Source organism: Girardinichthys multiradiatus, chromosome 1 (genome assembly GCF_021462225.1).
Source record: "Girardinichthys multiradiatus isolate DD_20200921_A chromosome 1, DD_fGirMul_XY1, whole genome shotgun sequence".
Lineage (NCBI taxonomy): Eukaryota > Metazoa > Chordata > Actinopteri > Cyprinodontiformes > Goodeidae > Girardinichthys > Girardinichthys multiradiatus.
In genome coordinates, this window is record NC_061794.1 from 39,186,834 (window position 1) to 39,258,690 (window position 71,857).

Sequence of the window (71,857 nt, forward strand, 5' to 3'; positions counted from 1 at the left end):
GATAAAAGGAACATTTCTGTGCTGTGTGCAGAGTGACCAAGTCTTTTTTTGTTTGCTTTTTGCTGCTCTCAGCAGTATCATTTCAGTATAAATTGGCTGGATTTATTTCAGGATCAGTGCACTTTGTGTCAAATCATTAAGTCAAACAGAAACTTAGCCAGTCTGGTTTTGGAGGCTTATACAAATGAATTGTTCAAACTGCAGTATGCACAAAATACTTATGAGCACATTGGAGCTTTAAATATCTTTATCTTTTTCTATTAATTAAGTTTTATGAAACAATACTAATACTTGAATGTGTTGCATGCTTTATGAGAGATTTAGGATCAGATTGTGCTCGTGTCACTGAATCTACATTACTGAATTGTATTGATATGACTTTGATTTATTATTCTGTTCTGTTCAGTTGGAAATGAACCGGACCTGGGATTGTATTTGTTGTGAATCGTCTCTGTATTAAAGAAACTGAACTAACTTTGAAATTGCACATTTTCCTTGTGGCTGAGCCGCTTGTGTCACTGCAATATGTTGTAACTTGAAACATGCTATTACACAGCACATGATGAGGCTGATTATTAGGCAAGCACATAAAGCATGGTGTAAAAAAGAAAAATGAGTGAAAATCTTTAAACAAAGTATAAATCTGTTTAATTCAATAAAATATCAAGTACAATTAAAGCATTTCACCTTTTAATATTAAATAATTAGACTTATTTCATTCATTTCCAATACTATTACAAAGAGTTGCATCATTTCACTGCAGCACAACTCTTCCCCTGACAGCCATTGCTGCAGACACAGTGTACACAAAATGTAGAAATTCACTAGGAATGGATGTAAAACCAGCACAGAAATACTGCATTCACCAAAAATTACATCAGAGAATAAAGCTATGGTGACATGTGAAGGAAGAGTCGTGGATGGTTGCGCAACCCATGCACGCACTTTGTTCAGTCTCATTCAAAGTGTCCTTGTAAACCAGTGGGGGAGAAGTACCCTTTATTTTCAGCACGGTGTTGATCTGTAAAGTCCATCAGAACAGCAGCCCAAGTGTCTAACACTGTCCGGTCGCAGAGAGCAGGTTGCGCAGGGTGGCCAACTCTCTGGACAGCTGCTCCACACGCTTCTGTAAGCGGTCGTTCTCCACCGCCAGCTCCAGCACTTTCTGTTGCGTCTCCAAGTTGCGTATCTTGGCTTTGTCCCTGCTCTTCCTCACGGCGAGGTTGTTCCTCTCCCGCCTCTGCCGGTACTCCTCGCTGTCCTTGTCCAGGCGTTTCTTTGATTTCCCGCCGGACGATTTGCCGCCGTCCGACGGCGACCTGCTCTTACCTGACGGGGCAGGTGTGCCGGGCGGGCTAGAACAGGTCGAGGACGCAGTGGAAATATTCCCCAGACTTCCACTCGTGGACTGGTAATGCAGGTAGGACCTCATATCGAAGCCAGACGAGCCGTTTTCCATTTTCGGGTCTTCCTGGCTGTCTTCTCTGTCAACGGGAGTGGCGGCGGCTCTGTAGCGGCTCACCACCAGGTCCGGACTCAGCACGCTGTCCACCCGGGTCTCCTGCAGCTCCGTGTAAGCCAGTCCGTAGGGCTCCCGCAGGTTGTCGCACTGACTCGCCTCCAGCTCGTTCAGCAGAGAGTAGTTTTTGTAGTTTTGTAGAGCCGTGACTCTTTTGATCTTGCTATCCCCGAGGAAGTCTGAGAAAGTGTCCCCCTGCTGCTGCTGCTGCTGCTGCTGCTGCTGCTGGCAATGCACGGATGAGTCCAGGTACACGCTGAAGTCTATGGCTCTCTCCCGCTCCTCCACACCAAGCTCCGTCATCGAGTCACCGAGCCTCCAGTACGAGCCGCCGCCGATGGGAGCGATGATGCTGTCTCTGCCGTGGATCGCGAAGCCGCCCTCCTCGTACAAGCCGGCCACTTCCATGGATCTTAACACCCGCCGGATTGCAGGAGCGCGCAGGGCTGAGGTGAGGCGCCCTGACAGGAGTTGTGAAATGGGTCGGGAATGCGCTGTGTTTAAATCCCTCTCTGCCCCAGCCTGTGGTAACATGCGGTAGTAAGTTTGCGGAGTCTTACATTGACAGATCTTCCTGTTTCAGGGGGGGTTTTATACAGAACGGGGGGCGGGGCTTAACTGGGCAGGTGTGTGACGCAGAGTCGTGAAAGCAACCGAACAACCTGTACCACTTCTACAGGTTATTTCCCGCAATAAATTAGACCTATTAGCACTGGAACACGTAAAAAAGACACAGTTCATTTGTTTCTGTAATTCAGTTTAGAAAGTAAAACTCACACAGATCCATTACACACACTGACACATTTCAAGCGTTTATTCTAATGATACACAACTTATTAAAACCCCAAATTCCGTTTATTGTGAAATTAGAATATTACAAGAGTTCAATAAAAACGTGTTTTTAATACATAGATGTTAGTTATGAGCATGTTATACCTTAAACAGTCATGATGGTTATCCAGCAGACTTCATTAACATGTACCACAATGAGTCAGCCACAATACGTTACTACTCAAGGAGCTGGCTGTTCTAAAACTACTGTATCCAAGCATACTAAGAGAAAGTTAAGTGGAAGGAAAAAGTGTGGCAGAAAAAGCTAGGATTCTGAAGAAAAGTCTATTCAAGAGATTTACAAGGTATAGACTGTGGCTTGAGCGAGTGCTTCAGGAGCCACAACACACGGACATATTCCACATATGGAGTTCAACTGTTGTGTTAAGCCACTCCTGATGATGTCAGAAGCATCGTACTTGGGCTGAGAAGAAAAAAGACTGGACTGCAGCTCAGTGGTCCAAAGTCCTCTTTTCACATGAAAGCAAATTTTGCATTTTATTTGGAAATCCAGGTCCCGGAGTCTGGAGGAGTGTGAAGGTCCTACAGTCTGTGATATTTAGGGGCCCACATCTTCTGCTGGTGTTGTCTCATGGTGTTTACTCAAGGCCAAAGACTTTTAAAACATAAATGAAAGACTACTATATGTACTGCACAAAGTATGTGCTTAATACTTGTTTGAGGTTCCATTTGCATGAATTATGTCAATAATGTGGCGTGGCATGGCATGCACGGGAAGCCCAGGTAGCTTTAATAGATGCCTCCAACTCGTCTGCATTGTCGGGTCTGGTGTCTCTTATCTTGGTCAACTCTTAAACGGGATTTGCTTCACAATGCTCTCAAGGCTGCAGCTATCTCTGTTGCTTGTACATGTTTTCCTACCACAACTTTGTCTTCCACTAAACTTTCCATTAATATGCTGGGATACAGCAAACAGTCAGGTTCATTAGGAAGGAACGCTGTGCTGGTAAACTGTCAAGTCATCACTCTTCCTCATGACGATGCGTGCCATAACACAACATTTTTGCACTAAAAATTGGTTGTATGTAATGTTTAATTTTAAGTTTTTAGAACATGATTGTTTAGCCCCTAAAAAATATTAGTATGTCCATGATTTTAAAAGAATGGAACTTTTCTAATTTTTTACCTAAACATGTGATGGACAAAAAGAGACGTATACAGTGCCTTGTGAAAGTACTCGGCCCCCTTGAACTTTTTAACCTCTTGCTACATTTCAGGGTTCAAACATAAAGATATAAAATTCAAATTTTTTGTGAAGAATCAACAAGAAGTGGAACACAATCATAAAGTGAAATGACATTTGTTGGATGTGTCAAACTTTTTTAACAAATAAAAAACTGAAGTGGGGTGTGCAATATTATTCGGCCCCCTTGCATTAATACTTTGTAGCGCCACCCTTTGCTGCAATTACAGCTGCAAGTTGCTTGGGGTATGTCTCTATCAGTTTTGCACATCGAGAGACTGAAATTCTTGCCCATTCTTCCTTGCAAAACAGCTGGAGCTCAGTGAAGTTGGATGGAGAGCGTTCGTGAACAGCAGTCTTCAGGTCTTTCCACAGATTCTCGATTGGATTCAGGTCTGGACTTTGACTTGGCCATTCCAACACCTGGATACGTTTATTTGTGAACCATTCCATTGTAGATTTGGCTTTATGTTTTGGATCATTGTCTTGTTGGAAGATAAATCTCCGTCCCAGTCTCAGGTCTCTTGCAGACTCCAACAGGTTTTCTTCCAGAATGGTCCTATATTTGGCCCCATCCATCTTCCCATCAATTTTGACCATCTTCCCTGTCCCTCCTGATGAAAAGCAGGCCCAAACCATGATGCTGCCACCACCATGTTTGACAGTGGGGATGGTGTGTTCAGGGTGATGAGGTGTGTTGCTTTTACGCCCAACATATCGTTTTGCATTGTGGCCAAACAGTTTGATTTTGGTTTCATCTGACCAGAGCACCTTCTTCCACATGTTTGGTGAGTCTCCCAGGTGGCTTGTGGCAAACTTTAAACCAGACTTGTTATGGATATCTTTGAGAAATGGCTTTCTTCTTGCCACTCTTCCATAAAGGCCAGATTTGTGCAGTGTACAACTGATTGTTGTCCTATGGACAGACTCTCCCACCTCAGCTGTAGATCTCTGCAGTTCATCCAGAGTGATCATGGGCCTCTTGTCTGCATCTCTGATCAGTCTTCTCCTTGTTCGCGATGAAAGTTTAGAGGGACAGCCGGGTCTTGGTAGATTTGCAGTGGTCTGATACTCCTTCCATTTCAATATGATTGCTTGCACAGTGCTCCTTGGGATGTTTAAAGCTTGGGAAATCTTTTTGTATCAAAATCCAGCTTTAAACTTCTCCACAACAGTATCTCAGACCTGCCTGGTGTGTTCCTTGGTCTTCCTGATGCTCTCTGCACTTTGAACAGAACCCTGAGACTATCACAGAGCAGGTGCATTTATACGGAGACTTGATTACACACAGGTGGATTCTATTTATCATCATCCGTCATTTGGGACAACATTGGATCATTCAGAGATCCTCACTGAACTTCTGGAGTGAGTTTGCTGCACTTAAACTAAAGGGGCTGAATAATATTGCACGCCTCACTTTTCAGTTTTTTATTTGTTAAAAAAGTTTGACACATCCAATAAATTTCATTCCACTTCACGATTGTGTCCCACTTGTTGTTGATTCTTCACAAAAAATTAAAACGTTATATCTTTATGCTTGAAGCCTGAAATGTGGCAAAAGGTTGAAAAATTCAAGGGGGCCGAATACTTTCACAAGGCACTGTATTAATATAAATAAATGTTGCAATTCATTGAAGGCTGTTTCTTCCTCTCTAAAATGCATGCATACAAAAAGTGTATGCATGCATTTTTGTATGGGGGGGGGGCAGTGGAGGGCTTAGTGAATTTATAAGGGTGGCTGTTGCCTACCATGGACCCCTGTGATGGTGTTGTTTCTTTACGTCCTGTTTGACAGGAAACCCTTTATTCTTATTCAGGTGAGTGTACGCTGTTTTAGTGGTTCATTTTATGTGGAACTAAAAATGTAAGGTCTGAGTCCAAAACCACACCTAGGTTTCCTGCATGTGCTGTGGTTTTTAGCCTCATTTTATTCTAATGGGAACACCACAAAAGTTAGAGAAACATGTTACAATATTTTACTGATTTATTCTAAAATGAAACTGAAATAATTAAGAACTGAAAATATAAAAGCAACAGCAACCACCTCATTTAGTCTGGTAATGAACATCTCCTCTTCAAAAACATGTCCACTCACGCCCCCTGCTGGTCATTACATCTCAAAAAGTCTGCATTAATGGAAAACGTCACAGTGACATGTTTGCCATTTTTTTAAGTTCACACGTAATGAGTTTGTGACAATAACAACACATAAAGACAGCTTGTTCCACACAATTTCCACTTGCTTCGTTTGATCAATAGCAAGTGGAAGAATATGGTGTTGAGCAGAGGGTACCTTGCAGAGGATGATAAATCTCTATATCTGTATAAAGGTCAGAGTGGGTGTGATGAGAGATTCAGACAGTCTGGTTTACGTCTAACGCAATGCAGGGCATACAGAAAGATGTTTGTGACTGTCTCATGGGTAAGGAAGAATTTACTGCCATAAAATGTTTTTTTTAAAAGAAGGATACCCCAAATAAAAACAGATCATAGCAGAACTACTAACCTGAAGAGCAAACACACGTAAAAAAAAAAAAAAACGTTGCTGTATTTTGTTGAGATTTTATAATAGAACAACACAAAACAGTGCAGGAAAAGAGCTTGAGATTCTTAGTAATTTATTTTTTACAAATAAAAATCTGTCATGCATTTGTGTTTAGCTTCCCTAAATCAATATGCAAATACAGCTGGAAGTCTTTTGTGGTATGTTTCTACCAGCTTTGGACAGATTTTCTTTCAGGATTGGCCTGTATTTAGCTTCAACCATCTTTCCGTGCATTCTGACCAGATTCCCTTTCCCTGACGATGAAAAGCATTCCCACAGCATCATGCTGCCACCATCATGTTTCCCAGAGGGGCTGGTTGTTTTGAGGAAATGTGCAGTGCTATCTTTAAACAACACTGTTTTTTACATGTAGGCCAGAAGTTGCACCTTCTTCCACATGTTTACTTACCCCCACTATGGTGCGGTAATACCTCAGTACTTCCTATGGCTTTCTTTCAGCACTAATGTTTTATCACCCTTCCAGAATGGCCAGATTGTGGAGTCAACTACTAATAGTTGTCCTTTTGAAAAATTCTCCCATCTGAGCTTTTGGTATCTGCAGCTTCTCCAGAGTTACCATGGGTATCTTGGCTGCTTCTCTTATAAATGTGGTTAAATTACACACAGGTGGAGTATATTTACTAATTAGGTGACCTCTGAAGACAATTGTTGCTCAGGCGTATTAGAGTAAAGGGGGTTGAATACAAATGCACTGCACACTTTTCAGAGTATTACTTGTAAAATAAATGGAAAACCACGGATCTTTTTCCTTCCACTTTACAATAATTTTCTACTTTGTGTTGGTCTGTTATATAAAGCCTCAATAAAATAAAGTGTGTTTGTAATATGAAAAGGGGTATGAATACTTCTGAAAGGTCCTGCATGTGATCAGTAAGTGATGAGCTCAGATGTATAGACAATGTTGACAACTCTCAGTTCTTGTTTCAAACACACATAAATATACAGGTCCTTCTCAAAATATTAGCATATTGTGATAAAGTTCATTATTTTCCATAATGTAATGATGAAAATTTAACATTCACATATTTTAGATTCATTGCACACTAACTGAAATATTTCAGGTCTTTTATTGTCTTAATATGGATGATTTTGGCATACAGCTCATGAAAACCCAAAATTCCTATCTCACAAAATTAGCATATCATTAAAAGGGTCTCTAAACGAGCTATGAACCTAATCATCTGAATCAACGAGTTAACTCTAAACACCTGCAAAAGATTCCTGAGGCCTTTAAAACTCCCAGCCTGGTTCATCACTCAAATCCCCAATCATGGGTAAGACTGCCGAACCTGACTGCTGTCCAGAAGGCCACTATTGACACCCTCAAGCAAGAGGGTAAGACACAGAAAGAAATTTCTGAACGAATAGGCTGTTCCCAGAGTGCTGTATCAAGGCACCTCAGTGGGAAGTCTGTGGGAAGGAAAAAGTGTGGCAGAAAACGCTGCACAACGAGAAGAGGTGACCGGACCCTGAGGAAGATTGTGGAGAAGGGCCGATTCCAGACCTTGGGGGACCTGTGGAAGCAGTGGACTGAGTCTGGAGTAGAAACATCCAGAGCCACCGTGCACAGGCGTGTGCAGGAAATGGGCTACAGGTGCCGCATTCCCCAGGTCAAGCCACTTTTGAACCAGAAACAGCGGCAGAAGCGCCTCACCTGGGCTACAGAGAAGCAGCACTGGACTGTTGCTCAGTGGTCCAAAGTACTTTTTTCGGATGAAAGCAAATTCTGCATGTCATTCTGAAATCAAGGTGCCAGAGTCTGGAGGAAAACTGGGGAGAAGGAAATGCCAAAATGCCAGAAGTCCAGTGTCAAGTACCCACAGTCAGTGATGGTCTGGGGTGCCGTGTCAGCTGCTGGTGTTGGTCCACTGTGTTTTATCAAGGGCAGGGTCAATGCAGCTAGCTATCAGGAGATTTTGGAGCACTTCATGCTTCCATCTGCTGAAAAACTTTATGGAGATGAAGATTTCATTTTTCAGCACGACCTGGCACCTGCTCACAGTGCCAAAACCACTGGTAAATGGTTTACTGACCATGGTATCACTGTGCTCAATTGGCCTGCCAACTCTCCTGACCTGAACCCCATAGAGAATCTGTGGGATATTGTGAAGAGAACGTTGAGAGACTCAAGACCCAACACTCTGGATGAGCTAAAGGCCGCTATCGAAGCATCCTGGGCCTCCATAAGACCTCAGCAGTGCCACAGGCTGATTGGCTCCATGCCATGCCGCATTGAAGCAGTCATTTCTGCAAAAGGATTCCCGACCAAGTATTGAGTGCATAACTGTACATGATTATTTGAAGGTTGATGTTTTTTGTATTAAAAACACTTTTCTTTTATTGGTCGGATGAAATATGCTAATTTTGTGAGATAGGAATTTTGGGTTTTCATGAGCTGTATGCCAAGATCATCCGTATTAAGACAATAAAAGACCTGAAATATTTCAGTTAGTGTGCAATGAATCTAAAATATATGAATGTTAAATTTTCATCATGACATTATGGAAAATAATGAACTTTATCACAATATGCTAATATTTTGAGAAGGACCTGTAATCAGGATTTCATCTGGAACTGGGATCAAATTTGGACTTTACAACAAGGAATACAACAGTCCAAACAAGTTATTTCCATCTGCAGATCCTTGATTGTCAGTAACACAGACAAAAGGATATATGAAGCAGGCAATAGAAAAATGCAACATTTTAAATGTAGAGATTGATAATATTATTAGCTGTTACTGCCCCCTTGTGGTCTGCTGCAAAATTGTCTTTTTCTAAACTTGCAGGCACACTTTTTCTGTTTAGACCTGCAGACATCCCTCGTCTTTATAAAGAATTTACTCAAACCAGCGTCCCTTTGCCTCTTTGTTTTATAGGGAAACTAAGTGTGTTTATATCTTGTTAATTTCAGAATCTGTTTAATAAAAAAACTGTCAACTCCTTGTATATGAAACCCAAGCTAGTTTTACATGTCTGCACATAATTAATTAGTATGCACCGTGCTGTTTCCCACCTTTTAAACATGGTAAAACACGTCAGCTTTTTAAAATGTTACTGAGCTTGCGTGTGTATTAAAGGGTTCTACTTCTATAATTCCTATGAATGTGTCTCCATTAGAGGGGGGAAATTCACAGAGAAATCTGATAAACTGCCTCATAAATGTGCAATTAATCCTCTTATCATATCTGGTGACTGTACAGCACTACAAGAGCATTAACGACTCCTCCCAACCTGTCAGTTTAAATCTGTTATTGATGCCTTAAGATGTAATTAAACACTTTCAAAATTGTTGTCAGGACACATTGTCACCATGTCAAGGCTGTTCTGTGAAGGCCTCAGAGGATTGCTGGAGAACATTAGTGAACAAACAGGATCATGGAAATAAACGAACACATCAAACAGGTCAAAGAAAAATCTTTAAATGCAACCGCAAACCTTTCAAAACATTGCCATCCACCTAAACTGAATGGACATGGCACGGAGAGGATTAATTAGCGACGCAGCCAAGATACCCATGGTAACTCTGGAGGAGGTGCAGAGATTCATAGCTCAGGTGGGAGAATCTGTTGACAGCCCAACTGGTAGACATGTGAAAAAGAAGAAGAAAGAAGAAATCCATTGCCAAACAAGACATATTTTTCTTATGACAAACTGCCATGTTCAATTGTAGTTTGTCCAACAAGACATGTATGTGACACAATTGCATCTTTGATCAAATAAAGTCTTTCTATATCACAATTATGCACTACTTTATGTTGGTCTATTAGTTTATCACATAAAATCCCAGTAAAATACACTAACGTTTGTGGTTGAAATGTGGGAAAAGTTTACTTTTGGAAGACACTGTATAAAATACGTTTTTCTTAATCTAAGCTTTATTTAACATAATAAAAAGATATTTTTTACCTGGTTTATATGAGTAATTTACATTCAGTCATTTTTTCTGATGATGTATAAATGTTTGAGTGGGATTTTTCCACCTGGGATACGGGACAGGAGAAGATTTAATGAATAGGCGGTGCTGCTTACAGGCCGTCCAAAATTAAACCTGCGGGCTACGATCTAACTGCTCAACTGGAGCCTCCTTCAAGGTGCAGAAGACTATAGCTATTAACTTAACAAAGCCAGCTAAGCTGCTAATCTTACTTCACATTTTGTAGCTGTAAAATATATTTTATAACATACATGTTTGGTAACTTTTAAACACCATTACATTTTCTGAGCACATTATTTCCATTTACTTTTATGTTTGAAATATTATCATTTAAATGGTTCAGACTCACTCACAGGGCAGTTACTACATTAACCTTGAGAAGCTTATTTTCCAACTATTCAGGTGAACTCTTCCCAGTTGTATGCCCTTATCACAAGGTTTAAACATTGTTGCAGCCTAGCAGAGGGGCATTTTAGTCACCAATGTACTCATGATGGAACTGTTTCATTTTGAGGTTTTGCTGATTTTAATTAAATTAATTTACAGCTACAGGAACTACTGCAGAATTTACAGTAAACTGGTAAAAGGAGAAGAACAGAAATAGCAGCATATCAGTGACTCAGCCATGTACTCAGAAATGTTTATGTAAACTGTCAGTCAGTCATTTTCTACCGCTTATTGCAGAGTGGGTCACGGGGGAGCCGGCGCCCATCTCCAGCAGTCCATGGGCGAGAGGCGGGGCACACCCCAGACAGGTCGCCAGCCCATCGCAACACACAAACAACCATGCACACACTCATTCATACACCTAAGGGCAATCTAGAGTGACCAATTAACCTGACAGGCATGTCTTTGGACTGTGGGAGGAAGCTGGAGTACCTGATGAGAACCCACGCATGCACGGGGAGAACATGCAAACTCCATGCAGAAAGACCCCTGGTTGGGAATTGAAGCCAGCATCCTTCTTGCTGCAAGGCAACAGTGCTACCAACTGCGCCACTGTGCAGCCCATTTATGTAAACACTGTGAGGATATTTATTAGTCATGACACACAAATATGGCTGCAACAGGAAAAAGACAAGTTTATCAAACATAGAAATGGTTTGTTTAAGCTCTTGAAGAAGTTTTTAGCTTTTACAGGAAGTAGAATTTCTCATGGGCTTTTGCAAACACTGAGCGCTGAGTCATCTTTTGATTCTCATAAAACAGTTGAATCAGTCAGTCATTTTCTACCGCTTATTCCATAGCGGGTCGCGGGGGAGCTGGTGCCTATCTCCAGCAGTCTATGGGCGAAAGGCGGGGTACACCCTGGACAGGACAGTTGAATCAATGTTATTTAAATTTTACCATATAAAGCATATCTGTAAATTCAAACTTAAAATCTGATGACAGTCACATCTATTTTGCCAATTTTTTTGTTTTGCCAACTCTTTTTAGTTTCTGCTGTTGTCTCAAAGGGTTGCAAACTTGATTTCTGTATGTCTATTTGGTTCAAGGATATTACCTGTCACAGTATTATTGCTTCCCATCTGTCTGATATTCTCCTCATCCCTGTTACTGAACCTCCGCTCTTTTTTCAACAGGTCTGCTCAGAAAACAATATTTACACAAATACTCAAATGCAATAAAAAGTAGGGCTGCACAATATTAGGAAAACATGTAATTGCAATACTGCTGAATATTAATATGACAATAGAGTTTGATTAAGCCATTTTCTTGACTCCTATGTTTCCTATGTACCCACTAGTCTTTGTGAGCTTTAGCATCTTGACCACTTAAAATCTACATTAAGTGTGGGCATCAAAGGGCAGTGGAAGTCTATCAAACAGACCAAATACATTATTGGCATACAGAATTTGTATGTATGGGACTTGAAACACAACAGCCTGCCAAATATCGCTTCCTAGCGGTCCTTTGCGATTGCAGAATTGCAGACATTAGCTTTGGGATGATGATGTGATTTGATATGTTGTGCAGCTCTAATGAAAAGTGCATTTTTTTTCAAGAAGGTAAAATTATTGCAATGTTGTCTTTGCTGGTGTTATAAAAAAAATAACTCACTAAGGCAACTGAAGAGTCCTGACACACAAAAAAAAACAACAAATACAAAAAAATAAAATCCAAATAAAAAAATTATTTATTATTCCCAAAGGGAAATTAAATGTTGCTGTAGCTCATATTATGCAGATTTCTTTAAGGTGCTTGAAATAGGTCATTATTATAGCTTTAATAGCTTAACGAGTGTTTTTTGATCAGCTTGAACGTTGTTCAGGAACTATACATGCTCTCTACTTTTTTTTTTGGTTTAATCGGAATTCATCTCCAGTGACATAAATATCTCCTAGTTTGAGATAGCAGCAAAAGTTATATCAAACAAAGCTCATCTTACATGTTTTTTTAAAAATATAATTTGTATTATTTTGTGACATTTGTGTTCCTTGGAATGGACTTTTTTTTAAAATAAATGACACATAAATTCTGCTTTTCTTCACCAACCTGAGCTTCCAGAAAGCTCGACTGCTGCTTTTGTGACAAAATAAGACTTTACTCCACCTCATTTGGTCTAATTTGTACTTTTATAACTTAAAACAAAAAAACATTTAATACAACTGAACAAACTCTCGATGGCAGGATTGCTCCATTTATTTCTGTACGCGAAAAATTGTTTCCTAAATAGCAGGTATTTTTTAAATTGCATGAAACAGCAAAACCTGACGGTAACAAATGTCGCTACAACACCAGTTCTGTCTGTTGAAGCATGTCAGAGTCTCACAGCGCCATCTGCCGGTGAGGCGTACGTTTACAGCGGAAAAGGGAGCAAGGGTGGGGCCAGGAAATGAAATACTCGCAATCTTTCTCCCCATTGGTTAGTCTCCCACCTTATGAAAACATTTTCTCGTAACGCCATTGGCTCTTGCACTCAACGATTTGTATTTGATTGGTTGAAAACGATACGGTTTGCATCAGCTGAGGTGTCGACGATTCTGTTGGTTCCCGGTGCTGTGAGTAGAAGGACCGAAGGGGCCGGGCCCACACTGGAAAGAAATGGCGAGCATGGTCACCGAGAACGGGTGTGGAGTAGCAGCGGAGACCGCACAGCCGCAGGGACCGGGTCATGGCACGGTCAGATGGGGTCCACAGCACGCCGGTGCCCGAGAACTGGCTAGCCTGTACTCGCCAGGTGAGTCGATCCTCTGGGTAGCAACGTCCTTTCTGGGTGTGTTCCTGGCGGTTCGAGTGTTCAAGAAGAAGAGTGGTGTGATATGACGACTGGCTTTAGTTAGTTAAAGAGAGAGAAACTCCAACAGAATCTAACAAATTACTAAGCAAGCGATGACAGAAGTGGATTTGACTGCCAGAACCAGTCCGCAGCCGTACTGGGTTTTGTCAAAGCCACAATGCGTTTGTTACACAATAGAAATTATGCGAGAGTGGTTAAAATTGTATTGGGAGTTTTTGTGCAGCGTTGACGTTTCCAGCATTGGAGAGAGGTTATAGGAATCCTCACTAACACCCACTGTGACCTTTCACTGACGGGGCTGATGTTCAAATTGCAAAGTGTGACCTAAAAACCTCAAGCTTTAAACTATCTCAGGATTGGCCCAATTATTCATACAGGTTGAACTTGATTCACAAAGTAAACCCTGGACACCCTTTAAACAAATGTAATGGCTCTTGTGCTGCTCATATCAGCCTGCCAGCATATGACTAATTTGGCTGTGTAGTAAGCAGACATTTTCCTTGCTGTGTGCTTTCGAAGGTAGTTTTATTTATATTGCAAGGTGTGAGCAGATACCATGACCTGCAAACATATCCTTTCCCCTTGAACGTTTTTTTCATTTTGGCTTAATACCACCAAAACTTTAATGTATTTTATTGGGTTATCATGTGATGGAAATCAGAAATGTGTGGCATTTATTTGTATTCAGCCTCCTTGGCTCTGAATACGTTTGATACCTTCCACCTAAACTGACAGGCAGGGCAAAGAGGGCAATAAACAGAGCGGCAGCCAAGAAAATCAAGGTAACTTTGGAAGAGCTGCTCTCTTGGCATAATCGGCTGACAGGACAATTATTAGTTGTGCTCTCTACAAATCTGGCCTTTATGGAAGAGTTGCAAGAAAACATCTACACTGTTTTCAATTTGCCACAAGCCATGTAGGGAAAACAAGTGGCGGAGGGTGCTGTGGTCGGATAAGACCGCAGTACAAGACCCACATCTGTGTGGGAGGGGAGATGACGCTGCACGTCACACCATGAGCACACCATTCCCACAGTGAAGCACGGTGTTGGTTAAGCTAAATGCTTAAATCCTCAAGGAAACCCTGCAAGGAGCCTTGAGACTTAAGTGGAGGTACATGTTCCACCATGACGACAACCCTATACTGGAATGGTTCAGATCAGTGGTTTTTGACCCCGCTGTCCATGTTGAAGATGTGTCTCTGCTCCAGCACACCTGATTCACATGTTAATGCATTGCCTTCTCAGCATGCCATCAAGTGCTTCAGAAGCCTGTTAATCCAACATTCATTTCAGTCAGGAGTGTGGGAGAAGGGGTAGACATGCAGGACATTGGGCTCTGACGGCCAGGGTTGAGAAACCCTGGTTTGGATCAAATAATTTTCATGTGTTATAATGGCGTAGTTAAAGTCCAGACATAAATCCAATTGAGTTTTTGTGGCAAGTCTCGAAAACTGCTATTCACAGATGCTCGCCATTCAATCTAAACTTAGCTTGCGTTGTTTTGCAAACAAGAATGGGTTAAAAAAATCAGTCTCTGGATGTGTGAAGCTCTATCACATAAAATCCCAAATAAAACTGATAAAAGTTTGTCGTTGTAATGTGAAAACGAGGGTCAAAATAAGAGTTTAGGAGGTACAAACACTTGCAGTGCACTGCCTTCTAGAACTAGAGAGTGGGGGAATGATATAACTTTGAGGAAGAATCAGGAACACTTCAGATCTTTCGTTATGTTTGTTCCTTTTTTTGTATTTCCTGCCAGGCAAAAGATGTCAAGAATGGATCAGTGTCGTCCTGTGCTTCTCTCTCATGGCCTTCAACTTTATTCACCTTCTTGCCAATTTCCATCTGGGACATGTGTGGTACCTACAGTTGGGCATTGGTAAGCACTGAACCCAAAATGACACAAGGTGTGAATATTTTTGTTTTATCAGTGGATGTTCGGATCCCTTTTCATTCCACTTCACAACTTCTTTCTCAGTGGCCGGAATACTCACGGCTGACTTCGCGTCAGGATTTGTACACTGGGGGGCTGACACGTGGGGTTCAGTGGATCTACCCATCTTTGGAAAGGTATGATCTCAGGGTTTCAACAAACTCTGGTAAAGAATGAAATTTGGCCATGAAAATATGTAGAAATTCTGTAATGAAGATTTCCCCCAACTATCCTGATCTTTTCACTCCCAAAGGCTTTTATACGCCCATTCAGAGAGCACCACATCGACCCCACAGCCATCACCCGTCACGACTTCATCGAGACCAACGGTGACAACTGCATGCTAACAATATTCCCTCTTGCAAACATGGCCTTCAACTTTTTCACCCTGTCCCCTGGTGAGTGACATTTGTCTGAATATATTAGAGTGAAGACAAAATAAAGACCATAAACATGAATCCTCCCGGGTTTCTGTAACTACAGCGGAGATTTACCATATCTACCCATGGTACTGCTACCTGTACGCACTGGCCATCTTTGTGACCCTCACCAACCAGATTCACAAGTGGTCGCACACGTACTTTGGCCTTCCTCGCTGGGTGGTGTTCCTGCAGAACTGCCACATCATCCTTCCTCGCAAGCACCACCGCGTCCATCACGTCTCCCCTCATGAGACGTACTTCTGCATCACCACAGGTTTGTCTCTTTGTCCTCAGAGGAGGGTTTTCACAGATCAACCTGCCTCCTTTTTGTGAAGACTGTTTTCAGCTAAATAGATCAATCTGTGTGGAGTCAGATTGAGCATCAAGGGATAAGTCTTTTTGGTAAACTTTGATTACCTCTTTGTCTCTCTTCTGTCCAGGTTGGCTAAACTACCCTCTGGAGAAGCTGGGTTTCTGGAGAACCTTGGAGGACCTCATTCAGGGCGTGACAGGAGAGAAACCCAGGGCAGATGACTTAAAATGGGCTAAGAAAGTGAATTAACACTGAAGGCTAACTGCATCCTACCTCAGAAACCTCTGGCTCTGCCCAGGCTTCTCGTCCCATTTTCTTGGCTCATTTAAAAACTGCAGTTCACGGGATGAACATCTAACAGTTTTTGATGCCATAGCTTTAAGTCTTGCACATTTTTCTTTCCTCTTTTACAAATCGAGGGCTTTCTGGGATTTTTCATAGTTCATAGTGCTATTTCTAACACAGGTCATCACTTTTTAAAGTTTCTGCTAACAGTTTATCACTTTCCAAAGGGTCTCTGATCTTAGAACATGTGTAGGAACCAGTGCTTTGGAGAAAAAACACTCACCTGATTGAGGGAACTTATATTCACGTTTTACTCATCACTGCTTTATTTTCTCCAAAGAAACGAGTTGGATGTGGAAGTCATTGATTCAGTCATAGGTCTGGGTTTATGTAGGATTTCTCTGGAAGCGTTACCAATGTTGATGGCTTGTGATCAAATTATAAGTAACTGTTACATTTGTTGTTTCCTTGCACATTTGGGTTTGGCTCTGCACACTTTCTGATGGCTTTGTACGACAAGTGCAAACAAAATAGGTTTAAAAATTCACATTGTTGTTTCTAAAACACAGCCACATTTATTAGTAGTTTCCTGATCTGTTACAGAGGGAGAACCAGCATGAGCATAGAGCTACTAAATAATCTAAATTATGAGGAATGAAACCATAACGCCATGCACTGGAATTGGTTTTAGATGGTTTCTGTTAGCAGTGTAAATTCTTGGAATCAGGAAGTCCTGGATAATTACACCATCATTTAAGGTTACGTTTGCTCTGTTGGGTAATCCATCAGATGATCATACGTCCTCTTTGAACGCAGCTTGTTTGTTTGTTTGGCTGCTGCTAAACATGCAGTTTTGCAGAAAAAGAGGTGGATGCTGATTGGTCAAGCTGCCTTACATGCCGCAGATGCAGTACTTTGTGTCTCTTGTTGCTTCTTTGCAGCGCTTTGGGGGTGTTGGTGGCAGTAATGTCACTCTGGGCTTTCTGTCCCAATTAATCCAACACAACAGCCTCAAAGGTATTGTGCCAGCTGTGTGTGTGTGTGTTGTTTTCAGTCCTAAGTCTTGATAGTCTTTTGTTTTCGTCTTCTCTGTTTCTGAGCATTACATTCCTGATCGGAAATATTGCCTCTCTGTACATTCTTGGTACCTGTTATACAAGCATACTTGGTCATGTTTTAAGGGCTTCAGAGAAATCAGACGACCTCTCTCACACAGATAGGATTATTTGGTTCATGTTTTGGTTTTTTGTAGTGCTTCTGTGGATGATCTGTAATTGTTTTGTACAGCTAGCATCTATGCAGTGTAATAAGAAGCCCTTAAATGTCTTAATTCATCTTGATAGCTTTAATGCCTTTCTTTTTTTCTAATGGTTTACACGTTTGCTGAGTTTGAACGCTGGAGTTAAAAAGCAGTTGCCTGCATGTAAAAAGTAATTTCACCGATTAAAGACGTCACTTGCAGCAGACACAAGAATGCATGCAGCATGGCGGCTTGTGTGAGCTGCTCACTGGGTCGCCAGAGCACCTTTGTGTGAAACAGGTGCTGAATCAGGAGGCTGGTGGTCTGCTCTTGATCAAACTGATTTCAACCGGTGTTATAAGTTTTGCTTCGTACTTTTTGCAGTTTTGTTCTTTTCACGGCACTGAAGGCCTTATTTCGACGGTACATTAATCCTTACTCGCTTTGAGTAATACACCATAAGATCCTTACGGTATAATAACCTTGAGTAAAAATGCGACAGTTTCGTGGTATTCACACAGAAAGTTTAAATAAACATGTGAAACATGATCTAATTGTTAGTTTAATCTTACTGTAAAGAAACACACCATAGAATCATAACCAATCAATAAATAGGGTGTGAATAATGTGTTCAAATCTAAATAACGTATACATGGCATTTGAGGATTTTTCTGATAACTTATTATCAAAATGAATCAAAATACTGATACCATCTTTCAAGAGAAATAAACTGAAACACTATAGTTAAGTACATGGGTACAAATAGCTTTTTTACGGGTACAAAATAGGAGGATGTTGGGACAAAAAGGCAACAGGCCTCGTAGCCATTTTGTACCCATGCAACACCATTTTGTCCTTTCCTCCTTCCTTTTGGAACCAGTAAAAATACATTTTGGAGATTAAATAATCAAAAATTGCATAAAATCTACAGTTTAATTCAATTATGAATTATTTGATATTATTTATTGGAGCCATAAAACCCCATAACCATACAGTAGACTGACGATATACTAAGTTACTTTAAACCCTGGGTTGTCAGAGCGGGTAAGAATCGTCCTCCTGGCAGGTAGGAGTTAATGCGTGGTTGACATCAGACGTCCCACGGTATGCGGCATCAATTCGTACAAGGAAAAAGTCAGGTATGAAACGTCCAAAACTGCAGTGGTACGAAACGGCAAAGGAGTAAAATCAGGGTAGGAACTGGTGAAGCTGACCTGGAGCCATTTTCAACAAAACACTCAGATTTTGAGCTTCTGGCCCCAGATTAGTCCTGACAAAGTTCAAAACAGTGGAAGCTAACCTTGATGTTCGCGCGGGTGGACCAGGTTGAAGGCTTGTGCCTCTGGACAATTACTGACAGAGTTAGCATTACAGACAAAGTTTTGCTCTCAGTTGCATAATATTCCAGTTTTTCCTTCATTTACACTTTATTATGTGCAATTATTTATAATAGGTCAACAGCAGGAGTAGACTGCAGACTGCATAGTGCTTGTAGAGTGTTGTAGGACACAGCTTTGTGTGTTTTCATGGTGTAGCATAAGCTGGTAATGGAAAGCATCATGCTTGAGCCCTGCAAAGGTTCTACTTGTGTATGTAGCTTTTCTCAGTCAGTATTAGGACTATGATGCGTAGACAGAACGTTCTGAGTAGGAATACCGTCACTGGCTTTGCTGATTGTTTTGGCGCGTCAGTGAGTTACATTCACATTTTATAAGGACAATCATAAGGATGTTTTGTGCTTTTGTAGATCCATAAGATCTAGGGTAATGACTATACGATATTGATCGAAAACGCTTAAAGAGACACATTTATTAGTTGTAAAGACTCACATGACAGACAGGTTTGAACTGAAGATTTGTGGTGAGCTCAAAGGGAACCAAAACCACCCCCTCTTGGCTTGTTGTAAGTGCTGTTGATGTGGGTATTCTTGTCGCTTTATTGCGCATAAGTTTATTCTCCGAATGCTCTCAGGATTGTAAAAAATAGCGACTCCATTGGTAGAGGTAAGGATATCATTTAAAATGCTAAAACTAACTAATCTTAGTTGAGATTGATTTTTGTTGGTCAGAGCAGGAAGTTGACTGATGCATTCCTGGTTTTGTGGCCATGATTCAACACAATTATATTTGCCTTTTTCTTATGACTGTAGAATTTGTTTTGATTGTTGGGTTTTAAATTTAACTGCCTTATGCTTCCCCTAAAGATTTACAGTAAATGTTGCCACCATTGTTGGGAATACACTATATTTTGCCCTTCATGTATGACTCACCATTTCTCTGAGTTGGGACCCACATGGATGGCAATGTTTGTTAGGGATGCCCATGGAGAGGAAATTTTAGATATCAGAATAATGCCTTGATGCCTTTTTGTTGTCTTCCATATGGGAGGCTTATAATGTATATATTAATCTGTATTTATAAATAAACTGACAACCACCTGTTTTTGTTGTGTGTTCTTTGCCTTAAAGATGTTACAGATATGTTTGCCATACATATAGGTGCATTTCAAAATATTAGATCAAAGGTTTTTCAGGAATAATACAAAATATTAAATTCATTCATTTATTACACACAGTGGTATATTATAAGCACTGATTTTTGTAATTGTGATGATTACAGCTAAAGAGAAACCCAAAATTCGATTTATCAAGCAATCTGAATATTGCATAAAACCAATAAAAAACAAAGGTTGTAATAAGACTGTTGACATTTCTGTTTTATAAGTTTCTGTTAGTCTGTTCCAGTTTTCTGAGAAAGAGAATTCTGGGTTTCCCTTTGGCAAAACAGCAGTAACTAAAAGAAATGCTTAAAATATATCACTGTGTGTGTTATGAATGTATGAGTTTCACTTTTAAAATTGAACTACAGAAATAAAAAGACGTTTTTGTGATATATTAATTTACTGGCAACAATCATGAAGAGTTGGAAACTATATTCAGTATAGTATGTTTAACTTAAACAAACTAGGGTATGTAAACCACATTAGTTTTAACACCGTCTGTTCACTTCCGGAAAGTCAAATAATGGGACTATAAATAAATAAAAAGCAGCTGGTGTAACTCTGGTGAGCAGCACCTGTTTGTACTACTTTACCACCAACCTCTTATCTGTCACAGCTCGTATCCAGCGGTTCATCTCTCACTCCGTTTCTTTATATATAATCAATTAACTTGATGTATTTCAAAATAAAACCTGCATTTAACTCGATATATATATATTTTTAGCAATTCACTGATTGGTTATTATGGCCGACGTGTTTCTCAAAGCAGCCAACAGCAGAGTCTGGTTTTAGGAGAAGGAAAAAGCAATGGCAACATTTTCAACGTGCGCGCACTGCTGGGCACGTGCGCGCTCCCGCTGCGTAGCGACAAGATGGCGGTCGCCACTGGATCAGGTAACTGATACAAAAAACATTTTTAATCACCCAAAGAACGCGTCTTTCAGTTGGAGAACCGGTACATTTTCATAGTTAACGGTTTTTATAATGAGACTGGTTATATAGCAGGGCGCGGAAAAGGGTTACTTAAAAGATAAACGCAAAATAAAAGCAACAGAGAATGAATAGGAAGCGACGGCAGCAGCTAAGCTAGCCAAAATGTAAAGTTTTAATAGCCGATGCTACGCCAGTGGCGGACGAATTTCTGTACTGTTAAATAATGAGCGAATTATTAATATAATTTAGTTTAGCAGTGCAAGCTTCTAAACCCAAATGTCGCTAACTCTGACCGCCACCCCGCCTACTTATTGGCAACATTGAAATATTTACCGACGTTAAAAACGGATGTCACAAACCGACGGTTTGTTCTCAGTTGGTGCATCCGCATTCCGACGGGAACCGTCAACCGTGAGGACGCGTCCTGGATCCCCGCTCAAGGGGGAAACAGGGCAGTGCAGATGCCGGTGGGCTGAGCTAGGTTACTGCAGCATCTGCAAGCGTGGCTGTTTGTTTGGAGGTCTATTTAAGGGCGCAGCTCTGCCTTCCCACTGCAGAGGCCAAATGATGCAGCACCACGGCGGCGGGACATTAAAACAATGATCGGTAATTATTACCGAATTCCTCATGGGCGCCTCTTATCACTAGCCCTTGGGAAAACACCCCCATCAATACCAAAATATAATTATTGTGTTTTTTTTTTTCTACATTAGGAGCGTTTGTGGCTTAAAGTCTAATATTTCTATGAAGCATCAGTCTTCATAAATAGTAAAAGCTGTTTAAAAGTCCGACCCCAAACCAGGTGATTATAGATACAGTGGCTTGAAAAGGTTTCATAAACCTTAATTGTTTTTCTTTTTATCACCTTACAACAATAGACTTCAATGTATTTTAATGAAATTATGAGACAGACTAACACAAAGTGGCAGGAGATTGTCAACTGGACAGAAAATGAAAGTTCCAATCTTATTTTATTCAAAAACATTGAACAATACTTGTAAAACAATACCCCTAGTTAGGTTATAAAACAAAATCTCAAGCTCTGAACAAGTCACGAAACACTGTTCCATCCACTGCCGCAGACCTGCCAAGACATGGCTATCCACCTAAGCTTTACCAGCCGGGCAAGAACACCATCAATCGATGGGGCAGTCCAAAGGCTCAAGGTTGCTCTGAAGGAGCTGCAGAGAAGGAAGCCATGAGGTGTCCTGATTGCAGTTTGCCACAAGGCAGGGAAAGGACACAGCAAGCAAGTGGAAGAAGATGCTCTGGTTAAATGAGATCAGAATTTAACTTCATACAAAACACTGTGTGGAGGTAACAAACTCTGGGCACAACCCTAAAAACACCATCCTCTCTGTGAAACATGGTAGTGGTAGTATCATGCTGTGGGGATGCTTTTCTTCAGCAGGGAGTGAGAAGCTGATCAGAGTTGATGGGAAGACGGATGAAGCTAAATACAGCAATCCTGGAAGGAAAGCTGTAAAAGGTTAGATTTAGGGGGAGGTTCACCCTTCAGTTGGTTAATAGCCATAAGCATACATCCAGAGCTAAAATGTAATGGTTTAGAGCAGGAGTGCCTAAGCGCAGTCTTTGAGAGCTACTATCCTGCAACTTTGAGATGCATCCCTTCTCCAACACACCTGAATCAAATGGCTGATTCCCTCATCGGCATGTCATTCAGCTATGGAGAGGCCTGGTAACGGAGAAGGAGGGATGCATCTAAAATTTGCAGGGGTGCTCCTGCACTCCTGCTTTAAATCAAAGCCTGTTTATGTGTTGGAATAGCCCAAAGTCCAAACCTAAATGCAAATGTGAATCTTTGGCAAGACTCCGCATTCAGTCGGACTGAGCTTGAACTATTTTGTAAAGAAGAAAGGGACAATATTTCCGTCTCTGGGTGTGCGAAACACCTCCAAAAGACTAGCAGCTGTAAGTGCAGTGAAAGGTAGTTCTACAAAATGTTGACTCGGGGTTGCTGGTTATAAATCCAGGCCACATTTTCCAGATTTTTGTCTTTGAGAAATTCTGAGAACCATGTATCATTTAAACAACTACTTTGTTTTGGCCTGTCACATAAAATTTAAATAAAATACATTGAAGCTTGTGACAAAATGGGAAAAAAAATGAACACATTTGCAAGACAGTATTATATCTCATTAATAGTTTTCTTATTCATTTTTGCCTATGTAGAAGAATAGGCTCAGTGTGGATTAATGATAGCAATGTCGGATAGAAATCTGCTGATCATAGTGTCCATAATCAATGCATTTTTGGTGACAGGTGTTCGAGTTTGTCAAGACATATTCATATGAAATTTGAACATTAATTATTGTTTTGATGCATTAAGCTATTTTTCAGTTTAACATGTTTTAAAGACTTGCAATGGACTGGTTAAGAAGCCGCCTCTTCCAGTGGCTTAAAGCTTTATTGCAGTACCTCAGTGTCACTAAAGCAAACCGCTTAAAGGGACTTAATTACACCTCTCATGTTGGAAATGCTTGCGTGTGTGTCTCCACAAACAGGCGTTAAAGTTCCCCGCAATTTCCGACTTTTGGAGGAGCTGGAAGAGGGCCAGAAAGGTGTGGGAGATGGTACGGTGAGCTGGGGTCTGGAGGATGACGAGGACATGACCTTAACACGGTGGAGAGGAGTGATCCTTGGCCCTCCAAGGGTTAGTGGTGCTATTTAAACACCTAACAGCCTTGTAAGCCTTTAAGCAGCAGAGGCAAAAGGTTAATGCACTGTTGTATGACTCAAGTTTGACCTCAACCTGTATTCTCTGTAAACAGATCAGGCCGTTCAGAGATACGAGAAGGACGATGCAGTAGCTTTATGAAACACTGTCCTGTCATTGACTTTTCTTCAACAAGCTGGCAGCATATGAGTGCTTTAAACTCTTCGATGTTATTTCATAGCTCAAAATGAATAGGATTCTGATGCACAGATGTAGATTACAGTCATCCATCTTGTCATGGAGGGCAACTGGACTTATTCTTTTTTTTTTTTATTTGACTTTTTATCCAAACTAAAGGAGCCATTTGGATGGGATGTGAAACAACTTCAGGTTGCAAGAAAAGAAGTTGTTCTTCTGTTCAGGCACTTAGGATCTTGAGGTTGATGTTTGCAGGCGGATCACCGATTAGAACATCATCAAAAAGTCAAATGTATTTAGATTCATTACACACCGAGATATATTTTAATGATTTATTTCTGTTTCATTTTGAGGATTTGAGTCAACAGGACTTAGTTTAATGACCACCATATCAATGTGCTTGATTGGCCAAATTAAACAAACGACTCTTAAATAAATTGCTTTGTGTGTAATGAATGAATGAAGTCTCTTTTTTTAATCTCATTAATAATCTAATTACTACACTTACGTTTTAGAGATGTTCTAATTTATCTAATTGAGTAAAAATGGCTGCAGTTGAGGAATTTCCCTCCTATCTTTTTTGGACGGTGGTGTCTCTGGACTGTCCACTCATCTCATTCCGTTTCTTGGTCCTTGAAAGTCCAGAAAAGGATGAAGGTCATTGTAGTTATTTACAGGTTATTTACACAAGAAACTGGAATACGGAAAAATATTTCCAAACTTGATCAATTTTCCTGTTTTCAACACAATTAAAAGGTTTATATTAGTTTCCCTATTTTAATTTATGCATTTTTTTAAATAGAAAAGCTGGTTATATTTACAGTCTGCCTTTTCTTCATCTGTCACACTTTTGTCAATTAGTATAAAAAAACCACATCTCTAGGAGCCTTTAATAGATGTCACTTAGTTAATTGAACAAATTATAACAAAAGTAAAGTCTATATTATATTTTATAAGTCTATAGACATGACAACGATATGGTCAAAACTATGCTGTATGTGTTTTGTCACTGTGTTGGCATGTTTTTCACTGTTGTAAATATTTATATTGAACTTATTGACACATTAAATATGTGTAGAAACTGAGAGATCTGAAAAACATGTATCTTCTCCAGTTTCAGTCTCCTGTTCTGTCCCCTATGTCTCTGCCCCTCTCTGTCTACAGACGAGTTATGAAAACAGGATGTACAACCTGAAGGTTGAATGTGGGCCAGGTTACCCAGACTCACCGCCGTTTGTCAGATTTGTGACCAAGATAAACTTGAATGGCGTGCACACTTCCAACGGTGTGGTATGTAAATCCTCAGAGCAACTTACAATACAGCATTATGAATGTTATCAGCTGGTATAATTATGTTATTTGTATAGTATTTGGTGTAGGAGTACAGATCATGGCTTAAAATGTGATGGTATACAGTGAACCCTCGCTATATCGCGGTTCACCTTTCACGGTCTCACTGCTTCACGGATTTGCATCGTACATTGTGTTCTGCAGTCTGATTGGCTAAACAGTCTTTCCGCTTCTTCTCTACCTGTGTGTCAATAACGTTGCGGTTTAATATGTACATGTATGTAAAACAGCTTGCCAAATTTAAGTTTGCAAATTTTCTTGAAATTTCAAGTTTCTCTAAAACCCATAATGTCGACAAAACGTTCTGCACCAACAAAGGTACTTGCTGTCGGGCCCAAAAGGCAGAGGAAGATGCTAACTATCGCAGAAAAAGTTAAACTTCTGGACATGCTAAAGGAAGGTAGAAGCTATGCGGCTGTAGGTCGCCATTATGGACTTAATGAATCTTCCGTTTGTTCCATAAAGAAGGAGGAAAATAACATAAGGACGACAGCAGCAATAAGTTTTAATAAGGATGCAGAAAGGGTTGCAACTCTCTGCAACAAGACCATGGTAAGGATGGAATCTGCATTAGCTTTGTGGATTAATGACTGCAGAAAAAAAACATTACGCTGGATACAAACGTTATTTGTACAAAAGCTAGAACACTGTATCAAACCTTTGCTGACAGTGACAGGGAAGAGGAGGATGCAGATACCGGGCCATCATCAAGTGCTGTTCACGCAGTACCAAGTGCATTTAATGCTAGCAAGGGCTGGTTTCAAAAATTTAAGAAACGCTTCGGATTTAAAAATGTTTCTCTGCACGGAGAGATCGCCTTTGCGAATAACGCTGGAGCAGAAGCGTTCGCGAACAATAAATTGAAAGCGATCATTGAGGAAGGGGGATATAATATTTTTAATATGGATGACACTGGCTTATTTTGGAAACGAATGCCCTCCCGCACCTTCATCATGCAGGAAGAAGCCAAAGCCACAGGATTTAAAGCCCTAAAAGATTGTTTGACTCTGGTTATGTGCGGAAATGCTGCAGGTTTTATGTTTAAACCAGGGCTTATTTATGGGTCTAAAAATCCCAGAGCACTGAAAAACAAAATTACGGATGATTTGCCCGTTTACTGGATGCACAACGCAAAGGCTTGGATGACAAAAGCGCTCAATCTGGATTGGTTCAAACACTGTTTCATCCTGGAGGTCAAGTGTTAGAGAGGAAAAGGACTAGACTTTAAAGTGCTTCTGCTTGTTGACAACACCGGAGGTCACGCTGATGATTTGGCGGATGATGGTGTGCAAATCGAATTTCTGCCGCCAAACACTACATCCCTGATTCAGCCCATGGACTAAGGCATCATCCGTGCTTTCAAGGCTCTCTATACGCGCAACACCCTGCACCATCTTGTTGAGGCTATGGACTCGGATCAAGATTTCTCACTAACGGACTACTGGCGTGGATACACCATCGCATCATGTCTCCAAAGCATTCAGAGGGCCATTCAGGAGATGAAAACTGAAACTTTGAATGCCTGCTGGAAAAAACTGTGGCCAGAGGCAGTGCAAAACCCAACCGGAGGCTCGCTTGACGAGATCCATCACTCTGCCGTAGATACAGCTGTGAATCTCGCTAAACAGCTTGGAGGAGGCGGCTTTAATGACATGACCACGGATGACATTAATGCCCTGATTGATGCAGACGCACATCGGCTGACCGATGCAGACCTGGCAGAAATGACAAAGCCACCAAGCGACGATGAAAGAGAAGAGGAAGAAGAGGACACAAGTGTGGATAAAGATGAGGAGGATGGATGAACACTTGGTCGCTTAGCAACAATGCTGAGAATGGCCACTGAACTTCAGCGAGCAGCTCAAGAATGGGACCCTTTGATCAGCCGTTCATTACAGTTCTCAAACGTAATTGATGGTGGCATGTCGGTTTATAAGAATCTTTTTGCCCAGAAGAAAAAAGAGCGACATCGACTACGATAATTATGTTCTTCTCTCGAAAAAACACACCTGCACCGTGGGCTTTAGAAGAAAAAAAACACTACAAAGCGGAGTCAGGATGCAGCGGCTGAGTCAGAAGAGCAGTGAAATACACATGAGTCACTATTTGTCCTACTGTACTTTGTATTTTTTTTCATAATCATTTTTCATTTTCTCCTGTTCTAATCCAATGACTCGGGTCGCGGTGGGGCGGTGCTGATCTCTGCAATCTGAAGCCTTCAGTGCATATTGATGATTAAAATTATTATTGTACAGTACAGTAGTTATTTGTAAAAAAAAAAAAAAAAACGTTATACAGTACTTTTATTTGCTAAACAAATGCTTGGGCCTGTAAAAAGGTTTTGTTCTTTGGTTTCAATGTATTATGGAGTATTTAATTGTATAATAATTGTAAAAAAAAATAAAGGTTACTACTTCACTGATTTCGCCTATCTCGGGTTCTTTTTGGAACGTAACCTCCGCGAAAAACAAGGGTTCACTGTATTTAAAAAGAGATGGGACTTTTTTCATGCCTGTTGTGCAGTCCGGCTGGATTAGCAGGTTCCTGTTTTGTATGCATGCTTGCAGGGACAGAACCGTACCAGTTTAAAGATGGGTTGGCTTATTAAATATAGGAAATTTAAACATGGATCTATTCTGATTTCTAAGCGCACTTTGGTGCATTTTTAAAGCTAATAAAACAGTAGTTTTCATCAAAGGTTTTGATATTGATACACTGCCTTGCAAAAGTATTTATACCCCCAGAACGTTTTTACATGTTGTCATTTACAACAGTATACTTCAGTGTATTTTATTGGGATTTTATGTGATAGACCAGGACAAAGTAGCAAATAATCATGCAATGGAAGGACATGTTTTTGTTTTTTTCTTTTACAAATAAAATTTGAGAAGTCTGGTGTCCATTTGTATTCAGGCCTCTGACTCAGTACTTTGTAAAACCACATCTTGCTGCAACTGCAGTTGAAAGTCTTTCAGGGTTCGTCTCTAGTAGCTTTTCACATCAAGAGATGGACATTTTGTCCCATACTTTGTAAAATCGCTCAAGCCCAGTCAGGCTGGGTGGAGAGCGTCTTGCCACAGATTCTCAGTTAAATTTACAGGTACATCTAAAAAAAAAAGAAAAGTTTAAGACACGTTTCTCATTTAATGGTTCTCTTTATGTTTATGAATATTTACATTGTACGTAGATTCTCACTGAAGGCATCAAAATGGTGAATGAACACATGGAATTATGTAGCAAACAAAATAACTTTAGGATGAATGAAACTTTAAATTTGGTTTTTATTTTAGATTCCTTAAAGTAGTCGCCCTTTGCTGTGATGACTGAATTATTAACCTTTGGTTATCTCTTAATGAACCTCCGGGAAGTTCTTTCAGGACTCTTTAGGAAACTATTTCAAGCGACCACCTTATGAAGCTCATAGAGAACGTCAAGAGAGCAAAGTAGTAAACAAAGCAAAGGGTGGCTATCTACTCATTTCACACTTCTGTTTACTACATAAATCCATGTGTGTTCATTCATAGTTTTGTTGCCTTTGGTGAGAACCTACAATGTAAATAGTTAGGAAAACAAAGAGACTGTGTATGTAAAACTTTTGACACGTAGTGTAGATTCATTACACCTGCATGAAATATTTCAAGCCTTTATCAGAGAGCTTCAGAGAACAGCTGGATTTACACTCAGATCACATTACACACACCTGGACTCGTTTCCCGATTAGGTGACTTCTAAAGGCAGTTTGTTGCATTGGATCTTATTTAGGGTCCATTGCATAAAACCCCAATAATATACATTCTTTGTGGTTGTAATGTGACAAAATGTGAAAAGGTTCAAAGGGAGTGAATGCTTTAGCCACTCACAGTAAACTGTGAGGAAAACCCCACAAAACGGGGACCATGAGCTTCACCCCCATTGACGTGCTGTTTTCCTGCAGGTTGACATGCACGCCGTGACTCCGCTGGCCAAGTGGCAGAACTCCTACAGCATCCGCATGGTGCTGCTGGAGCTGCGACGGCTCATGATGTGCAAGGAAAACATGAAGCTTCCTCAGCCGCCCGAGGGCCAGATCTACACCAACTGAGCTTATGCTGCTGCTCCTGTCATGTTTCTCGCCTTCTTCCCCCGACTTTCTCGCTGTTTAGTTTTAATCCCTTAATTCATATGCCTGCCATGAGACATTCCACCCACCACCTACAAACATACAAATGCAGCAGAAGACTGAAAAGTACCAGAGCAGAGACATTAATAGCCATTCAGATACCTAAATCCTGTTCATTAGTCATTTCAGGCCCTGGACCATCTGTTCAGGCTGTTCCATCATTAGAGCTCCAGATATCATTCAAATACTGTACATCTTACAAATATTTCTCGATTATTAATGTTAAAATGCTGATTGTATAATAACAAACTTATTGAGTGTTTCTCTTTGTGTGCTGCCTTTTGTATCATAGGAAATGGCCGCTTAACATGCATTACCATACTAAACGTGGCTTGGAGATGATCCTCAGTTAAGATGTACATAGGAACCCCATTTTTATTTGATTTTTAAATTGTTTTTTATTTCACGTGGCAATAAGAATGTCTGCTCAGATAAATCTAGATGTGTTACTGTGGGCTTGCAAAAATGTATTTGTACAGGTGCTCTTGTAAATACATAATGTTTAGAATCGTAAACATTGTGTATTTATATAAAATATATCCTAAGATGCATTGAATGCAAATAGACCTGCAGTTATATCATGCTTAAAAGAAAAGTGAAATTAGCTACCTCCTTTGGCCCAACTCGATGTGATGTACTTGCGTATTGTGCTCCTCTCTCCATCTCCCTCATAAATCTCTATTCATGCATCTCTGTTGAAGATCATCGTCTATTCTGTTTCCAGACAGGTTTGGATTAATGAGGGATATTTTGAGGTAATGGGAATTAATGGCCTCTTCATTTCTGCTCTGCATTGAAATTATTTTATAATTTTTAAGAGTAATGAAAAAATTCTAATTTGATATCACATTTTTCCTCCCTCTTAAAATGATAAATCACTTCTGAAACAGGCTAACTGAAAAAAGGTCAAAGTTCAGTAATTCAATTGAAATTTAAACAATTTATTTCATTATTCGCAATGTGATATATTTAAATTGTTTCTGTTAATCATGAAGATTATGGCTTGCAGAGTGACAAAATGTTTTTTTTTTTCTTTAGAAAACCTAAACTTTAAACGACATTTATATAGAAAAGATTATTAATACAGAAATATGATCGACACAATAATGGCGACGACAGCTGACTTCCTAGTTTCCACCAAAACCCTCCAACAGACAGCGTGAATCACAAAAAGCCATTGCTGAAGAATGTTTCAAACTAACATTTGGGAAGCACTTTTTATAACTTCAACTAAACTTCATTATAAAAATAAAGTAGAAAAATGCCCAACATCCTTTTTGTCCCCATTTTTACCAGGAAAGCAATAAAACTGGATGTATGGAAAGTTTCAGGACTTCATGTACAGGTCCTTCTCAAAATATTAGCATATTGTGATAAAGTTCATTATTTTCCATAATGTCATGATGAAAATTTAACACTCATATATTTTAGATTCATTGCACACTAACTGAAATATTTCAGGTCTTTTATTGTCTTAATACGGATGATTTTGGCATACAGCTCATAAAAACCCAGAATTCCTATCTCACAAAATTAGCATATCATTAAAAGGGTCTCTAAACGAGCTATGAACCTAATCATCTGAATCAACAAGTTAACTCTAAACACCTGCAAAAGATTCCTGAGGCCTTTAAAACTCCCAGTCTGGTTCATCACTCAAAACCCCAATCATGGGTAAGACTGCCGACCTGACTGCTGTCCAGAAGGCCACTATTGACACCCTCAAGCAAGAGGGTAGGACACAGAAAGAAATTTCTGAACGAATAGGCTGTTCCCAGAGTGCTGTATCAAGGCACCTCAGTGGGAAGTCTGTGGGAAGGAAAAGGTGTGGCAGAAAACGCTGCACAACGAGAAGAGGTGACCGGACCCTGAGGAAGATTGTGGAGAAGGGCCGATTCCAGACCTTGGGGGACCTGTGGAAGCAGTGGACTGAGTCTGGAGTAGAAACATCCAGAGCCACCGTGCACAGGCATGTGCAGGAAATGGGCTACAGGTGCCGCATTCCCCAGGTCAAGCCACCTTTGAACCAGAAACAGCGGCAGAAGCGCCTGACCTGGGCTACAGAGAAGCAGCACTGGACTGTTGCTCAGTGGTCCAAAGTACTTTTTTCGGATGAAAGCAAATTCTGCATGTCATTCAGAAATCAAGGTGCCAGAGTCTGGAGGAAGACCGGGGAGAAGGAAATGCCAGAAGTCCAGTGTCAAGTACCCACAGTTAGTGATGGTCTGGGGTGCCGTGTCAGCTGCTGGTGTTGGTCCACTGTGTTTTATCAAGGGCAGGGTCAATGCAGCTAGCTATCAGGAGATTTTGGAGCACTTCATGCTTCCATCTTCTGAAAAGCTTTATGGAGATGAAGATTTCATTTTTCAGAACGACCTGGCACTTGCTCACAGTGCCAAAACCACTGGTAAATGGTTTACTGACCATGGTATCACTGTGCTCAATTGGCCTGCCAACTCTCCTGACCTGAACCCCATAGAGAATCTGTGGGATATTGTGAAGATAACGTTGAGAGACTCAAGACCCAACACTCTGGATGAGCTAAAGGCCGCTATCGAAGCATCCTGGGCCTCCATAAGACCTCAGCAGTGCCACAGGCTGATTGCCTCCATGCCACGCCGCATTGAAGCAGTCATTTCTGCAAAAGGATTCCCGACCAAGTATTGAGTGCATAACTGTACATGATTATTTGAAGGTTGACGTTTTTTGTATTAAAAACACTTTTTTTTTATTGGTCGGATGAAATATGCTAATTTTGTGAGATAGGAATTTTGGGTTTTCATGAGCTGTATGCCAGAATAATCCGTATTAAGACAATAAAAGACCTGAAATATTTCAGTTAGTGTGCAATGAATCTAAAATATATGAATGTTAAATTTTCATCATTACATTATGGAAAATAATGAACTTTATCACAATATGCTAATATTTTGAGAAGGACCTGTATAGTACAGCTGAGAACACGCAGAGGCCAACAAAGAAGTAAGAAACAGGAAGTGACCACTGGGTTTTCTGATCAGATATTGCTGACTGTTATTTTGTTTATGATGAACTATTTAGACACAAAGGAAAAAAACAAACATAAGATCATCCAGATTCCCATTATTTACCAGTGACTGCAGTCACTTGTCAGCACTAACTCTGAGCTTTAGAATCAACAATGTTGTTTTTCTAGGTTGGAATAGCAGGTATGACAAACCAATTAAGTTGTTTAAAGTTTTAAAGTCTGGTTTGCTCATCTAAAACCTGTTACTGAGAATCTACAGCATTCAATAAATTATAATCAGAATTCAATTCAGTTTTATTTATATAGTGTCAATTCACAACACATGTTGTCTCAAGGCACTTCACAACAGTCAGGTTCATACATTCCAATTAATCCTAACCATTGAACAGTGCAGTCAGAGTTCCTTATTTATTCAAATTGGATAAAAAGTTTGTCTAAGGAAACCCAGCAGATTGCATCCAGTCAGTGACTTGTAGCATTCCCTCTTCCCGGATGAGCATGTAGAGACAGTGGACAGTCACTGGCGTTGACTTTGCAGCAATCCCTCAATTAACATAGGTAATTTAGTTTAAACGGTGAAATTCAAATAGATTCATTGAACAGTAACATATTACAACTGTTTTGCATGAGTGTTTTTCTAGTGTTTAGAACATTTTAATATTACATAAGACCAATAACAAAGAAGTTTTTAAACAAATGTCCAGCCAAAGGAAAGTATCTGTACTATGCAGCGGATGGACTGAGTACATGCTCAGGGCTCCTTTTGCATGAATTACTGCATCAGTGCAACACATCATGAAGGTGATCAGCCTGTACTATGCCAAGTACAGCTGGAAAATGAAATCAGCATCTCCATGACGCTTGACCAACACTTGCAAATGACATCGCACCCCAAATCACCAAATGTGGGAACTGTGGAAACTTCACAACAAGTAACTTGGATTATCCAGTTCTTGGTCTGTTATCCCAGGTAAGACTGATGTCTCTGGTTTAGGACTGGCTTAACAAAAGGAACGTCTCAGTTGTACCCATGTCCTGAAATTGTGTGTGTGTTTGTGGTATCTCTTAAAGAACCAATTCCTCACCATCTGAATGCCCCCCCCCACACACACACACTTTTTCCTTCCACTCAACTTTCTAATTTGCTTGAAAACAGCACTTTGTAAAAAGCCAGATTCTTTATGAAGGCCATATCATTTCTCTACCAAAATATTTGTATGGTTTTGAAATGTTAATCATGTGGACAGTTTTGGGGGACTGGAGGTTGTCTCAGCAATCGCTGGATGAGAAACAGTGCAGCCTGGATTGGTCACCAGTTCATCACAGAGGCCAGACACAGGAATTCAAAAAAACATGATCCAGTTAATTCTTTGTAGTTTCAGTCCAACCAATTTTTTTTCATGGTTTTGTGTCACTAGTGGCCTTTATTTATTAGTAGTAGGGCAGAGAGAGAAGGGGGAGACATGCATTGAATGGCCCAGGGTTGGTAATTGAACCCAGGACAGCTGTGTTGAGGAGTGTAGCCTCTGCACATGGTGCGGTCTCTCACTGAGCCAAATTGTCACGGTGACATAGCGAGCAAAGCTTAATAAACAAACAATGAGCTTGGTACTTATTATTATGCCAATTCAAAAAAGTTAATATAAGCCAGTGGTTATATCACTGGTTAGCAACGTGGCCTCAGAGCAACACGGTCGCTGGTCTAAATCCCAGCTATGCAGCCCTTTCAGTGGGAAGTTATTTCCTTATCCTGTTGGTTTTCTCTGAGTGCTTCAACTTCTCTTCAAATACCATGTACAGGTCCTTCTCAAAATATTAGTATATTGTGATAAAGTTAATTATTTTCCATAATGTCATGATGAAAATTTAACATTCATATATTTTAGATTCATTGCACACTAACTGAAATATTTCAGGTCTTTTATTGTCTTAATACGGATGATTTTGGAATACAGCTCATGAAAACCAAAAATCCTATCTCACAAAATTAGCATATCATTAAAAGGGTCTCTAAACGAGCTATGAACCTAATCATCTGAATCAACGAGTTAACTCTAAACACCTGCATAAGATTCCTGAGGCCTTTAAAACTCCCAGCCTGGTTCATCACTCAAAACCCCAATCATGGGTAAGACTGCCGACCTGACTGCTGTCCAGAAGGCCACTATTGACACCCTCAAGCAAGAGGGTAAGACACAGAAAGACATTTCTGAACGAATAGGCTGTTCCCAGAGTGCTGTATCAAGGCACCTCAGTGGGAAGTATGTGGGAAGGAAAAAGTGTGGCAGAAAACGCTGCACAACGAGAAGAGGTGACCGGACCCTGAGGAAGATTGTGGAGAAAGGCCGATTCCAGACCTTGGGGGACCTGCGGAAGCAGTGGACTGAGTGGAGTAGAAACATCCAGAGCCACCGTGCACAGGCGTGTGCAGGAAATGGGCTACAGGTGCCGCATTCCCCAGGTCAAGCCACTTTTGAACCAGAAACAGCGGCAGAAGCGCCTGACCTGGGCTACAGAGAAGCAGCACTGGACTGTTGCTCAGTGGTCCAAAGTACTTTTTTCGGATGAAAGCAAATTCTGCATGTTATTCGGAAATCAAGGTGCCAGAGTCTGGAGGAAGACTGGGGAGAAGGAAATGCCAAAATGCCAGAAGTCCAGTGTCAAGTACCCACAGTCAGTGATGGTCTGGGGTGCCGTGTCAGCTGCTGGTGTTGGTCCACTGTGTTTTATCAAGGGCAGGGTCAATGCAGCTAGCTATCAGGAGATTTTGGAGCACTTCATGCTTCCATCTGCTGAAAAGCTTTATGGAGATGAAGATTTCATTTTTCAGCACGACCTGGCACCTGCTCACAGTGCCAAAACCACTGGTAAATGGTTTACTGACCATGGTATCACTGTGCTCAATTGGCCTGCCAACTCTCCTGACCTGAACCCCATAGAGAGTCTGTGGGATATTGTGAAGAGAACGTTGAGAGACTCAAGACCCAACACTCTGGATGAGCTAAAGGCCGCTATCGAAGCATCCTGGGCCTCCATAAGACCTCAGCAGTGCCACAGGCTGATTGCCTCCATGCCACGCCGCATTGAAGCAGTCATTTCTGCAAAAGGATTCCCGACCAAGTATTGAGTTCATAACTGTACATGATTATTTGAAGGTTGACGTTTTTTGTATTAAAAACACTTATCTTTTATTGGTCGGTGTTTAGAGTTAACTCGTTGATTCAGATGATGAGGTTCATAGCTCGTTTAGAGATCCTTTTAATGATATGCTATTTTTGTGAGATAGGAATTTTGGGTTTTCATGAGCTGTATGCCAAAATCATCCGTATTAAGACAATAAAAGACCTGAAATATTTCAGTTAGTGTGCAATGAATCTAAAATATATGAATGTTAAATTTTCATCATTACATTATGGAAAATAATGAACTTTATCACAATATGCTAATATTTTGAGATGGACCAGTAAATAGCACCATAAACAGCTAAAACCAGCGTTATATCCTCATTTGTCAGTTGTTTCGGATAAAAATTGCAAAATGTATGAACATACAGCATATTTGTTTTTGGATACTTTTCCACACAACATCACTATTTATTTAAGCAAAGAGGCCTCTCTCTGCGCCCTGAGTCTACGCCAGCACCTTTCTCAGTGGAACTGATTCCAAGACGTTATTGATTGCTCATAATCAATACGACGTTTCTGACCTTCGAGCCCGTTTCAGAGGCTTAAACCTGAGCCTAGTTTTTTTTCCATTGATCCCAACCCGTATATCAATAAGAAAGTCAGCTTGGTTGAGGCATTTACATCAGACTTTACTTAATTATATTTTAGCAAGTAACTTGCTTTTGAGACAGGCCTGATGACATACCTACATGACATTTATTGTTGATATTTTGGGACTGCCTTCAGCATCTGTCTAACTTATCTGCTGTGTATGTTTTTTTCAGCCTTCTCTACATAATAGTCCCATAGGATACACAACAACTCACCAAGAAAGTGGTTTAAAAATGTATCTGGTGCTGTACATTTACTTACTCTGCAATTTTTCCATCCCAACCACCCAGTAAAGTTTGAAAGGCAATTAGGGTTTGGGATGCGCCGATCCAACTTTTAGTGACCACATAGATTTCTGGTTTTCTTTAGGGTTTGGACCACTAATTCTGATTTCCTTTGTAAGGACTATAACAAATACAAACTTATTTGTCTAAACTTTGTTCTAGTTCAACAATTACATGTGACAAACACTGACCAGAAAATAAAAATGTGCTATATCACCACTAATGTGCTTTTTCATTGTGTCCTTGAGAGAAAAACTCATCAATAAAAATGCTGTCAAACAGTTTTAGGAACAGCCCCGCTAATGTTTTTATGGGACGTTTAATCATTGAGCCAGAATGACCTTTGCTGTTAAGAGTCTGGAACTGAAGTTCCTAATGAGACGCACAGAACATGCCGTAGCTTAACTTTGCGGTCAGTAGGGGGTTGTGTATGTTAAAGTCTTAATGTGTGACCATTCAGAAAGGTGGAAAATGTAATCATTAAGCTTAAAATATTCAATGATCTGCATAGGAGAGCGGCAGGCGCATAATGGGGAAATGGTTAAAAATGGTATTTAATGATTAAATTGAAAACTTTAAGCAAAAGAACGTGGGACAGGAGAAGTGATAAGAGCAATAGTAGAAACCAGCAATGAACCACAGAAACCAGAGAGCTTAAAAAATGTGGAGGTGTGATTGAGGCATGGAAACAAGGTGAGTACAATCCACACAATGAATGGCAGACTAGTGGGGAGCAAGGCTAAGGAGCTGAGGAGACGAATGAGGGTACAGAAACACGGATAATCACAAATACAACATAACACCGAAAAACAGAGCTACACATGGAAAACACAGAAATAACACAGAACTCATCAATCACCATTACAAAATCCATGGGATCATGACAAAACTAGACCTCTATCTTTGCTGGCTTCCCCCCTAAAGGATAATATCCTACAATTGGCTAATGATCAGAAAATACATGTAGTTAAGTACATTTTTTCCTGTCAAAAACAAAACAAAACGTAGATACACCCCGAAGTTTTCCTAAACTGATTTGACCATAACAGCAGTGAAGTCATGCAGATTTAGCCACTGCCCACTATGGGACTGATTACTGGAGCTGCAGTGGACTCTGACCTACTCGGCAACAACCCATTGTAAGTCCTAAGGTGTTTGCAAAGAGCAGCCAAAGAGGTATGGAGGACCAATCTTGTCCTAATTAAGAATACATACAGAAATAAATAAATGACTCAGTAAGAGAATTACTGTAAAAGGTAGCTAGAAATATGAATTAGTGTGCCATTAAATGCAACAAAATAATAAAAAGAAGAGATTTGTTCAATAATTGATCAGTTAATCAGATACAAATTTATATTTCTATTTGAATCCACGCTTTTTATTTAAACCACGAATTTTCAAATAATGTTTTATTGAACTACAATTTTCCTTTACTTAATACAAGTGAATTTCTTGCAGTTTTATAGCCCTTTTATTTATTTTATATTTATTACTACCCAAATATATTTAAAACTTGTTTTTCCCTAAAAAAAAATACTTAAAAAAATTATTTTATTGTCCTTTTAATTCTGAAAGACTGACATATTTTTGTATTTTTTTACCCAACTGATTTCCCAGAGCCCATTTATTTCCGTCTGTCTTTTTTACTTTCCTTGGTCACTGTATTACCTTTTTCATCTCAACTTGCAATTGATGATGTAAAACAAAGAGGGCGGGGCAGAGACAGAGGGGGTGGGCTTTGGAACAGCGTCACCATCTCAGCTTCTCTCCTATTGGCTGAGGTCAAGCCCCTAGGAAGTAGCTGCTGATGATGCTTTCCATTACTCTGTAGAGCCAGAACTTGGAAGTCAGAGTTTATGTCATCTCCGAGTTGTAGCATTCCAGTTTCCTGCTTGTCGTACATGTAATAAGCTGAAAAGTAATATGTATACGACTGACTAAATGTTACATAAATATTAAAAAATGACTGAAAACAGTCAAATTAAGAAGGTTTTATTACTATCAATACAAGTGGCAACCATCTTGAATGCAAAAGTCGGGTATGGTTGTGTTGCCCCAACTTTCTGACTTGTAATTCCGACTTTCGGGGGTGTTCGAGTTGAAATTTCCTACTCGGATGTCAGAATTTCCGACCTCTGAGTACAAATGGAATGCATCATGAATCTTGCTAGCAGCGGCTAACTTCTATTACGTTGTTGCTAAAGAAGTCCAGTGTTGTGGATTTGGTGGTAGATAGCGCAGTTAGCCAGGATAGTTTACTGTATTCTGTTGACTCTAACTGAGACAATACTTCAGTTTGCAGAAGTACTAAGAGGAAGTCATGTTTACAGACCCGCTTCCAAACTAAAGCATGACTCAATGACGGACCTTTTCACAATCTAACCAGAGGAAACATATTATAAAAACTTCAATGCCAAATTAACATCATTGAACATTCACAATGATACTTCCTTAATAATATTCAGATTTAAATTTTTCTAAAATAAAGCCTGGTAAAAATGAATGACCATATTAATAACTTTTTTCAAAGTAAACTGTTATTCAAGGATAATTTCTGTCCTGATTAGGAGTTCAGTTTCTATAGATGTCACTATATTTCATTTATATTTCATGTGGGAAATAAAAGGGGAGGTAAAAATAAAACAGAAAGAGATTCACTATTATAAAAATTAACAAAGAAAAAATATAGAGTTCAAGAAAAAATATATGATTTGAAAATTTGTGGTTTAAATAAAAATAGTAGATTAAAATAGAAATATATATTTAAATCTGATTAATTGATCAATTATTAAATAAATCTCTTTTTTAAATTATTTATTGTATTTAATGGCACACTAATTTATTTTTAGCTACCTTTTGGCCCAGTAATTATTTTATTGAGTCATTTATTTATTTCTGTATGTTTTCCTAATTATGGCAGGATTGGTCTTCCATAAAGACAGTCTGTCACTAACCTCTTTGTCAAGTCCAGTCCCGCACTTTGAGGAACTGGAGAAACTTGTAAGTACATGTAAACATCCAATAGTAGCCTGTCTGATTAACCTTCTGAATAGAAAATATTGTTAAGAAGAAATGCGGTTTTTCTCTCAAGTTTTTGTGACATTTTTTAATATTTTACCATAAAAAAGCACTCATAAATAGTGTGTGGAAAAGGGATGTGAAACCTACAAAGACATGAGTACTTAAGTTCAATAAACTAGTGTTTACTGATAATGATTTCATAACTCGTGTTTAGGATACCCTATATAAGCTTTGCCAAAAGTCATGGTTTAATCTGAATGCACTAATTATGCTAGTTTATAGCAACTTTTTACTTGAAAACTTTGTGCATTTCTTTCTATCAGCTGGAGTGAATAAAGGTTCTACAAGAAAATATACATACAATCCATAAAATATAATCCTGTTGGCAAGATTAAATTATCATAAAATTTTAAAATGGTCCACCCCTGCACTAGCTACATCAAAACAATTTGAATTAGTATGTATTGAAATTATTACTTGTATATATAAATTTAGATTTGCTGTGTTGAAGCTAAATGATCATTGAAATTGTATCAGATAACTGCAAATTAAAACTTCCAAGTTTATTGATTGTCCATCTAAAGCAGCATCTTGGAAACAGTGAGTGATGTGTTCCTCTAAGTGTGCTTTAAAGGATTATTAACATGCTTTATTCTACCTGATTCTAAGTTATCAGTTCTCTCAGGGCCAGTAGTGAAAGATAAAACTGGGAAAATATCTAGTATTGATATTTATTGACTAATTGCCTTGGCAGGTGTTTGAACACATTCTTTCGGAAAGATTTCAAGAGTATATAATAACTACTGATAATCAGTTTGGTTTTAAAAATAGGCATTGTTCTAGACCTAAGGGAGTCAGACAAGGTGGAATATTCTCTCCTGTTCTCTTTCATTTGAATCTGGATGATCTTTCGGTAAAGCTAAATGATCGTAAGACTGGTTGCATGGTAGATAACGTTCTTGTTTATAATTTAAAGGATGCTGATAATTTTATGGTTATGGTTTCCAGTATGACATTTTCCTTTATATCTACAAAGAGTGAGCAAAATTTTCCCTCTTTTTAATTAACAGACCAAGTACTGGATGTGCTGAGCACAGTGAAGGTCACGTCTTAGGAGGTGATCTTTGTGATGATGATGTGAAGCAATATTGAAGCTAATTTTTATATATGCACAGATGATGTTAAACAGGCCCTTTTTTGAGTCTATTCAACCTCTTTTTATACGGCTCACTTGTGGTGTAATTACAGTAAAGCCATAATGTAAAAACTGCAGGTGGCTTTTCAGGATGCATTCAAATCTTCCTTAGGCTTCCAAGATGGATGTCTGCAAGTGAAATGTTTGTCAGAAGTAATTTCCCAGCTTTTCATGCCTTACTGAGGGACTATATGCAAAGATTTATGTGCCGTTTGAATGATCCAACACATTTAATAGTAAGAGCTTTGACTGTTTTAACATATGGTGACACAAGGTTTATGTCAAACCTCTATAAACATTTGAACAAGAATATTTTGTGATAGTTTTGTCTGCTCGGAGATTGGTGTTTACATGTGTGTTCATGTGTTTTAATGAAATTGACTTTGTCTGAAAAAATTTGTTTCAGCTACTAAACATCAACTACCAGTACTGTAACCGAGATGCTGCTATTACCCGGCATGACAGCCTAAAAATTATGAGGCTTTTTACCATCCTGACTTTGCTAGGATGTACTTTGTTAAAAGCATCAATGCAGTAGAAGACAAGGCAAGGCAAGTTAATTTGTATAGCACATTTCAACAACAAGTCAATTGAAAGTGCTTTACATGATGAAAAAAAGTACATTTCAGTGGCATGATAAAGGAAAGTAAAGAAAAGTTGGACTAGAAATTGAAATGAATTACCTCAATTTTTTTGTAAAAGCGTAAAATTAAACGAACCCCCTGCAGGAAAAAATCATAAACCCATTTATTAATGCAATCTGTGCTTTTAGGTCCATATTTTTTCACCATAAAATCAAACGGGAGGAAGTAATTCCTTAGAACCATTCTGGACCATTACACGTCTGGCTAATGAGAAACTAAGACATAAGTTCCTGCAAACCTTAACAATAAAAGCTCAAAGCATCTATACTATGCACTCAACTTCAAAAGCTAATTTTATGGCCAATTAAAACAGGTTACAGGTTGTAAAAAGAGAACAGCCTGAATGCTGGGTGCATTGTGTGTTTGTGTTGAACACTGCAATTAGCTTGGAAAACATTTAATAAAGAGTAGATGTCACACTTTTTGTATATGTAATATTTCTATTACTACTGCCAATATAATAATAATAATAATAATAATTTTGTGCTGCTTCTTCAATCTTACTGCAGTAATTCCAGTCTGTAATAATATTTTTTTGCATATATTTAATACATTTTAACAAAACTGTGACAGTATTAACTGTAAAGAATGATACACAATAATCATGATACTACATTTTCCCGTTGTTAAATCTATAGTGTATAAAATGCATTTATACAGATTACCCACAGACGTTTTTCAGCATTTTTGGAAAATAATGGTATATAGGTCCTTCTCAAAATATTAGCATATTGTGATACAGTTCATTATTTTCCATAATGTAATGATGAAAATTTAACATTCATATATTTTAGATTCATTGCACACTAACTGAAATATTTCAGGTCTTTCATTGTCTTAATACAGATGATTTTGGCATACAGCTCATGAAAACCAAAAATTCCTATCTCACAAAATTAGCATATCATTAAAAGGGTCTCTAAACGAGCTATGAACCTAATCATCTGAATCAACAAGTTAACTCTAAACACCTGCAAATGATTCCTGAGGCCTTTAAAACTCCCAGCCTGGTTCATCACTCAAAACCCCAATCATGGGTAAGACTGCCGACCTGACTGCTGTCCAGAAGGCCACTATTGACACCCTCAAGCAAGAGGGTAAGACACAGAAAGAAATTTCTGAACGAATAGGCTGTTCCCAGAGTGCTGTATCAAGGCACCTCAGTGGGAAGTCTGTGGGAAGGAAAAAGTGTGGCAGAAAACGCTGCACAACGAGAAGAGGTGACCGGACCCTGAGGAAGATTGTGGAGAAAGGCCGATTCCAGACCTTGGGGGACCTGTGGAAGCAGTGGACTGAGTGGAGTAGAAACATCCAGAGCCACCGTGCACAGGCGTGTGCAGGAAATGGGCTACAGGTGCCGCATTCCCCAGGTCAAGCCACTTTTGAACCAGAAACAGCGGCAGAAGCGCCTGACCTGGACTACAGAGAAGCAGCACTGGACTGTTGCTCAGTGGTCCAAAGTACTTTTTTCGGATGAAAGCAAATTCTGCATGTCATTCGGAAATCAAGGTGCCAGAGTCTGGAGGAAGACTGGGGAGAAGGAAATGCCAAAATGCCAGAAGTCCAGTGTCAAGTACCCACAGTCAGTGATGGTCTGGGGTGCCGTGTCAGCTGCTGGTGTTGGTCCACTGTGTTTTATCAAGGGCAGGGTCAATGCAGCTAGCTATCAGTAGATTTTGGAGCACTTCATGCTTCCATCTGCTGAAAAGCTTTATGGAGATGAAGATTTCATTTTTCAGCACGACCTGGCACCTGCTCACAGTGCCAAAACCACTGGTAAATGGTTTACTGACCATGGTATCACTGTGCTCAATTGGCCTGCCAACTCTCCTGACCTGAACCCCATAGAGAATCTGTGGGATATTGTGAAGAGAACGTTGAGAGACTCAAGACCCAACACTCTGGATGAGCTAAAGGCCGCTATCGAAGCATCCTGGGCCTCCATAAGACCTCAGCAGTGCCACAGGCTGATTGCCTCCATGCCACGCCGCATTGAAGCAGTCATTTCTGCAAAAGGATTCCAGACCAAGTATTGAGTGCATAACTGTACATGATTATTTGAAGGTTGACGTTTTTTGTATTAAAAACACTTTTCTTTTATTGGTCGGATGAAATATGCTAATTTAGTGAGATAGGAATTTTGGGTTTTCATGAGCTGTATGCCAAAATCATCCGTATTAAGACAATAAAAGACCTGAAATATTTCAGTTAGTGTGCAATGAATCTAAAATATATGAATGTTAAATTTTCATCATTACATTATGGAAAATAATGAACTTTATCACAATATGCTAATATTTTGAGAAGGACCTGTACATGTTTTTATTTAGCATTTTACTCAACTTTACTCTTGAAGAAGTAATAACATGGGCTAAGACATTGGTCTTTCCCTACTCTATTAAAGTCTATAAAAACCCAGTTTGTGCCTAATTACATTAGCTGTTTTGTCTTGTTAAGTGCTGCATTAAACGTTCGATACCATACATAGATTTTAATGCAAAGACTTCTGTCAGTTCAGTCAATACTGTCATACAGTCATAAACCTCGTTTTGACAAGAGTAAAGCCTGAAGTCTATTGACTAAATTAAGTTTTGAAGTCTTGTCTTGATGTCTCTGCTTGTGTTTATGTAGGTATGACAGATAGCAGAAGTGGTACTCTGTCTTCAGACTAATCTGCCTGGAGTATGGCTCTGCTCCTGCACCTTCTGGCCTGTGCCTTTGGCCTGGGTTCCTGGGTGGCAGTGAACGGTTTGTGGGTGGAACTTCCCCTCATCGTCAATGCTCTGCCTGAAGGTTGGGAGCTCCCCTCGTACCTCACAGTCATCATCCAGCTGGCCAACCTAGGACCTCTGCTGGTCACCCTCATGCACAAACTGTGCCCAGGTCGTCTTAATGAGCATGCTGTCATTTACTCCATCCTCTCTATCGGCATCCTCTCTTGCATCCTGCTCATCTTCTTCTGGGACAAAACAACGATTGTAGCAGGGGCGTCACACAGCACTGCCTTCTTTATCCTCACCTTCTTCCTCTCTCTTGTGGACTGCACATCTTCGGTTACCTTCCTCCCCTTTATGATGCAGCTTCCAGCTAAATATATCACCACTTATTTTATTGGAGAGGGGTTGAGTGGTTTTATTCCTGGTGTACTTGCTTTGGCGCAAGGTGTCGGCATGGCCAAGTGCGTCAACAGCTCTCAGACTTTAGGAAACTACACAGACGAGGAAGTGTGGTCATTGCAAACAGAGTATCATTCTCCAAACTTTTCCACACAGGTGTTTTTCTCTTTCCTGGTAGCCATGATGTGCATAAGCTTGGCTGCTTTTGTTGGACTGAACAGGCTTCCTCGGACATTCGAGCTGTCCACCGCAAACCTTGTGCCGGACACAGTGGGTTCAGTCAGCTCTGGGTTGGACAACCCAGGAGTGGAGGCTGATGGAGAGGGTGAGAAAAGTCAGAGGACAGTGGAAGAAAACAGCAGACCTCTGCTGGTTGAAGCACAACATTCCATGTACCAGCTGGCCTGCATCTACTTTCTAGTGATTTGGGTCAATGCTGCGACTAATGGACTGCTGCCTTCGGTCCAAACGTATTCCTGCATGCCGTATGGCAATCTTGCCTATCACCTTTCTGCAGCTCTGGCCTCGGTGGCCAACCCAGTGGCTTGCACTATTGCAATGTTCTTCCAAAACAGGTAAAATTATGTGATTTTCCTTTCCAATGGGTTTCCAGGTTCCCAAAGTAACATTTAAGCAAGTTTTCATTTCTGAACAAATGTATTTAGTTAGTTTGTTCATCCATAATGTCACTCATGAAACTGATGAAATTATGAAAATGAAAAAATGTAAATACAACCAAGCTATTGACTCTATAGGTACATAGTGCATCCTGACTGAATATGTGTTAGGGACACCACTAGTTCAGACACAGCTACGGGAAGAAGAAAGTTATCAAAACTGTCAACACAGTCATGGTGAAAAACAAGTGCACCCTTGCTGCTTTGATCGGATTTCAGAGCGAAAGCAGCAGTTAGGTGCTACAATTTAGATGCAGTTGATTAATAGATCATCAGCAAGCGTGACTTCATCCATAAAAGCAGGAGTTTTGATAGTTTGGGGCTCTGGGGCATACAGGTGTGTGTTAACACAATGCCAAAGCAGAAAGAAACCAGCAATGACACAGCAATGCAACAAACTGAAGCTGCCTATCAGTCTGGGAAGGGTTATAATACCTTATCCAAACAATTCAAACTAATTCTACAAAAAGACAGATTGTTCACAAGTGGAAAACATTTAAGACATCTCCGCAAATTCATTCCAAGGTTCCTGTTTACAGCTCAGAAGTGCAAACAACACACAAGCTCTATTGCAGAGGCTACAGGCCTCAATAAGCCTCAGTAAATGCTAAATTGTAGAGTTTATTAGGGAAACATTTGAAAAAAAAAACACTGAAAACATGGCTTATTTTGAAAGGTTGCCAGTAAAAGTATCTCTACAAAGCATAAGGCCGCAGGATTTTGCCAGGTTCCATCTGAGGGAACTCCAAGACATGTTCGATGTCCTTCAGACAGATGAGACCAACGTACAGATGTCTTACACAGCACCACTTTTAGTGAAAACCAAACCCAGCACACAAGCACAAACTGTGGTGAAGGGGTGATGATTTGGGTTTATTTGGAACTATAGAATTAGTTTGTAATTCATATGGTCAAAGTTGATCTGGTGTGGGCTTTCAGAGCATGCAGCTGAGATCACAGAACCAAAGGGGCATGGCCCACTATTTGCAGCATTCACCACAGCCATACGCAGAAATGTGTGTTTGGGGATTTATGCTATATCTGGCTGAGCTCAGCGTCACGACTCTCATACAGGCTGTCCAAATGCATTCAGTACTTCCAATACTAGTGATCATCTGCATCACAATCATCTGATTAACGTATTTCTCTGATTACAATCAAGTGGGTCTGCATTGTTGGGCTCCATAGACTGTGCTGCTGCTGTGTTTGAGTCGGCTTGTATCGCTGTGCCCCACTTGTTCGGAAATCCAGTTTTACCCTCAGAGCTCATGGTTGTCTCCAGAGTTGGATCAGAGGAGTAATTTTGGTGGGTTGACTTCAACCTCCCATTCTGTGTCAAGACCTTTCAGCTAATCGCCAGTAGTAAAGAACATTTGTAGATCATGGACTGAAAGGATGATATCATCAGGCCTAATGAGTAGAGCATGAGGCTTTCTGTATATTTCTGTCCAACAGATGTCCTCTGAAATCATGAAATTCATCAACAGGACAATGTACCCAAGAACATCAGCAAACCAGTAAAAGAAAAGCAAAAATGGAAAAGAATCAGTGTGTTGCAATGGCTTCCTGAATGTGATGACCTCAACCAGACTGAAATGCTTCAGGACTTTAGGAGACTTCGCATAAAAAAATGTCTGCAAACCTTAACTGGAACAAGGAGGATCCAAGTTTCTCCATTTCAGCTCTTTGTGGCTAAAGGTGGTGTCACAAGCCAATGAATCATAGAGTGTGTTTCATTTTTTCCCATGACTGTGTTGACAGCACTGTGCATCATCAGGCCATCAGTAATAAATTCCTCAGGCTCTGTGGGTTGTGGGGTTGGGTCTCTGTGGATTAGGTTTACTTCAGACAGATGTCTCTAGATTCCATCACATTGGTGTCTGGGGAGATCGTTGTTTTCCTTCTCAGATTTATAAAACTCTGAGTACAAAACTCTCTCCTTATCATAAGTCATTTAGTTTAGAAGGTCACCAGAAAAGAGTCCAGTTGGTCTCAGGTCGGAATACAGCAACATTATTGTATAGTGTATTTACTGCCCAAAGTTATTCATACCCCAGACACATTTAGATTTAAAAATATTTTTATTCAACCAAGAAGTTTATTTCTGACAGGAAAGGAGACAGGCATCTCTCAAAAGGTAATAAAACAATATAAATTAAGTATTTTTATTTACATTTTACTAAATATTGCATGTCGAAAAATATTAATAGCCTTCTTATTAATCAATGGGAAAATCTTTATTGGCATTACAGCAATCAAATCTTTCTCTTAACTGCTGGGAAGCGTTTTTCATGTTTCCACTGGTATTTTGATTTATCTTTGGTGATGAGCTTCAAGTCTTTGAGGTTGAAAGGCCTCCTTGCCATCACCCTAATCTTTTGCTCCCTCCAGTTTTCAAGGTGGAAAATGTTAATCTTTGTATTACTTCCAGTTAGAAGAAACAATTTAAAAGCGATGTCAAAAGATTACTTAATACCTAAATGTGACAGGGGTATGAATAATTTAGGATTAACTGTATGTGTACCTGAATATTGCTTTTCTACATGTATAAAAATGTAGAATCTTCGGTGCCTTGTAAAAGATGACACTTACAAACTTGAATATATATACTGGGGAGATTTTATGTGATAAATCAATGCAAAGTATTGCATAATTGTGAAGTGGAAACAAGTTATGTTGACGACAGGGCTTTCAAAATGTTTTAAAAATTGAAATAAAAGTGTGGTGTACATTTTTATTCAGCCCCACTGAGTCAATACTTTCTAGAACAAGCTTTCGCTGCAGCTACAGCTGCAAGTGTTTTGGCATATTATAGAATCTGTAGAGAGGGATTCTCCAGTCTTGTCAAAGATTCTCAATTGGATTTAGGTCAGACTTTGACTGGGCCATTGTGAAATAAATATGTTTTAATTAAAACCTTCTGTTGTAGCTCTGACCGTGTGATCTGGGTTGTTGTCCGGCTGCTTTTGTAGGATTGCACTTTATGTAGCTCCATCCATCTTCACATCAGCTCTGATCAGTCGCTCTGTCCCTTCTGAAAAGTATTTCCACAGCATGATGCTGCCACCATCATGTTTAAAATTCAAGGGGTATAAATTATGGAAGTAAAATAGTCTCATTAAAATCAGAAATTTTTTAGACATTGAATTTATAACACTGAATTTTCATCCTGTGCAATTATGTATGTGAATTTTTTTTGTACTTGAAATTTGCCAGCAAAAATCCACCTGCAAGAATTCGCCTGAAAAAAATCGCCTGCAAAAATTCATCTTCAAATGTGTTGACCTTCTGGTGACTCAAGCCAAAGCAATCAGCTCTCGATCGAGTCGAGCGTCTTTTAGCCAATCAGATTACGCTTATTTGATCACGTGACACACCATTGCCTTGGGCAGAGGCGAGTCTCTTCACAGTTTGCTGGATAGTGGCTTAATGAAGATCAGTGATGAGATTTTTCTGCCAAAAATATATTATTACAAAACGCCAGGTAATTAACACCCATTTGAATCTCATCACTGATCTTCATTAAGCCACTATCCAGCAAACTGTGAAGAGACTCGCCTCTGCCCAAGGCAATGGTGTGTCACGTGATCAAATAAGCGTAATCTGATTGGCTAAAAGACGCTCGACTCGATCGAGAGCTGATTGCTTTGGCTTGAGTCACCAGAAGGTCAACACATTTGAAGATGAATTTTTGCAGGCAAATTTTAAGTACAAAAAAAATTGACATACATAATTGCACTGGATAAAAATTCAGTGTTATAAATTCAATGTCTAAAAAATGTCTGACTCTAATGAGACTATTTTACTTCCATAATAAATACTTTTGCAAGGCGCTGTATCTTTTATTTTTCACTGTCATTCAGATAAATATCCTCAGCATAAGGTAAATCAAAGTCAAAGCTGTTTTGATCTTTTACTTCTATAAGGAGACTGCATCTAACAGACCTTGTTTGTTTTCAGGTCTCTGATATTTCTTGGCATGCTGACCGTGTTGGGGACAGGCTTTGGCAGCTATAACATGGCTATGGCAGCTATGAGTCCTTGTCCTTTGCTTCGTGGGTCTGCAGTGGGAGAGGCGATCATCGTGAGTCATTATTCGTCCGTTTTTGTCACAAAAATGACAAAGTTCAACTCCTGCAGCATGACAAATGACGTCACTTTTTTGAGTTTTAATTGTGTTTCTGTGTTCCCGTTTAATCAGTGAGATAAGTATATGAGTCTGTTCTTCTATTTCCACCAGGTACTCTCCTGGCTCTTATTTACCGGGACGCTGTCTTATGTCAAGGTGATGGTGGGCGTTATCCTGAGAGACCGAAGCCACAGCGCCCTCATCTGGTGTGGAGCTGCAGCTCAGACGGGCTCACTGGTCGGCTCTGTCACCATGTTCCCGCTGGTTAGCGTTTACCAGCTCTTCAAGTCAGGGGACTTCTGCAACACTCTGTGTCCTTCAGGAAAGTCGGGCTGACAGTCTCAAGACTCTAAGCTAAAGAGACAGATTTGTGCTTTAAAATGTTTGTTCATTTAATTAATTTCCAGCAGCAAATCAAATGGACCCATGTTTATCGCCTAAATGAAAAAACAAAAACAAAACATTTGTTCCTGAGTGACTGCAATAATTATAGAGATTGTTTTGGCTTTACCATGTTAGTAATTAGCCCTCTGCCACGTTTGTATAAATGTTCCTGGAGTGAAAATCTGTAACCTTTAAACAGAGACAAACTGCAGCTCTGAAAGGGGGCTGTACATTTTTCTGGCCAGCAGATGTCACAAGAACACCTTTAAAACACATGGGTAGACATCGACATCATACTGTGCAGACAAAGTGGAATGCATTGATTCCTTTTGACTTCCACCTGTAATCTCAACATTTTAACGTGCAGCTTAATAAGTTCAGTCATTCTGCTTCACATGTTGGCCAAATCAAATTTCCAGTTAAAATTGTGTTCTTTTGAATTTTGTGCTTAATTTTGCTTTTAATTTCACTCACTACCTTCAAAACAACAGTGTGTTGAAGCCAGATTATAACAAAGTTTCTTTCATTCAATTTAGGACTGTTTAAGACATTTTGTAAGATCATCATAATTCAAATTTAGAAGCCACAATAAAAATCAAAAATATGCAGAATTTAATTAAAACACAAGTTAAAAGTACCTTTAATTTAAAAATGTAATTTTTTAGCTTCGGCATGGGACTCGAATGTTCTTACACCAAACACACACTTCGCCACCTTCCTACAGTCTATAATTAAATGTCAGATAAGAACAATTATGGAAAATCCAGCCACATGTAAGACTTTTCAGGGGATCCAATTAAGTTTTTAAAATGTAAGACTTTTTAATGTTGTTTTTTTTTTTTGGACCCTGATTATTTGAATAAACATTTTATTTTAGGTTCTTGATCATAAACATTGCATTTGGAAATGGTTTAACAACTGAAGGACAAAAGTTTATTTTTACTCAATGTTATGCTATGATGAAGGCCTTGTCACAAATCTTGGCCAGTCTTTCTTTAAAAAGGTCAGATTTCAGTGTTTATGATGCTACAGTTAAGCTAACTGTGTTAAAATCTGAGATAAGATGAATACGTTTAAAATATCTCAAATCATTTTGTCTTTGTTATAAAATAATAGTAAAACCCTGTTTTACAGCAACACCTGTCTTTCACAGACCTCTGCTTCTAATATTAATGATTATTGATCACTCAGGTGGAAAGAAATCAGAATAGGCTAAAACTGGTATCAGCAGGATAAAGCTTTATGTTGGATTGGAAGTTGGCCATTGCCCTATTTGGTGCATCTTTAGTTATAGTAGGTCTTGGTCACCTTTATCACCCAAAGCAAAACTACAGACAAGCATGTGTAAAAAAGAAACATTAGCTCCACCATATGACTAAAACATGTTGCTAACACACTGTTGCACCAAAATTAAAGTCTGTGTGATAAATCAGCTATTAAATGATTAATAAAAAGGTTTTACATATTGCAGATTGGGCTGAAATTGTTGTCTTCCATTGTCACCACTGAAACAAAGACCACGATGGTCTTTTAATGTTATACACCAGTCATGGAAGATGACAAACACTCCAACAAAGGCAAAATCCGCAATATTATGAAGCTAGACAAATTATTCCATAAAAGGTTTGCTACCAACCCTTCAAGGAGGACGTAGGGTCAACCCTGAAGACCAAAGGGTAGTTTCCTCTCAGCAGCTGTTCTCCTTCTCTACTCTTCAGGAGAGGGAGAGGTTCCCCGGCCGAGGCCTGTGGGGGAGCATGGGGGTGGTGAGGAGGGCTCTAATTACTGATGCTCAGCGGGGGCTGATGGCTGTTGCTCCTGTCGCTGGTCACTTGGGAGCTTTTCTGACCCCGACACAGAGTAAAAACAAAAAGATAAGGAAGGCAAAACGGGGCCACAATTAGCCCTATGCAGCCTCCAGGGCCCGGGATCAGTGAAGGAGAAGCACAGATGGGACTTTCTCACTTGGATTTGCTGAATCCACATTGCAGTGTGTATAAATCGAGCAGAAACCACTGCAGACGGCTGCTGATGCAAGCTCGCAGAATGGATTTCTATGAAATCCTAATAAACTCAAACAGATTTATTATTTTGGCCTTTAAATAGAGCAGAGATAGATCATCTGATCACCTTAAGAGTGTTTGTCAGACCTGCTCCTCTTCATTGAGCATGACCTTGGATGTTTGTATGCAACTAAAAGGATTTTCTCCACACTTGATTAGCTAAACTCCTTGATTGGCTCTGGGCTTTTGAGTGTGGGGAAATAACAAAGCAGAAAAAGAAAAGTGTATCTTTCCCTTGGAGTGTCAGATGGTCCCATTGCTGCTCCAGCTGGTCAGGAGGGGCCGTGGCCACCTGGATGTTGTGTCCCGGTCCTGTGAGATCCTGCAGTCTCCTCTGCCATGTGAAAACTCCACTTACTACGCCACTGAGAAGTCCATCTGCTCAGGTCGACACCTCCCAAATAGTCCCCCCAGCCCTCAACACAAACACAGCTCCCCCTTCAGTCCCCTCTCTCCATACTTGCTTCCCTCCAGCCACAGCGCCTCTCAGCTAAATGAGCAGTATGTCGGATGGAAGGAGGATTTACCCTTCCTTCAGCTGGATAAGGGAATAAATTCGCAGCTGCGTGATGCAATGAATGGAGGAACCCACCTGCACTCCTGCAGCATGGCTGCTGAATCGACAGATGTGTCACCTGTGCATGACTTTGCACAGTTTTTTCTTCTGAGACACAGCTGCTGGGTTCAAGGAGTCTGCCTTCTCTCTTCAGAACTTCAGAACTGCACAATATTTTCAATCAAAATCAATATGGCAGTTTCAATCTGTGCAATAATGTTATCACAAAGGATTGCTTGCATTGCAGTAATGTGTGGGCTATAATACTGTAGGTGGCTCTGCATTACAGTAATATAAATGGCCAGTTGGATGGACTTTCATTACCTTTTATACAAACACAGGATAAACAAAGTATTCGCCCCTTATAACGGTTTCAGATCAACATCATTAATGTCAGATAAAGATAATCTGACTAAATATAAAATGCTGCATCCAAATGACTATTTCATTTAATATGGGATAAAAGCTAGCCATACCAATGCTGAAAACGTAATTACCCCTAAACCTAATAACTAGTTGTACCATCACTGGCAGCAACTGCCATCAAGGGTTTGTAATAACTGGCAGTGAGTCTTTTACATTGATTTGGGTTTTTGAGTTTGAACAGCCTGTTTAAGATAATTGCCCAGCATCTCAATCAAATCTAAGTCTGGACTTTACCGTACTCAGAGGTAGGCTTGCTGGTGTGATTTGGCTCATTCTCCTGTTTCAGGATTTTTTTGCTGGCTCCATTCGTTAGAGGAAGTCATCCTGGACCTGAAGCTGGAAAGTTGCCCCAAGCCATCATGCTACCACCTTAATGACTGTTGTGACATTGTTATTTTTCTAAAATGCTGCAAGTTTTAAGCCAGATGTAACAGGATTCATACTTCACAAATAGTTCCTCTTTAGTCTTGTTGGTCCACAGAATATTTTCTCAAAAGGTTTGGACATCATAAAGTTGTTTTTCAGTAAATGTGAGACGGGTCTTTCTCTTCTTTTTGATCAGAGGTTTAATTAGCCTTGTACATCTCCCATGGAGGCCGTTTTTACCCAGCTTCTTTCATATTGTTAAGTCATGAACTCTGACCTTAACTGTGGTAACTGAGGCCTACAATGCTTCAGATGTAGCTCTGGGTTCCTTATTGACCTCCTGGATAAGTCGTTAATGCGCCCTTAGAATAATTTTGTGTTGGGTTGGCCTGTCTTGGGAAAGTTCACCACTGTTCCATGTTTTGTCTATTTGCAGTTAATGGCTCTTACTATTCTTCGCTGGAGTCTCATAGCTTTAAAGATGGCGTTGTAACCCTTTTCTATGTGACTATGTGAGATGTCCACTACGGTTGGATCTAGCCATCTCCATGTTTTCAGACACAATCTTTTTAAAACATTTCTTGATTCTGCAGGGCAGGCAGTAATCAGACCTAAGGATGGCAAATTAATGTTAACACAGGGTTTAAAAAAAGGTTATTAGCTGTTAATTAATAATTTATAAAGGGTGGTAAATACTCTTTCACATAAGACCAGGTTGGTTTGACAGCATTTGGCATTTACTCAGGTTATCTTTGTCTGATTCTAATGGTATTTTGATGATGTGAAACATTTAAGTGTGAAAAGCAGAAACAAATCAGTAAGGTGGCAAATACTGTTTCACAACACAGTGTGTAGATCTTTGTGACCAAGATGCTGAAGCTCAAAGAAAACGGTGGGTACACTGAGATGATAAAAAACAGGAAACGGGAGAAATAAACGTTGGTTGATCGCAGTTCCTATCGTCATTCAAATGTTTACAAATAATAAATTCCAATTTCATGTTTTCTTGTATAGGATATTGTGCAGCTTCAGGCAGGAATGCTCAGGAAGTGTGAATGTGTGTTTGGGGGTGCGGGAGGCTGGCAGATTCTAGCTACTGATGGGCAGGTGAACAGCTCGTGGGTAAACCATTTGCTGATGCATGCAGACAGGCTCGGCTCAGACAGCATCTCAACGCCTCTCTCCCATCAATTTCCTCACACTCGCTTTAATAAACGTCGTCCATTTATTTGAAATTAGATGTGACAGCCCCATGTCATTTCACTACGGCGTCTCGGAGCAGACAGTGATGCACACGGGCCCTCGCCTCGTTTTCTATCAGCAGGTATTGATGTTGCTTTAATGAAGTGCCTAGCACTCCACCCTAGGAAGAGACAAGTCTGTCAGCATATGTAAATGCTTCCTGCCTGTCATTGTTGTGGTGGGTTCAGCATGGGTCAGTGTAGATTCCCCCTCTGGGAACCCTTTGTTCTGGGGCCCGACTGTGCCACATGAGGGGACCAATTACAGAGCTGCGCAGCAGGACGGGGGAGCAAACTTGTTACCCTGCTGCATTGAGCTAATTATTACCTCAACACCATGGGTAGTACAGAGCCAGTGCATCAGGGCGGGGGGGGGCACAACCAAGGTTGCTGGCGTGCATATTTTAAATAAGCGGTTTACAGTGTTATTATATGACAACTCATTTCTGTGAATAAATTTCAATCATCAGAGTTTAGGAAAAGATCATCCTTATTTTTCAGCCATAAATAGCAACAAACCTACTTAAGTCCCAGCAGGACTCTCTCCGTTTTGCCAGTGCAAGCACAATTCACAGGCAGCAGGCTGCCAACCACATAACCTTGATTTGGTGTCAGGAAGTGATTTATGAAAATGCTTCCTGCTCCCTCTGTCTGGACTGAGACCTTACTGGACCCAGGGTGTTGACACAAAGCCCAGATGGCCGAGCAAACATATTCGCAGCTCAGTGGGCTTTGGTTTCCAGCTGCTGGGGAGACACCGGCTCTCTGCTGCTGATCGAGGGGCTCAAAAGATTTGCAAGAATTCTACAAGAGATAAAATTTCAGCTGGCGCTCCAACCGATGCTCTGTTCAGGATTCCTACACGTCTTTCATGTCAAAATCCCACACTTTTCCAGAGTTTAAACGTTCTTTGTCCTGTTTTAGCCAAGTTTGACAGATAAATAAATACATTAATGGCAGATATTTCTATATTTTTATATCAATCCATCCATCTAGATAGATGGATGGTTGGATGGATGGATGGAAACAGCTTCTAGAAAATCTGATAGGGATTAAATGCTGGAGACACAAAGACGGACCCCTGTGTTTATTTATAGCTGCATATCAGTCACTTGATGAAAAGTAAAAACGAGAGGTTGGATAAATGAGTGCCCACACCTGGGGAGTATCAGATGTGTATGAGTAGGGGTATATTTTAGAACAAAATACAAAACAAAAACCCTGATACGTGTAGATGCATGTCTTATCTTGCCATTAGCTCCCTCCCCTTTTATCAAGCCATTCATCTTCTCCCCACCCCCAGTGACCAGTGTCGCCCAGCTGCTAGGGGCTACCAGTCCCCCTTGGTGTGTGGGGCCAGTCAAGTGGAAAATGGCTGCCACTGAGAGAGCCCACTTTAGAGAGCCATCATCCTTTGAAGGGGCATGATGGCCTTTGACAGCCACAGTGTTAACACAGAACCCACATGAACACAGCACTGCTATTATCGTGTTTACTAAAGCAAAAGTAGAGGAGAACAGATCAAGGAGAGACCCTAATGGTTGATGTTTGAATCCAGAGGTAGTGGGGAGATGGTCCGGGCCCCAGTGGTGGGGTGCTGAGGGGAAACATGACATGGGATCACTCACAGCCAGGTGGAGATTGTATTTCAACGCGTCAGCCGAGACCGAACAGGTCGTCCAGAGAGTGTGTGTGGTGATGTGCTGCTGTCTGCCCCATGTGTTCTCCTTTAGGAGCAATGTGATTACTATTGAACCATCATCCAGATCTAGACTGACACTAATGCTACAAGCACTCCAGCAGTAACAGGTTTCATGGTTTGCTTGGCAAAAGTAGTGCAAATCACACTTCCAAAAAACCGAGTCAATATCAGAGATCCAATTCCTTTTTGTGGCTTTATGCATCAATCAAGTGGAAGTCCAGGTATAAATGCATCATCATACAGGTTGCCAAATACAGGGGTTGGACAATGAAACTGAAACACCTGGTTTTAGACCACAATAATTTATTAGTATGGTGTAGGGCCTCCTTTTGTGGCCAATACAGCATCAATTCGTCTTGGGAATGACATATACAAGTCCTGCACAGTGGTCAGAGGGATTTTAACCCATTCTTCTTGCAGGATAGTGGCCAGGTCACTATGTGATCCTGGTGGAGGAAAACGTTTCCTGACTCGCTCCTCCAAAACACCCCAAAGTGGCTCAATAATATTTAGATCTGGTGACTGTGCAGGCCATGGGAGATGTTCAACTTCACTTTCATGTTCATCAAACCAATCTTTCACCAGTCTTGCTGTGTGTATTCGTGCATTGTCATCCTGATACACGTCACCACCTTCAGGATACAATGTTTGAACCATTGGATGCACATGGTCCTCAAGAATGGTTCGTAGTCCTTGGCAGTGACGCGCCCATCTAGCACAAGTATTGGGCCAAGGGAATGCCATGATATGGCAGCCCAAACCATCACTGATCCACTCCCATGCTTCACTCTGGGCATGCAACAGTCTGGGTGGTACGCTTCTTTGGGGCTTCTCCACACCGTAACTCTCCTGGATGTGGGGAAAACAGTAAAGGTGGACTCATCAGAGAACAATACATGTTTCACATTGTCCACAGCCCAAGATTTGCACTCCTTGCACCATTGAAACCGACGTTTGGCATTGGCATGAGTGACCAAAGGTTTGGTTATAGCAGCCTGGCCGTGTATATTGACCCTGTGGAGCTCCCGACGGACAGTTCTGGTGGAAACAGGAGAGTTGAGGTGTATATTTAATTCTGCCGTGATTTGGGCAGCCGTGGTTTTATGTTTTTTGGATACAATCCGGGTTAGCACCCGAACATCCCTTTCAGACAGCTTCCTCTTGCGTCCACAGTTAATCCTGTTGGATGTGGTTCGTCCTTCTTGGTGGTATGCTGACATTACCCTGGATACCGTGGCTCTTGATACATCACAAAGACTTGCTGTCTTGGTCACAGATGCGCCAACAAGACGTGCACCAACAATTTGTCCTCTTTTGAACTCTGGTATGTCACCCATAATGTTGTGTGCATTTCAATATTTTGAGCAAAACTGTGCTCTTACCCTGCTAATTGAACCTTCACACTCTGCTCTTACTGGTGCAATGTGCAATCAGTGAAGACTGGCTACCAGGCTGGTCCAATTTAGCCATGAAACCTCCCACACTAAAATGACAGGGGTTTCAGTTTCATTGTCCAATCCCTATATATGACTAAACTGAATGTCATTCATTATTCATTCATACATCTAACCATCTGCAGGATTAGTCTCAATCTCCTTTCCAAGTGTTACCTTTAGCCCTGGTTTGAGTAACCCCTCGACCTTTAATTGAAAAAAATTATTGAAGTTGTTGAAACATTCCCTATAAATGGGACACCATTAAGAAACCAATAGTTAATTAGTTGTTATTGACTCCTTTTATGTAAATCGATGTGATGAGGCTTTGCTGCCACATCTAGCCATCTTTAGCTGCAATCTCTATTACGACTTCTTTTTACGTTTTTTGTGCAAAACAGATAATTTCAACATTGGAAAATCTAATAGGAATATTCAGCATACTGTGTGTGGCAGCTTTGGCCTGCTGACATCCTACTGTTTTTTGTTCATAATTTATCACTAATTTGTTTAACTATAAACACCACATATTCAAGGAAAAGACTGAAGTCAAGATTAAAGATCATGTTTGATCAATATATTTTAAAGTTTTAATCTAAAACTGATGGAGACAACAGCTCAACAAACACTGAATTATAAATGTGACAGAAAATGAACATTAGTCTCCTGTGATTTAGTTTGATTTAGTTACTTCAACCATCAATAGCTGTATAACCTCAGCACATAGCTTATGACATTAGTGTAAATAACCAATCTTCTTATAATGACTGCAGGGAGGCTTGTGACTATTCCGAGATGCACAGCCACTCTAGACATAGACTGTATTAGTTAGAAGTTACCTGACCTGTTTTTTTTATTTGGTCAAACAACCTATCAGGTATGGTATGTTGCAAAGGTTTAATTTCTTTAATTTCTTTCATTGCAAAGTGGATACATTTTTGCATTTGGCTTTACAAATAAATATTTATTGTGGTGTGTAATTGTATTCAGGCAAGCCGAGGCTCAAGAGTCAGTTTTTCCGATTGGAGAATAAAGATCAAAGAATTTAATTTTGGTCTAATGAGACCAGATCATCTTCTTCCACCTACTGCTGTGCTCCCTACATGGCTTATGACAAACTGTAAACAGGACTTATTTCTTTCAATAATGACTTTCTTCTTGTCGCTCTTCCATGGAGGCCTGATTCATTGAGTGTAGGTCTAATAGTTGTCTTGTCAACAGATTATCCCACCTGAGCTGTGGATCTCTGCAGCTTCTCCAGAGCTCCCATGGGTCTTTTGGTTGGTACTGAATAATGCTTTCATTGGCCGGTTCCTTGGTTTAGGTGGACAGTCATAATTTCTTAAGCTTAACAGTTGTGCCTTACTCTTTTCGTTTAACAGATGAAAGCATGAACAGCCCTGTGATATCTTTAGAGCTTGGTGCATTGCTAACTCTGCTTTCAACGTCTCCACAGCTTTATTCCTGAGTTTATGCTGTTTGCTCTCTAATGTTCTCAAACAAATCTCGGAGGCCTTCACAGAACAGTTAGCTTATACAAACCTAAAATCACACACAGATAGACTATTTATTAAATTGGTTGCAGTAGCTTTTAGGTTGGGGTGTTAGAGTAAAGGGGGCTGAAAACAAATCCAAGCCAGATTTTCATATTTTTATTGTTATAAAAGCCTGCAGGCCATGCATTTTCCTTCTAGTTCAATATTTATTTGCTACTTTGTGTTGGTCTATCACATAAAATCCCAATAAATTACCCTTAACATTCTGGTTTGAATTGAAAACGTTTGCAAGGCACTGTAACATATTGTTTTGTAGGTATTTAAATAATTTTAAACATAGAATAGGAGAGGAAATGGGATGTAATGGGAAAGCATGATTAACAGAAGCGACACTCTTCAACCAAAGGGCTCAACGTCACTATTCAGATGCAAACCACCACAGGAGATAAAGAGATCCATTTTTTAAGGCCGTTTGGATCACATGGTGCACCCTGATTAGTTTAAATGTTAAAGTTAATGTTTAGCTTGGAAGGCTAGTGAACGCAATTATTTTTGACTGTTCGAATAAAAAAAAAAAAAACTACATTGAAATGTAAAACTGCAACATTGTTTAAGAAAATCAGTGTGCAGCTCAAACTTTACGCATGGGGAAGATAAAAGCAGAAACCATTTCATCTGGCTCTGCTCTCACTGGCTGCTCTCCAACACCGGCTGACTGCTGATGTATGGCTGCAGCTCGGCCGGGCCGCTCACGCAGCTCTGGCACATGTTGCTGCAGGACGCACGTGGAGCTTCGAATGTGCAACAGTGATTTTAACTGCAACAAATGGTCGAGGTATGTCATTATCCAGATTATTGGTGGGGGAATCATTACCTGCCACAGATGCCACTGTTGTTTTGCGTCCCCATTTGTCCTCAGGCTAGCAAACCACCGTACTTGAAAAGAGCAGAAGGTGCCTTTGTGTAGATGCGCACCTGATCTTAGCAATCAACCAGCAGCTCTGCCCTAATGCAAGTCTCTCCGGCTCTGCCTCAAGGCCGTCCATCTGTTGCTGTGAGGAAGCGCGACTGCAGGTGAACGTGTGCAAGTTGGCATCTATCTGGGTGTGTCCTGAGTGGAGGACTGCAGAAAATATGTTGTGTGTAAATTTTATTCCTGTTGACACCTTCGGTCATGAAAATCACATTCAAAGCAAAAAGGGGTGACAAACGGAGAAATACGTTGGATGTGGAATTAGCCAAATAGACAAAAACCAAAGAAGCAGCATGATAAGCTTGATAAACACTCAGATCTGTGCAGTCTAACAGGAAATACATACTGACGCTTTGATGTTCACTTAAACAAAGTGAAAAAAGTTATGATCATGCAAAGATACAGTAAAATACCGTGTAGATTATTATTCCTGCTTAGTCTACATTAAATAGTTGTACATGAGCACCTAATTAGAAAATCCTTTGTCCACTGCCACATGTCTTCAGCATGAAATACATCAGTGTGTGTGCTTTATTTGGTAGCAATGTATTCTCGGACCTATGATATCAGACTGTGGCCTTCATCACTGTCAACATACACCATCTAAGAGTCTGCCTTTCAACAGAAAAGATGTAAAACAAAGAAAAAATCCACAAAACATTAAACATGCACTTCCAAATAGACATGGCTTTCTTCAAACCTTCACAATAAATTCATTAAAATGTCCCACATGATCTTCTCTGCTTGTAAAAACACACAACAGTGTAACTAAGGTTCGTGTTTGTGCTGCAGGCTGTCATCAACTCCTGACATATTTGTTTGTTTATTAAATCGAAGAAGTAAAAATGTGTTCATCTCCGGTCAGAAATGACGACATGGCTGCATCATAAGCAATAAACGGCAGACATTTAAATTTGGTAAATTTTATACATTGTAGCATCTCCTCTAAAAATGTCGTCTTCTGCACAGATTATGGCCATAGTCTTAATCTTAATTCTGTTTTTTAACTTTTCTTTAAAGGTAATCTGACTTAGACAGACCTGTTTTAGACACAGTACTAAAAAAGATATAATGTAAAACAGATGATATTCTACATGTGTTTGTTAGGGAGTTAACATGTGGCTTTAAATAAAGTGAAATAAAAATAAAGACAGACCCTAGATGCTGCGTTTCTACCCAGATACAGTTAAAATGTAAATTATTATTTCCATTTCAACCACATTGTTGGACATTTTAGAATTTAGTTGCAGTTTCTTAATGACCTTACCAGAGTATCTTAATGCTGGAAAACCAACTAGCATCACCAGGTACAGTACAGTGCAGAAATATTTGCTGCCTTTTGGATCAGTTAGGTTTTTCTTTTACGCTCAAATGTTTCAGATCATAAAGCAAATTGTAATATTAAATAATGATTTGATTTATTAGGAGAAAAAAGTTCTCCAAACCAGAATGGTTAGCAGAACAAACCAGGGAGACCCCTCCACCAACCCCCACTGCCCCAGCAAACCACAGTCAACCGTTTTCCACCAACACGGTTCGGAGCCCGCTACAGTTCCCGAATGGGATTTCAAATTGGGGTCGTGCGTTTGTACAAAAAAAAAAAGAGGTTCCAGGGAGCGAACTATGGTTCTATGGGGAACCGCAAAATACTTGGTTTTTCTGAGGGAATCGTGACGTCACCCGTGGGTTAAAGCTGGAGATGATAGAAACACACATATGGCAGTGTCTTATTCTTTTCCATATTACTCGTGGTGTTTGAATGCTCTGTTTTTGCATTAAAAGGAACAGCTGTAAACACAGAAAAAACACACGCAGGTCATCAAGCTCAGCTATCTTTCTACCACGCTTTCCTTTCACAAGGCAGAAGGAAAGCTAATTCTGTCCATGACTAATGCTTGGTTCCTAAAACTGGTGGAAACCTGTATTGGTTTTCAAGAAAGCACCTGTGATGGAAATTCTTGCAGTAAGCATTTCACAGTGTATAACCTTTTTTACTCCTCAGAACATCTGTGTTAGAGGAAGAAGCTGTAAAAGCCATTATCAGAAGTTTGATGGTTCAGACCCATCTTTAGGACAATGTCAGGAAGGGCAGTTACGTCTGTTCCTAGATAACCTTGTCACTTTTGAACTTAAGAAGGGTTTGGGTCATAAAACACAGACTCTTTGCAGTTGAGATAACACTGTCATGTTCTGGTATAAATACTGTGTGTAAATGTTGATCGGGGCTCTGTTCAACTGACTTGCTTGGTGACAGAGTCATTCAAACGCTGAATGCCTTTGAATAAAACTTATTAAGACAAAGTCTGGATTTTCTCTTGTTATGAGTCAACTTCTACCCACTTTGATAAGAAAATTCCACAACAATTTTAGCGTCACGAACAGGATCTAACGTGCCAGAGGAGACCGCAGGACAGGACACGGACGCCTGGCCAGCCTGAGAGTTGTTCTCAGTCCACTTCCATTTTACGGAGGGGAGTTCTGGTGCCCGCCTGCGGCTTCTGGATGATTAGATCCGAACTATTTGTCTTCAAATATATCTGGGTGAGAAGTTGCTCTGTAGGATATAATGTATATTATTATTTTTATTACACATTAACCATCATCTCCTAACTAATTAATTAGGTTCCAGAGTTGCGAGAGGGAGGACATCAGCTGAGGGCCCGGTTACCCTGCAAAAGGAATGGCAGGGAGGTTCTCATTGGTAACAATGGGATAAAGCAAAACACAGGGTTTTGCGGGTGGTTTTTAGCAATTTTCTACACCTCATAAAGGAGAAAAGCCAGTGGACAGACGTGCCGCTGAACAGGTAAAAATAAAATGGTTCCGGAACCTTGAGGCATCAGGGGTGTCTCCTTCTTCATACTCTGATTTATAAAATAATGAAAGGAAAAAGTGGGGATGATTGTGTTAAATGTGCTTTAATTTGGAAGATAAGTTTGGTTTTTCACAGCGTGGAAGTTTGAGTGTAAATAAGTTAAATAGTTTAAATAGTTTCAAGTAAAACATATTGAAGGAAAAATAAAAAAACATAAGGAAAAGATTAAAAAGCACAGAGTGCATCAATTAAGGGGTTAAAGAGTTAAAACTTTCCTGAAGGAAGTTTCGTTTGACTTAAATATTGCGATCAGTCGGGAAAGAAGGTAAAAGTGAAAAGGGACATTAGAGAGTCGAAAAGAAAGTTGTTTTAGAAAGGAGTATAGTGCATGTTGTGGAAGGAAGTGACAGGCAGGGGGACAACTGACTGACTGACTGATAATATTTCTTTGTGCAAAATCTGAACCTATACTAAACTTTTCTTTTGCCTCTCTCACACACAAATACACACATATATGGGATTTGAGTTCAACATCTGCGTTTTTGAGTCTGGATTTTAGAAACCTGCCCTTCTTCTCCATGGCTACTCCGCCAGAGACGCTTCTTCAGAACGGCCTGAAAGAGAGAGATCTGCCTTCCTGCATGTTGAAAATCGCAGTGTGACTTTCTACAAAAAAACGAAACTCAGAAGAAGTCTGGGCCCTCTGAGATAGACAACGATCCATGCTGTTTGCAAGAGCCAGAAGAGTGATACACTGGATTTATATTGAAAGCATCTTATGCGGGCAGAAGAGAAACCGGAGCAAAGTTTCTTTTTTCTCCCTCCTGGAGAAGTTAAAATGGACAAAGAATGATTGAATGTCTCACCAACAGACCTGGGAAGGGCCTGGTTGTTTTTGGACTGATAGAGGATTGTGTGCCTGACAGTCTGACTCTGGAGCGATTAAGAAACTGATGAGGGTAACGTACAAACACACACACATTTGCATAAATCTTTTCTTATTTTCTGCAATGAAGAACGCTTATTAACCGCTGCTCATGTGATGCTTGCTTGACGTTGACAGATATAGCGGGTTAAAATATTATTTTAGGGTTAGAAAAGTATCTTTAAAAGGGTGATAACTTAACTCATTTGATACTTTCCAGTTAATTCTTTTAGAGAAACAAGTTCTCTTTCGTCGTGGAATATTCAGGGTCAATTATTATAGTTATTAAAAGTTATTAAAAGCAGAGGAAGTTACAACATCTCCAAAACTCAGCAGTAACCATGTGTTTCTATGTTATTCTCAGGACAGATCTCACGAAGGAGTATTTTTTAAACCCAGCGCATACGTAAAACCTGATGGGTTTCTCCTTCAGGTATAATTTACTGTTGTCAGATTTTGTATCCCATAAATCTAATGGGTAGAGACCTCATTAAAACAGGCTTAGTTCTACTGCAGATGGTCTTCATACAGTTTCTGACACAGTACTTACAGTTTGGTGCAGTTTTTGTCTGCAAGTGTTAACTGACGCTTATGGAAAGTACAAATTCATTGTTTTTCATAGCAGCTGCTGGGAAGAGGTTATATTAGGTTTTTTTCTTCCCTCTTCTGATTCATGCAGCGTGTTGATTTATACTGTACCTTATATCAGGTCCTGACAAAACTATGAAAGGTTTGGTTCTGCAGGTTCTTTTTTCTCCCTTTGGAGAAGGAAAGGACACCTGATCAGTTCTGTGTTGCACAGAAATATTAAAACACTTGTTGTTTTATAAGATATCAGCAGCTAAAACTTTTAAAACTTTTGAGAGTAATTGGTTTTGTTAAACACATTTCCCTTGGTAAAACAAACCTTTAAAATGAGTATGAAAAAATTGGGTTATTTAGAAAGAATCTGTTTGGACAGTGGTACCACACAAAAATTAAACTAATCTCATGCTTCCTAAAAGACTCTGCATGAAAAGGCCTTCAGAACTGTGGAGTTATTTTCCACCACAGTACCAAGTTTTTTAAGCATGCTTTTTCTTTATTTTAAAACAGATCTGGTTTTTGTTTTGTTTTTGGCTTTTTAGCATAATGTTTGTCTGAAGCTTCTTATGAACTGGGTTAGGAGCAAATATGATCTGAGGTAAATTAGGAGCTGTGAACTAATAATTTTAAATCTGATTATTGTCCAAGCAGAAATAATATATTTAGCCAATCCTTCAATCTCTGCAGAAAGTTAACACCATTGTTCAATGCAGTAGTACTCAACTTGTGGTTCCTGGACTCCTGAAGCCCGTAAGCCATAGATTTTGGGTCCATAAAATTATAATATTTAATTAAAGGTAGACTGATTACTTATTAAAATAGATCTAAGCCAATGATGAGTTCCAGTCATTTTGGTGACTTTGAAATGCAATAATACTAAAAATTTCTACTTTGGGGAACACAGATTGGGGTTGAAGAGTTTAGTTTTGGAACCAAGGTTAGGATTTTTATAACAGAATCAAGACATGTAAAATCCTTCATTTTAGGAAAATAAAAGAAATAAAGGCCCTCTTAACAGTAAGAGGATGGTCGGCTCAAACTCAAGTCTCCTTGTTTGATTTCTTAAGGTTTAAAGATTAAAGGAATACATAGGAGTACAAAGGTACACAAGGTGATTTCAGATTACTAAGAGATAAAATATTGGAACATTTATCAGCATTTGGATTGTAAAAGAGGGGTTCTAGTAATAAGTTTTCCCCAACTCTCAAAATTTAAATAGCCAAATTAAAGAAAATGATGTTTGTTCTTTTTGAAACACTATGTGGGAAAAAGTCCAGTTTGGAGACAAGCTTCTTATCTTAATTTCTGATTAAGTCAAACACTGCAGTTTTTGTTTAGTTTGGGTATACCATAAAAATGTCAATGCTGACTTTTCTAATTTCCCCTCGGGGATCAATAAAGTATCTTTGAATTTGAATTGAATTAAATTAAAAATACTTCTTTGCATTTAAACTGAAATTCTGCAATACAGCTGCGATCAAATTGAGCCAAACAAAAAGAGAATTTTAACAATAACTCTCAGGATTGTAGTTATTATTATTATAGAGATACAGTACAAAGAATTAGCAAAAGGTTTCAGCATCAGTAAATTTGGATTAATTTAAGAGCTGTGCTTCTAAATACTTTGAGATTTTTTGGACTATGTGCACTCATTTTTTTAAAAAGGATCCTGACGATTGTCATTACAAAATTGATTAATTATAGCATTAAAAGATATGGTTGAGAAAACATATTCTGAAAAGAGATTGTTAAAAATGTCTTTGAATTCTTGAAGCTTCAAATTTGGCCATTTGTCTGTCTTTGATGTTTTGTCTTTGTTTTGTTGGACTGAATGTTTGATTATATGTTGCATGAAACAATAATCCATGTTTAGAATAATGTCTCTAAATCTCAGATTGATTAAAACTTTGAGTTTTCAGGAGAGTTAAGAAGCAGCTTGTTTCTGAGGCTGCCAATCAGAGGTTAGTTCTGCCTGACTCCGCCCACCTACCAGGTTGGTTCATGCCTTTGTTGTCATGGTAACGCTCAGCACCTCCCTTCCTGAGTTTTAACATTGTTTAAGAGACAATAGAATCAAAATGCTTGTAGTGATTGTTGCCTTAAAAACATGTTTTTTTTTTTTTTTTGTTGTATAATGATTAAGGATGTAGCATGACTTTTAGATTTATGTGTTTTATTATTAAAAGGTTAATGAAATAGTTTAAACTAGTTTGAAGAATTAGTTTTGCATGCAGAATCATTGGTGATTTATTAGATTGAAAGTTTCCCTGGTACCATTAAGCTAGCTGACAGTTCAAGATATGCAAAAGTAAGGAATATATATTTTTGATAAAGAATCAGAGTCATGACTTCATACTTGGTGGGAATTATTTATTAAATTCAAATTTGTAGGGTTTATGCATCTAAATTACATTAGATGTCCATTAATCTAATATTCATCTTTGTACAAGACAAATTAGGATGATATGTGACTAATTTCTAAGTGAGACATTGATGAACTGAATAACTAAAGTTTGTGTTTAGTTGTTAATGGAACTGAATTGCAGTTAAAAACATCTGGATTTTCTTTATGTTGCTTTCGTTAAATTCATAGTGACACATAGTTATGTCAGAATTCATTTATTTGATTCTATGTAATGTGATCTTGGTTACTAGAACATTTTTGTACAAACTTTTTGCTGAATTGTCGCATGGGTTGGACCCTGCGCCAGAAGAGGAGAATGTCAGAATAAAGCAACATGGGGTTCCAAAAGTTTTAGCACTCATGGGAAAAAGGGTAGCTCATACCTCCAGTGAGGACTTAGTGACAATGCGAGAGAGACGTTGTACTTTGTTTATATAAATGGTGCATAGCTTCCTAAGACCACATTCTGAAAACCTCTCTGAAATTATGCTGTTGATTCTTTTGTGAAATTTTACATCTCCACAGATTAGACCATTTTTGAAATTCTTTTTGGGTTTTCTGAAACTATGAAATATTGACCTGTAATCAGACCTTCCTCAAACATCATGTCACATTTTTGATATTCAGAATATTTAGCTGATGGTCACTGCTAGTATATCAGGTGAAGTCAGAAGATCAATTCTTTTGATTTTGTTGGATGTTTTGATGAAGTTCATGTAATTAAGCACTTAGGTTTGAGAATGGGACTTTGAATTGAGAATTAGCCAAGCATTGTGAAGGCCCTGTTCTCACTTATATGAGATTGAGACAAAGGACACAGGCAAATCTCAGTCCTTTTGAAGTGCTGTGTGGCAGGTCTCCTAATTTGGACATGGGGATATTGCCAAGAAAATTTTCTTCCACATCTTTGTGTGAAGATAGGATGTTACTGATAATGTTTGGTGGCAAATGATGCATCAAAACTGTGAGGAATTATAGTGTAAGGGAAAGCAGAAATGCTTGTAGATTTTCTAGTGAGATTAATTTAACGTGTGCGTCTACGGGAACTCTTTATAGATTTCGGGGTAATAGAAATCCGATTAAAGATCCAGACATTTGTATTACACAGGAGGAAAGTACACCTTATTTCCTTGGGAAGACGGAGGGTTGTGAAACTATTATACCAGTTTCATGTGCCTTGACCCACATTAATACATCTAGACCTTGTCCTGTCAGGACTGATCCTTATACTATTTCAGAATCTTTGGCTCCAGATCCTTTTGTGTTAACTTTTAATCTTACTGCTTTATCTGAGGAAGGTTTCACTGTTCTAACTACGGAGCAGCAGGCTATTAGAACGATGAGTTTGCAAATAGAATGGTTTTGGATTATCTGTTAGCTGAGAGGGGTGATGGTTTTGAAGAATTTTCCTTTAGTTGTGATTATCTTGTAATCAGAAGAAAGGAGTGTGATGGAAATTCTTGCAGTAAGCATTTCACAGTGTATGACCTTTTTTACTCCTCAGAACATCTGTGTTAGAGGAAGAAGCTGTAAAAGCCATTATCAGAAGTTTGATGGTTCAGACCCATCTTTAGGACAATGTCAGGAAGGGCAGTTAGGTCTGTTCCTAGATAACCTTGTCACTTTTGAACTTAAGAAGGGTTTGGGTCATAAAACACAGACTCTTTGCAGTTGAGATAACACGGTCATGTTCTGGTATAAATACTGTGTGTAAATGTTGATTGGGGCTCTGTTCAACTGACTTGCTTGGTGACAGAGTCATTCAAACGCTGAATGCCTTTGAATAAAACTTATAAAGACAAAGTCCGGATTTTCTCTTGTCATGAGTCAACTTTTACCCACTTTGATAAGAAAATTCCACAACACACCAAAGTTCAAAGGCACCCGAACAGAACCGGTTCAAGAATGAGAGTTCTTTCAGTGGAAAAATGCCTGGTGAACGACATTATCCACAAATATTGATGGATGACCCATCTTCTGCTAATACTACTAAAAATAATAATGTATTTCACTCTTTGTACATTAAGCTGGGTTGTAATAACACTTTTTTGACATTTTTGTCACATTTTTACAAAACTCCAATCCTGAAGAATTTGCAAACAAGAATCATGATGCAATGTTCTCATATTGTTACAACCCTATTGAAATTACTGTCAATCAGCATGAAACATAACAAAAATTTGAGTCATATATATGTATTGACATGGCAATGGAGCTGTGCAAAATGTGGGTGCACCTAAATGATGGGGTGCAACCAGTACAAAATGTTCTGCTGGTAGAAATTTAATGGCATAATCATGCTGGAACTGGGAAAATGGAAATATGGAAAAACTAATCTGCTCATCCACTGTTGTTTTGTGTCTGAAACAATCAACGTTATGATCAGAGTAGCATGGGTGGTGAAAACACAACACTAATGTGTCATGTAACACTTGTGTTCTTATGTAAAATGCAGTGTTCATGGTAAAAAGTTTAATGGATCCAACGTTTTAACTGGAGCAGACCATGAGGCTGATTAATACACCACCAGTGTCGTGCTTTCATGTTAACCTGTGGCTTCTCAAGTCAAGAGCCACAATGCATACGGGTCTGGTTCTGAATGTTTGACTGTGTGTATGAAAATGAAAAGCATTGCATTGATAGACTATGATGAGCTTTTTCAAGAAGTGCATGTATGATGTACTGTAAATCATTTTCAGTTGTCAACAAGACCTGACAAGTGAATTATAAAGGATTCACCATTTATCATTTTATCTTAATGATTCTAGTTGTTTGAAGAAAAAGCTATGCTGCTTCATCTTGGATTATAAAGTGTAGTGGTTATGTTGTCTAAAGATATTTTTTTGCCTTTTCTTTACATTATTGTGTTAAAATACCACTTAAATGTGAGTTTTAGGAACATTTTAATGACTGCATCACTGACCTTGTTGGAACTGAAGATTTAAAAAGCTTCTGGTTCTTCCTTTTTTCCTTTATCTGTCCGTTTGTTCTTGGTGCAGAACATTAAATGACACTATAAATCACACACTTCTAATTTTTATGCTTATCGTAAAATGTTGCCATTTTTAGAACCGTTATATTATTTTGAGGTATTGAAGAGAACGCGATGCAACATTCTCTATATTCTAACAAAATAAACTTGGAAACAAATAAAAAACAAGCCAAGCACATAAAAGTTTAACAACATCTTCGAAGTGAAACAAAACGTTCTGCTCAAGGTGTACTTTACTTCCCGCCATATTTTAATTTTAGGTCTTTATGTAAAGGGCAGAAACATTTACTGTAACAGGCTGACATTTATGGGTCATAATGTAACCGAGCTTTGCATTACAGTAAGGAATATCTGTCTGCAAAAAGCTCCTAGGAACGTGATTTTTGATACCACTGACCTTGTGATTATTGAACCTCGCTGAGCTATGTGCGATACATAACCAGTGGCAGGGCCGTTACATACTCAGTCTGTTATTTTTGATGTACATAATAGATAAGAAACTGTTAAATAATTCACTGATAACCTAAAGCAGGCATGTGTTGCACAGCTGTTAAATCACTTTGGCGTTCGGATTTTGTATTTCCTTTTAATTGGTTTCAAAGGACTTGTTATTAGTTTGGTTGGGTGGCGTTTTAAAGCTTTAATGATACAAATTACTCCTTCTTGTATAAGCTGCTGCTCTTTAAGCAGCTGAACATTAAAAACAGTGATGTGTGAGTACAGGTGTCTCCTCTCCCTGTAAGCTCCCACTTTAACATGATTTAGTTCTTTGTGGGGATTCTTTGCTGGAGAGAATGTCATATGCTAAGTTAACCTCTGCATGGCTCGCTGGCTTGCTGCCATTTATGAAAGGACACCAACACAGACGCACTCTCTCTGATGATGACAACTGGCAAAGTCCCCAACCTTTAAAACAACTCGAGCTGCGGCTGCAGGATGGATCTGACGTGTGAGTGCACTCGATAAATCTGCAAGGGTCTGATTCAGACTCCCACACATTGCCATTCAGTGTCCTTGAAACCAGCTAGCGCCTATATCTGTTCAAAAAGACAAGATCCATCTGCTCTGCCACAAGTCAATGAGTCACTGAGAGCACTTTTAATTGCGTGGATGGTGGCTGAAGTCTATTTCATAAATATATTGGGTAACATGCACACAGATAATTTCAAACCAGTCTTGTGAGTTTGTCTTTTCGTGGCATGGCGTACTGTGAGGACAGCCAACAATCCCATTGAGAAATTAGCAGGGTCCCCTGTGCTTTCCTCTGCTTTAATGAATAATTCAGCTGTCAGGGTGAAAGCGGGGCAAGAAGATCTTGTCACTGGCGATTGACTCAGCACTCTGCAGCCTGAGGGTGATGCTAAACCTGAGAAAAGCATCCTTTGCCGTTCCTAACAGGTTGTGATGCCACAGTAGTGATGGTGACCACATGATCTTCAAAATTCAGCCCAGGAAGCTTTGTCTTGTCTGTATCAACGTCTGTGTATTTTAATAGGTTTTTATGTGATGCACCAATGGAAAGTAGTGCATAAGTGTGTGACAAGAAAGAAAAATGATACATGGTTTTCAATTTCCTTTACAAATAAGAGTCTGAAAGGTGAGTCCTGCATTTGTATTGAGCCCCAGCGAGTCAATACTTTCTAGAACCACCTTTTGGTGAACTTACAGCTGCAAGTCATTTGGGGTATATCTCAATCAGCTTCGCATATCTAGATACCAGGATTTTTGCCCATTAGACTGGATGAGTCTAAACAACAATTTCTACAGACTTTCAACTGGATTTAGCTCTGGACTTTGACTGGGACCTTCTGTCACATACCTATGCTTTAGCTCACTGGCTAACACTATCAGTGTCGCTGAACTAAAACCCCGAACAGCAAACCAATGACAGGTTATCAGGAGTTTACCTTAGGCAGGGGCTCAGATCCTGAACACCTGATCTAGAACACTGATCTGGAAATTCAAACTACATTGGACGTTCCCTATGATTGGATCAGGACATCCCTCTAAATATGTGTGCAGCACCCCTATTAGCTTCTATTATCTGATTATTTTTAAAGAGACTGGTCTCACACCCAGTTATTTTCATACCTGCACTTTGTTAGCAGTATTACGGGTTGTGTAGGACAAAACATGTTACTTTGCCATCTCTCTCGCCTATTTATGCACACTCAGCTGTTAAATATAAGCTATGTTATAGTATAGTTTATCAAAAATTGCCAAAGTCTCTTGTGTATTATTTTATTTGATCAATTTATATTTTATCATTTCGTTGTACATGCTTAGCCTAAAGCACCAAACAAAATTTCGCTGCGCTAACACATAATGACAATAAATATA

The 71,857-nt window shown here is 39.7% G+C and overlaps 4 protein-coding genes across 6 annotated transcripts; 3 read left to right on the forward strand and 1 right to left on the reverse strand.

Moving 5' to 3' along the window:
- Positions 1-631: 631 nt before the first annotated feature.
- Positions 632-2,092, reverse strand: cebpb (CCAAT enhancer binding protein beta). The gene has a single exon (XM_047384704.1). It carries the CDS (start codon positions 2,051-2,053, stop codon positions 1,055-1,057), a length of 999 nt encoding a protein of 332 aa, XP_047240660.1. The 5' UTR covers positions 2,054-2,092; the 3' UTR covers positions 632-1,054.
- Positions 2,093-12,750: 10,658 nt separating this feature from the next.
- On the forward strand, positions 12,751-19,932 carry peds1 (plasmanylethanolamine desaturase 1). Its single transcript, XM_047363255.1, has 6 exons — positions 12,751-13,237; positions 15,058-15,177; positions 15,277-15,368; positions 15,485-15,629; positions 15,715-15,927; positions 16,094-19,932. Exons 1-6 carry the CDS (start codon positions 13,102-13,104, stop codon positions 16,213-16,215), a joined length of 828 nt encoding a protein of 275 aa, XP_047219211.1. The 5' UTR covers positions 12,751-13,101; the 3' UTR covers positions 16,216-19,932.
- An 804-nt stretch (positions 19,933-20,736) lies between these two features.
- Positions 20,737-29,996, forward strand: ube2v1 (ubiquitin-conjugating enzyme E2 variant 1). Of its 2 annotated transcripts, none has more exons than XM_047363267.1 (4): positions 20,737-20,884; positions 23,449-23,597; positions 24,963-25,088; positions 29,083-29,996. In XM_047363267.1, exons 1-4 carry the CDS (start codon positions 20,863-20,865, stop codon positions 29,227-29,229), a joined length of 444 nt encoding a protein of 147 aa, XP_047219223.1. In that variant the 5' UTR covers positions 20,737-20,862; the 3' UTR covers positions 29,230-29,996. The 2 variants fall into 2 exon arrangements, with proteins under 2 accessions (XP_047219223.1, XP_047219232.1); XM_047363276.1 differs by lacking the exon at positions 20,737-20,884 and adding an exon at positions 21,507-21,529.
- Positions 29,997-36,799: 6,803 nt separating this feature from the next.
- slc52a3 (solute carrier family 52 member 3) lies at positions 36,800-51,010 on the forward strand. 2 transcript variants are annotated; one of them, XM_047380907.1, is made up of 4 exons: positions 36,800-37,067; positions 43,866-44,925; positions 48,988-49,111; positions 49,268-51,010. In XM_047380907.1, exons 2-4 carry the CDS (start codon positions 43,919-43,921, stop codon positions 49,490-49,492), a joined length of 1,356 nt encoding a protein of 451 aa, XP_047236863.1. In that variant the 5' UTR covers positions 36,800-37,067; positions 43,866-43,918; the 3' UTR covers positions 49,493-51,010. The 2 variants fall into 2 exon arrangements, with proteins under 2 accessions (XP_047236863.1, XP_047236947.1); XM_047380991.1 differs by lacking the exon at positions 36,800-37,067 and adding an exon at positions 39,330-39,374.
- Positions 51,011-71,857: the final 20,847 nt, after the last annotated feature.

Excerpts from the sequence above, each read along its gene's own strand:
- cebpb (XM_047384704.1), bottom strand. The coding sequence starts at position 2,053 with ATGTTACCACAGGCTGGGGCAGAGAGGGATTTAAACACAGCGCATTCC.
- peds1 (XM_047363255.1), top strand. The coding sequence starts at position 13,102 with ATGGCGAGCATGGTCACCGAGAACGGGTGTGGAGTAGCAGCGGAGACC. Across the intron at positions 13,238-15,057 it reads GGCTAGCCTGTACTCGCCAG|GCAAAAGATGTCAAGAATGG; the intron begins GTGAGTCGATCC and ends ATTTCCTGCCAG. Across the intron at positions 15,928-16,093 it reads GTACTTCTGCATCACCACAG|GTTGGCTAAACTACCCTCTG; the intron begins GTTTGTCTCTTT and ends TCTTCTGTCCAG.
- ube2v1 (XM_047363267.1), top strand. The coding sequence starts at position 20,863 with ATGGCGGTCGCCACTGGATCAG. Across the intron at positions 20,885-23,448 it reads GGCGGTCGCCACTGGATCAG|GCGTTAAAGTTCCCCGCAAT; the intron begins GTAACTGATACA and ends CTCCACAAACAG. Across the intron at positions 23,598-24,962 it reads TGATCCTTGGCCCTCCAAGG|ACGAGTTATGAAAACAGGAT; the intron begins GTTAGTGGTGCT and ends CTCTGTCTACAG.
- slc52a3 (XM_047380907.1), top strand. The coding sequence starts at position 43,919 with ATGGCTCTGCTCCTGCACCTTCTGGCCTGTGCCTTTGGCCTGGGTTCC. Across the intron at positions 44,926-48,987 it reads GCAATGTTCTTCCAAAACAG|GTCTCTGATATTTCTTGGCA; the intron begins GTAAAATTATGT and ends GTTTGTTTTCAG. Across the intron at positions 49,112-49,267 it reads CAGTGGGAGAGGCGATCATC|GTACTCTCCTGGCTCTTATT; the intron begins GTGAGTCATTAT and ends TATTTCCACCAG.